Below are 71,879 nucleotides of genomic sequence, written 5' to 3' on the forward strand. Positions count from 1 at the left end.
AACTTGCCCCCTCTCCCATGATCCTATGTTGGACCTGAGGCAGGAAGAGGGATGTGCCTGCAGACCTCACCCATCCTTGCTGAAAGCAGCTGGGAATTCACACTCCAAACCTGAGCATCTTGTGTTTCGTATAATCTCATTGAAAATATTTTGATTTATGATCTCAATTACCATTAACTGAAATCCCACATCTCAGATATCATGAAATTAAGCAATAATGAATAAGAAGCTGTGCTGCTGAGGCGCTTTACAGAGTGATTCATATTAAATAAGAGACTTTGTAGCCAATATAATAGTTTGCCAGATTAACACATACCTCACTGAATAGTAAATACTTTTATTTTTAGCAGCTTTGGAAAGACCATTGCATTCAGTAATTAGCAAAGACTAAAACTAATAAAAGATATGAAAGAGAGTCAGAAGAAAAACTTTAGTTATAAGTGCAGCTTGTGCCTTATCCAAGCCTGAAGGAGAATTTAAAGATTTAATTACAGCTAATGAGCACATATTTCAAAAGCAAAAGCTGCAAAGCTTTTTGCAGCTTAATAATGCATAGAAGGAAACAGTGAAGTGTGATGCTTCCATAGGGCAGGGGGGGAAGTGTGTTTCTCTGGGAGCACATTTAAAACCCAAAGGGAGCTCAGAGTGACCCAAAGGCCAAAGAGGAAAAGCAAATCCTGCCATGAAATGGTCAGTTCTCTTCCAGCTTTTGCACACTAAAATTCCTCCCAAGCTCTTTTGAGAATTACTACATTAGGCAAAGCTTAGGTTAAGCAAAGAACCTGAAAAATTGTCCACCAAGGAGCCATCAGGACTTGCAGAACCATCTCTGCCAATTCTGTTTGCTTATGAAATATTAACGTGGTGCTGATGACAGCTGTTGTCTTTGGCAAATATGGGATACACAAACAATTTTCCTTCTGAGGGTGCATGTGAAGAAACTTTGAGGTCATGGATAAAGTTGGGAGAGAAAGCACCAGGTGAGGATACCCAAGGATACCTTGACCTTGAGACATTACTGATGATGCCAAGCAGATCAGATTCCTTCTATGATCAGAAATTTTTCACTGTAAATCTGAACCCAACCACTCACATGCTCCTCTCAGGAGGAAAGGAAAACAATCCATAATCGGTGTTTGTAAGGTTCCTAGAGGTCCTTTTAGACCTATTTATCTCAAAGTGGTCTAAAACGATGCTCTAGATACACTACTAGGAGACTAAAATTGGTATGAAATATTCCTGTACAAAGGAGAGAGACACCACAATAACTAAAACATGAATGACTTTCTACAAGGAAACAACCAGATGAGTCGTGTTCCTTCCTCTGAGCACTCAAATGTATCTCAGCAAATCTTTAAATGAATTTGTTCCTTGAAATGCCACTGCCTTGTACAAGCCTATTTCAAGGAATGCCTTGCAAATAGTGAATTTCAGAGAGCTCATGATCAAATTTAGAAATTTGTTCCATATTGAACAATTTTAAAAGCCCCAATACTCTTGTGTTCCCTGTTTTGGTGGCTCTGCACTCGCAGCTTGCATAGTAGGGAACACAAAACATGGAGCTGATGTTCAGAGAAAATTTGCACAAACACATTTCATTCGTTGTGAGAAAATCATGTAGCAGAAACATTGCTGCTGGAATGATCACAGAAATATAGAAAAGCCTACAGAAAAGGTAAAAAAAAAAAAAATACAAAACCTCCAAGAACCCAACCCAAAAACACTCAAACAGAATATTCATACAAAAAGCAAAAATAGTCCCAAGCTGGTTTGCCACTTGGTTTCCAGCCCCAGCTTACTGAGAGATGGGTGCTGAGTGAACTGAGGAAATTAGTTACATTTTTGAGAGTTTCACACAGCCTAATGAATAATTTTCACGACATCAACAAATAGTTTGATTTGGAATCTGAGCACATAAATAACTAGCAAGTCCTTACTGGGGGAAAAATAATCCTGAAGGGGCAGGCGCAGAATTTAAAAATCAAACCCTTCCCACTCTTAAATACGAAAAGTTATTTAAATCTTCTCCTTTTATTCAATAAATCAAACCTTTGAGGCACACCACGGATTCCTGCATGCACAGTTGGTCACTGCACATGGCCAGGTGTCCTACAGGTGCCAGATGTATGAGTAAAAAGAGGGGAAAATATAAAATAATGCTTTAAGCCCCATCCACCAAACCAACCATCTAGGGAGCCTGCTTCTCCAGCCACAATATGCTTAAGAACTGCAGTTTACAGATTTCCATGGACAGATTTCTGCTGCTGACACAGATACCCACTTCAGCTGTGAGAATTTTGCCCTGAAGTGGAGCCTACACCACTGGTTTCCAGGTTGGTGCTGAAGTGCCAGCAGGAGCTCAGAGCAGAAGTGCATCCACCCATCCATGTGGACACACAGGCACCAGACGGTCCCTGGCACTGCAGGGAAGAATTCAGCCCCTGCTGAAGGTGTCACCTCTGTCCTGCTGCTGGTTTTCCAGCAGGGCTGTGAGAACACCCTGGGCTGTGACCACATCAACCAAGAAAAGCATCAGTCAACAGCTGCAGAGCACAAGCAGTGCAAGCCCCAGGTTTAGGGCCAGGAAACCCATGCTACCAACCATGTGCAGCTCTTTACTTCAGCCCTTGAAGCAGGAGGGATTTCAAATGACGATGTGTCAGAGCGTGCTGCAGTGCCGGGTTTCTGTGGCCCAACTGGCTCCCAACACCATCGGCAAGAGAGGGCTGCCCCCAGAGAGCTGTGGAATCCAGGGTGTGGCTGCAGGGCACAGCTGCCCTACAGCACAGGTGGACTATGCTGGGGACAGGACTGGGCCGAGGGTAGGGACAAGGAACAGGGAGAAGTCTCCTGTATCTTTTCCAAAGGTGTTTATTCCCAGGAGGCTCAGGGACAGAAAAACCCTGAGCAAAAGCACACATCATCTTGTATACAGCAGAGGTACCAGGGGATGATACAATCTTTAACCAGCTGGGAGAAACTTGGGGTGGAACACAAGGCAGGGAATACAATGTTTAAACCAATAGGCATTGACAGGGGAGGAGAACAACTTAAACAAACCAATGGGGCCTCAAAGGATACAAAATTGATAGGGAAGTTCCTAGAGAAAGGGGCAAGCATGGAGCAGGATTGACATTCAATGGGAGGAGGAACAGGGAACAAAAGGGCAGGTCTTTGGGGAGATGGACACCTAGGGCAAAACCAGCAACACAGGGGGAAAGGAACAATTCATTGGTAATAAAATACACCATAACAATACAAAATATGGGGGGGGGGGGGGGGGGTGTTTATAAAACTGACTACTAGGACCAAATTACAATAAAAAACACACACCACAACAGCAGCGTATGTCACAGCTGAAACGGCCACAATACACAAAGTATCACCACACAATTTCAGAAAGCTTTAAGTATTCACCCAAACACAGTAACACCATACCTGATCAGAAGGCTTCAGGCATCTGCCACTCCAGAAGGCTGCAAGCATCTGCCCTTCTTGTTCTTCAGCCCAGCCTTTTATCCCCTCATGTTCATGCAGTGCCCCTGTGTGCCCTCTGCTCCCTTTGGTGCTTGCTCAGAGCTCCTGGGCACTCCATGGCTCATTGCTGTCAGTGCTGCTCACAGCTGGAGCCACTGGGGATGAGGCTGGGCCAGCCCCATCCCAATCACCACAAACTCTGTGCCTACAATGATGGCCCTGCCACTGTGCCTGAGAAGCTGCACAGCAAAGTCATGCCCCAGCACACCCTGGGGTAGGGGCAGTTTGTTCTTGGCTATATGTGAATCTGCTGAGTGATTCTTTTGGAAAATCCCATCTCTGTGGAGCCTCAAGAGACACCTCTGGTTATGTGGGAACCCTCAGAGGGTGAAAACACTGCAAGAGTCCCTAGCAATACAATAACCTGTACTGGAGACAGTGATTCAGAGCAGCCAGGATCCCATGCCCAGCTCTTGGGCCACCCTGTCAGCACACGGCGCCAGAAACTGGAGTCAAGTCAATGCAAAAACCCCAGGTTCACCAAAACCCAAGAGCTTTGCTCAAGAAACACCTTGAGTTCTCTTAAAACCACAGATGATGACTGGCTGGATTTTTGTTCACTTGCTTGGTTCTTCTTAGGACAAGTATATATAAAAACAGTTTTCTCTTGCCCACATGTTGCTATTAAGATCCACAGGCAAAGCCTGGCAATTTATTGGTAGTCTAACACTATTTGCAAAAACATAATAAAAAAGCCAAAATTCGATTACAAACATAATAAATTGCCTCCCCAAAGGCACTCTGTGCATCCTGCAGCCACCACAATCCCAGTGGCACTGGCAGTCCTTGGGCAATGCTGTTCAGCCAAACCCAGCAATGGCTCATGTGCACAGTGGCCATCTACAGAGCACAGCTGGCCATCCATGAGCCATCCTCGCTGCTGGGATGTTTGGCACACCCAGTGCCACCTTTCCCCAAAACAGTCGGTGGGACACTGCATACAGAGCCTCCACACTCTGGCTCAGCAGAGCTGTGTGCTGGAGAGCTGGGTGTTTAAATACTGAGCAGCTTAGCAACAAATGCTCAGTACACAGAGCAGGTAAATAATTTAACAACTTCTCTGTGTTTATTAGCCAAATCAAACATTCACAGTGTAAAGTGCTAACAGCAAAAACTGTATTTTTCTGTTTGGGCCAGGTGAGGTTTCCTCTGCTTAGATGCAGCCTTAACTTTATTTTCTTTACCAATTGTGGAGAAAACAAAAATTATACTGCACACAACTGGTGCCCAAAATCCATCTGTCCCTGAAGGCAGAAGCTTCCAAAGTGAAGAACACACTTTGATTTGCTAATGTTTTCCTGTTTCCCTCTGGTTTCATTTCAAGTAGGTGTCAGTCTCTGGGAAGCTCAGAAATACTCTCTACCTCTTGGAGCTCAGCTTCTCTCAGTAACACACTAGAACACTTCCTGCTCCAGGAGCTTAGTTTGAGCAGGACTTGTCCCTGTCAGGCTGCTGCTCAAATGTGAGAATAATTATTCCTTTGGCACTTTATGCAGTTCCGTTGTGCTCTTTATAATAAGGATTGGAGCTCATTAGTACAAAATATGGTGTCTCAGAACTATTAACACAAACTAAAATATCCATGTAAAACATGGAGAGAGCTGGAAATCTATGTGCAAAATTCCGTTTCCCAAGGTTTCAGTGGGCACTAAAGCTACATAGATCTAGAAACTCTGAGGAAAATCCTTCTGGTTTTGGTGTCCATAAAAATCCACCCAAGGAATACAACGGACTCTGCCAACTTTTCACTTCCATGAGTGGCAAAGCTGGGCCAGGTCACAAGATAAAATACAGAACCACGCCTCATAACCACACCTTGAAAATGTTTTCTATCAGCTGCAGAGCATTTTATTCTCTCCATCAGCCTATGGAAAGGGCAGCAGGCGGGCTCAACACTCACTGTGCCCCACCAAGCTTCCAGTGTGTGGTGCAAGGTGCCAATGTAAACCCTGCTGGCTCCTTGGCATTGAGAGCTGCCCCTTCCTTGCTGGGCTGTCCTGTTGCTGCTAATCAGTCACTCAGTAACGAGGAGAGGAGCTGGCCTACGTGCTTGGAGCCTGGTGCACACGTAATGAGCTCAGCAAGCTCGTGAAGGTTAAACACGAGAGCGGATGTGAACTTTGGACCATCATCAAAGATACTCTTGGTGACAGAGGGAATGTTTAGAGAGGAGATAAACAGGACTGTGAGGAAGGTCAGAGAGGGGACGTCCTAAAGTGACTGCTCACATAGAGCCCCCCACCTGAAGGAGAAGGGCAACACCACAGGGGCTTCAGTGCTGCCCTTCACTGGCTTTGCCCCTGGAGTAACACACTCTGTATTCCAGAGCTGCTTTTCCACTGCAGCTACCCTGGAGCAGGCAGTATTTACACTGCAAGATTTGCATGATTGTCATAGTCCTGCACATTCTTTACTGCTGCTGAATACACCTTTCTTTTGTCCCCTTGTTATAGCTTTCCTCTTGCTGCTTCTGCTGGGGCATGTGGTGAGTCTGGTCTCAAATTAACGAGACCTGAGTGGTGTTCAATGTCACAATTGCTGTTAATTATGAGCAAGGGCAGCAGCCATCAGCCTGTGTAGGCAGGACAACACCCTGGAGAGCTGGTCCATGTTTAGAGGTGCTGGACAAGAGTCAAAATGTCAAAAATTAGAATGAAAAAATAGGGGGGCATATGTGAAATCTGTGGTTTCCTTCTGAGCTCAAATTAATTTTCTTTTTTAAGTAAAATGAATGAAATGGCGTTAACAAAAAAAAAAAAAAAAAAAAAAAAAAGGTTGAACTTAGACCAAAAAAAAAAGATAATTAGAAAAAACTTAGTTTCTTTACTTATCATTGCATTGAAACAAATGTTGCCTTACACTAAGAAACTCTCAGGCAAAGTAGTGGGATTGCAGAAGGTTCTTAACTTTCAATCCTCTCCTGCTAGGCACAAACAGGAAAATGGTTTGAGCAACACGTGCATGAACTCTCCCCAGTAATTCCAGTAATGGGACTCAAACAAAGTAAGGCTGTCCTGAATTGCTGTGGAATCGGAAAGAGGACAAGTGTTTCAATCTGATATATTTCAATGACTTTGCCAGCCTTCCTCTAACAGAGGTCTGGCACAATGTCTTTATCTGCTGCTTTATCTGTCCAGAGGAAAGAGTGCCAGGCCCATTGCTTCCTATGAGGATACGTCAGCCTGGTTAATCTACAACATCCCTCCTTGTGTCTGCACACACAGCGAGGGGTTTACGTGATGCTCTACGTGTCCTTCTCCTCTAACATCAACTCTGAAGGCTTCCACCAGCACCAGCCACACCCTGGACCGATGCCGCCGCCAGGGCTTTGTGAGAAATGGGAGCCTTGGCTTGTGGCAGCTCCCACTTCAGTCACAATCTAAATAGTGGCTAAAATAAACAGGTTATGGCTTCTATTGTCACTGCATCGTCCTGTCCTGACTCAGTTCTCAGCCTGGGAAACTGGCACTGAGTCACAGAGGGTTTGCCTGGAGTGAGGGATTTGTGCTAGGAGGAAAGGTTTCACCACCAGCACCACTTGGGGGTATGCAAGAGGGGAAACTCCAAGGAAGAGATGAAAAGATTGTTTTGCTTTGTGTGGATTTTTGAATGAGCTTAGCCCTACAGGGAAGGTACAAAATCTAGGGACCTTACAGAGAACCAATAAAAGCAGTCACAACAGAGCAAGCTGGCCAGCCTTATCCAGAACTGAAACGGATCAGTAGGGAAATAATGTCAGCTTGTGTGGTCCTTGGTCTCCTGGTTACCTCTCCTGGGTGAGGATGTGTTGAAAGATGAGAGCCCCCAGCCAGAAAATCCTCTGGCAGCTCCCTGCCTAAGCATACAGTTTTATCTTCCTCTCCAGAGGCCCCATTTCAGCTTTGCAGAACAAAATCTGCTGTGGCCTGTTCAGATAAAAGCTCTCCCAGCCAGCTAACCGTGCCATCTCCTAAAACAAAGGCCTTAACTTGCCCTGGAGGAACTGAATGCACACTGGGTTTTCCCTTCTGTCCTTATGGATTGAACCATGCAACCTTGGATTTCCAATGCAGGAATTACCTGTCAAATACCTAGACATGAAAGCACAGGACAAAAAGGCTGTCCCCCATTTCCCTGCTAGCTAAGCTGCCTGGACAGAAAAGCAGATTTTGGCTTGTGCTGGAAAAACAGAGCTCTGATGAGGAAAACCATCCCGAGCTGTGCTTTCAAACCCAAATGCAGGCACTGGGGGTATTGATTTCTTTATTATTGACTGTTCTTTTTCACTCTGTACAGAATTTCCATTGCAGGATGCTTTCCTGAAGGCCCAAGGGATTGCAGAGTTACAGTGCTTGTGTCACTGGTGGCCAGCAGTGAACAGCAACTCATACTTGTGAGTCTCAGAGGGTTCAACAGGATTTTAACTGAAGGGTGCTACAAGCTCACATCTCAATTACACCAAGTGGAAAATCAGATCTGAATTTCAGCTCTGATGACACTCTCTATAGAGATCTTCCTACCTCTGCTATCTTAAAAGTGCTACAGCTGGCTACCACCCTGACATCCTTTAGGAAAAGCATTTGGAATTGGAGAAGAAATAACTACAATAATTTTTAATGTTCCAGGCCATGGCTGAAGTCCTTTATGGCAGGCAGACCAGCAGTTTTCACAAGGTGATGTTATCTATTTTATTTGCAGGGGATTTCACGATGGAGATACAATAATGAATCTGAACCAAAGGGATACAGAGTCACCATGATGAGCAGAGCAGTTTAACCTTATCACCTCATACCCTGCTCCATAGGGTATTCCCTCACTTTAGCTGCTTGTCAATCACTTTTTGTCCTTGACTAAATATTCCTAATTAATATTTTCAGCCTTCTGCCATTCTATTGAATTCAGGTTTTAAATGCCTTTGTCAATAAGAGTGGTTTGGAAGCACATCTCTGTTGGCTGAGGAGTCCTGTTCACTCACACCAGAAAGTTGTGCAGGAAAATTGCATCCTTGCCCTCAGTTTCCCAAATTCTCTCCTCTCCACTTGGTCTTACAGCTTGGGATCCTGCACATTGGTAGATCATCAACAGCTCTCAAGTTATGGAATGACTGGCTGGCCTTCACAGCCAAAGAAAAACTGTGGTTTTCCAAGGCTGTGCCTGGATGAGATGCTGAGTTTTGTACAGTGCAGCTGTTCCATTGTGCAGTTTAGACAAAAAGTTCCCATGAATCTAAAAAAATATGAAAACATTTTGCTGGGCCACCTACAGCAACTTCCGTTGTGTGCCAGAAACGAGAATGGCACAACATGTTAATCAAACAATCCTGATGAGTTTAATACATGGGGTGAGCTCTGCCTTGCAATTCTTTTATTCCTGTAACTGCTGAATGACCCAGTTATAGGTTGGTGATGATTTTTTTCACTGTAGTAATTAATTCTGTGAATTTTGAAAGTCTACTGCATTGTTTTTAAGATGGTGAAATGTCCCACTTCTCCATTTGATCCTTTAAATATCAGGCCAGAGGAGTTAAAACCAATGGTATTCCCCTTGAATGTATGGTTGGCACCTCGAAGACATCCCTTTTGTAATGTGGAAAAGGCAGGCTGTCATTTTCAGATCTTAAAAATGCTCAAATTAGAGTTGCACCAGGACTGTTCTCTTGAAAAAAAAATTCCTTTTAGCTGTAATACTTTGCTCAAGCCACTCTAAACAGTGCGAAATAAAGATCAAGTACATTTTGAACTGTAATGCTGCCTCAGATTAAAAGTACTCAATGCTTTCTTTTGCAAGACCTGATACACAGAGAAAAAGGGATGACAGGTGGAAGTGACCTTTTCAGGTCTGAAGGGGCAGGCGCAGAATTTAAAAATCAAACCCTTCCCACTCTTAAATACGAAAAGTTATTTAAATCTTCTCCTTTTATTCAATAAATCAAACCTTTGAGGCACACCACGGATTCCTGCATGCACAGTTGGTCACTGCACATGGCCAGGTGTCCTACATGTGCCAGGTATATGAGTAAAAAGAGGGGAAAATATAAAATAATGCTTTAAGCCCCATCCACCAAACCAACCATCTAGGGAGCCTGCTTCTCCAGCCACAATATGCTTAAGAACTGCAGATTACAGATTTCCACGGACAGATTCCTGCTGCTGACACAGATACCCACTTCAGCTGTGAGAATTTTGCCCTGAAGTGGAGCCAGCAAGGCCTGGATTACTGCTGGCCTCATCTTAGCAGGCAAAATGACTGCTTTTTATAAGGTCAAATGTGTAGCTTCTTCCTACTGGAAGGGCTGAGGAAGGACAATGAATGATTCATTGCAGGCAGCACACAGACCCCTCGTGTGCATGGTGTGGGAATACACCAGTACAGATTTCCAACAGGCCAAGTTATGTAAAAAATGCCTTTGCTCCATCACCAGAACACAGAATGTGCTGTTTGTGACCAGCTTTCTCTGGGTTTTTTCCTATTCTTTTTCCCTCTGCCCCTTCCAGGGTGTTGTTTGACTTTGTTCCTCACCTAAGCGGTTGAGCCAGGAAATTCAACCAAATCATGGACCATATGGATTTAGGGCAGCTGAAGCATGTAACCCACATTGTGGCTGTTACAGAACCCCCTGTGGCCTTGTCCAAGAGCCTCCAAGTTGCTCCATATATCCTGATAGTCAAATTAGGCAAATACACTCTCATTACTAACCCCATTTACTCACCCCATGCTCTGTGCTCCGTGGCATCTGGACAAAAAGCAGGACAGAAAGGCTACAGGATGGGCAAAGGAAAGCCCTGGTGGATCAGGGCTGTTCAGAGAAAAAAGTGTTTAAGGCAAATGCTTCCTCAAGACCCTCACACCTCTCCTATGGAACGGGGCCACCACTTTAATTTAGGGAACAGAATCATTTTTCTGGGAGGTGAAAAAGTTGCTTGAAGCCTTCAAAGCAGTAGTGCTCTGGTGCCAAAGTAATTTTGTGGATCCGGATATGAGTGGTTTTCCCCAGGCTGTGACCAACTGGAGGCATAGCTTGCAATTTAGTGCAGGGCTCCTCAGTCCATGGATGCCTGTGGTTCTGCCCCAGCACCCAAACCATCTTCATTTTCTGCCTGTAGTCAAAAATTAGAAAGTGACGTTTTCATTCCCGAAAGCTTCCCGGCTGCCTTGTAGCTGCTTTATTTTTGGTCAGTGTTAGCTAAAGCCCTTGCTAAGAAGCTCCCCTACAGGTAAGGGTGGGCAAAGGGTTTAGGTAGCATAGTTTAGGTGCCTCATCACCTGCCTGGATCACAAGACCCAAGAAGTTTCACTCCTTGAACTCTCATTTCATCCCTATTCTGCCCTTTTAGGTGAGTTTTTCTATGGTTAAAATAGTTTGTAATATCATTATTTGCTCAAGGTGTAGAAATAGACCAAAAATGCATTCCCCAATTGCACTGAAAAACGTTCAGCTCTCATGTCATTATTTTTTAACCAGGTCTGCATTAAAAGTTTTATGAGCTGCTCCAGTTTCAGAAGGTTTCCCGTAAATGAACTTTCCACCACTCTGTGACAGCAGTGTGTTGCCAACACATGGATAATATGGAAAATGAAAGAGGAAAAAAAAAAAGCCCTTTCCCCCGCCTTTCCTCCATCTGTTACAATACGGGACTGTGGCAGGAAACGAGGTTTTGCAGTTTTATATGAGCAGAAGTGTGTTGTGTGGTTTTTTTTGGGTTTTTTTTGTTTTTTTTTTTTTTAAGCTGTGGAGTGTGTCATTTCAGAGCTCTCTCCAGCAATCTGGAAGCAACCAACTTAAGGCATGGAAAAGACATTATGTAATTGCAAAAGACAAAAAAGCCTCCCAGTGCTGAGGCCTTGTGGCAGAAGCCAGTCTCTGACCTCACCCTTCTCAGGATCTCTGGAGAACACTGTGTTCCTCTGGCCTCTCGCGAAAAATAGCCCCTGCCAGATTTCAGCAAACAATTCCGGCATTTCCTTCCCCTGCCTCTGGTCTGTGGGTGTTTTGGAGTCTCTCGCATGTGTGGGCAGGATTCATTAGCTAAAATAAAAACTGTACTACAGAGCTGCAGTGGAGAAAAAGAAAGTTAAGGGGGAAAAATGCAAGCAAGTGTAATAAGCCTGTGGCCTCAGCTATTCTGGACTTGATTCCAGTTTTGGAATCGATAAAGAGCAAGCCAGAAATAAAGGGGGTCTCCTGGGCCCTGTTGTCTCCCCTCCCGTGGTCCCTGGTGCTCCATCTGTGCCTTCGCAGCTCCTGCCGGCAAAACTGAGCACAGGCCCCGTGTTTGAAAGATCAAGGTCTTTGTTCTTTTTTAGCTTTTCCCAGTATAATCCCTACAGAGATGTAATCGTTCAGTGTTGCTTTTCCTCTGAATTCTCTTTCATTTCCTGCCTGTGGTTTTGGGGGTTTTGTGAGGTTTTATGGTTGTGGAGAAATTTTGCTGTTTGCAGTGGATGTCTACATGCTCTAAAAACTTTTATTCTAAGAAAAGCCTTTGTATGTCCTAATTTAAATTGCTGGGTCATCATTATTGCCACTGCAACACTCCTAAGGGAACCCAGATAAATATCCCCCCCCATGGGCATCCTGCCTTCACACTGGTCCTGGGTCTCTGGGGCAGGAGAACCCCATTCATTTTCAGGCCATGGACTGGAGACTTTAATCCCACTGCTGGTGTATCCAAGAGGAAAGCTATTCTTTTTTTCCCAAGCAGAGAAGCCAGCCATGTTGCCCTAAACTTTCTCTACAAATGTTCTGGAGTTTGGCTGGTGTCTGCCAGCTGGAGCTCAGTACCTTCTTTACAAGCTTCTGCTTCCTGCAGACCGGCTGCCAGGGAAGCCAGTGATAGCCTTTCAATTGCTGCCTTGTTTATTTAAGATCTTTGAACCTCAGAATGCTCCCAGAAGCAAACAGAAGCTTTGGTTGGCCTTGTAGGGAACCTTACATGTGCCTGCTTGGGCTCTGCAGCCATTGTTGTACCATTAAGAAACATTTGTGTTGCATGTTCTTCAGCTGAGCAACTTGGCTGTTGTGGTGTAGGGAGTTCTGTCCTGTGCCTGTCAGCAGTGATGCTTTCCCTGCTTGTAAAGCTTAAAGCATTAGGGAATAGGTTGGGGCTGGCACTCACAGGGGTCTGAAACTTGTCTGTGGTCAGCATGCCACATTGTGTGTCCTGGTTCTGATCAGAACTCCCTGGCACCTGCCTGCTGCTGCAGGGTGATCTGAGTGCTGACCCTGCCACTTGCCTCCTTACATGGAGAACTTCCTGCTTGTTGGCAGCTTTTCCTTTTCCCCAGCAGAAGAAACCCTAAATCATTGATGAGTGCTTCTCTTAAATGACTCTGCAGCTCCTCCACCAAGAGACCCAGGCTGCAACAACCCAGAGTCATCTGGGGGAGTAATTCCTGTTCCCTTGTCCTTTGCCAGCAGTAGCAAAGTGTGCAGAAGCCCTGTGGTCTGGTGGATTGAACATGAAACCTTGGGAGCCTGTTTTCTAAGCCTTGTGGTGCTGCTGTTTCACTACCTTGGTTCTGGGAAAATGTCTGACATCTTGAAGCTGTGGGTTTGTCCCTCTGTTGCACCAGAATAAACCTAAATTGATAAAGATTTTGTGTATTAATATATTTATAATATTAAATAATATACTATATTGAATAAATAGAAATAACTGAAGATAAATTATAAATAAGCTGCTTGCCTCCCTTGCAAACAGCCCTGAAATGTGACAGGTCCCTGTAACCCTGTGGAAAATGAAGTGGGAAAAGACCGTGAACTAACAGTGACAAAGGTGCTGACAGTCACTAGGATCCTCCAGGACACTTTGAAAAACCTCTGCTACAATTTGGTACAAACAGAGTGATACATGGATAGAGCGGATGAGCTGACTCAGAGGGTCAATGTTGGCTACCCAGTCTCAGCTGGCTTCTTGTGGTGTGTTGGGAAAGATGAAATAGGAAAGCCCTATAAATATGATGGCCTGGCAAAAGAGTTAGAAAATACAGATATTGAGATGAAAACAAGATTTGAGATACCAAACCTTAATTACTGAGCAACTCGAAAACAATAGTACAGCCAAGTTGAAAGCAACCCCCCCTTCTGATTAAACAATGCCCTTTACCTACAGCTAAACCCAAAGGTAAAATGGAATGTTGTGTCTCACCCCCCAGTGTATGGTTCGTCCCACACCTGTAACCCTCCCCTGAAGTATCAGGTATCTGTAACCCCATTGGCCCAAGTCCTGTCCCAGCCCACCTTGGAGCCCCCTGATAAGGTGTGGCCGAGGGACCGGACGCTCTCTTGGACCTTCCTTTTGGGACACTCACCTGGAACCCTCTCTCTCTCTCCCCCCGGGCCTGCCACGAGTTGTGGCTAGCAACTCCAAGCAGGGCCCTTCACCCCTTAGAATAAACCACATTTTCTAAAGACCTGACTTCAGAGATCCTTCATCGCCACCCATCCAAACCGTCCTGGAGCCCAGCAGTCCCCGCAGTGGTGTTTTGTTTTGGTTGGAGTAGCCAAACTTGCTCGGTGGGATGATTGCTATGAGCTTTTGAGTATCTTGAGGAATGTCCATGGTGTTTGCCAGGGTGAAGAGCTGGGGAAGGTGTTGAGCATCTCTAAAGCTGATGGAAAGGTAGCTGGAGAAGCAGAAGAAACCCAGCTGGGAGAGGGGACAGCAACAGCTGTACCTGGTCTTTAGGTCCAGGATGGGAAGGATGTGAATAATTGCTGCTGACAGCAAAGCTGCTGGTTTCCTGGGGACCTGCTTCCAGGACTGCTGGGGCTGACAAGTCTAGAAGGATCGCACAGACATCACAGAGAGCATTTATGAACCTGACCTCAACCTGGCTGTGCTTTGCTGTGGTTTCCTCTGGGGAGATGTTGGCTCTGTACACCTAGCTCCTCCTCTGAGGATCCCAATCCCTTCTTAAACACCTGCCTGATTTCTCAGGTAATTTTCCATTTGCACGAAGTAATTTGATTTTGGAGAGAGAGCACAGAAAGGACTGATAAAAGGCTATTAGCTGTTCCCTCCTGGCAAATAACACAGTTTGAAGGGAGCCTTGAAATTCCAGCCCTAAGCCCTTGCTCTCCATGCAGCCAGCAGTGGGGTTTAAGCCATATCCCTAAGGAGGCACCAGTGCAAGCAGCACATCCTCCCCTCTTGAAGGGGATTTGCCTTGTTGCTTGATAGTGTTCCTTGTCATAATTTTCCAGCAATTCCTTCAGAGCTTTTCTTGTTCTGTAAACAGCCTGTCAGCTTCAGGTTCTGGGCTGAAGTGTGTGTCTGTGCAATCCCAAAGGCACCTTGTTTAGGGAAAAAGAAGCCTGGATCTGGGATGTGTTTTCTGATGGATTGAGTTAACTGTGTGGCTCAAGCCTATAATCATCCTTAAATGCTGCAAATTAGCACTACGTGCCACAGAGGTGACATCAGCACCTGGTGATCAGTGAGGGCTTTGCTCCATCCCTGGAGTGGGATGGTTCTGGGGGACAACCAGTGCCATTCCTTCCCAGTGCAGCTGATTCAGTAGCTTTTCAGCTTGTTCTGTCTCCTATCCCTGTATGCTATCAGTAATTTAGCTTTTACTCTAGAAAAGTGAGATTTCATGTAGTCTTGGTGTTACCAGGGAAGGAAAGGTAGGGCGATTGTAAAATGGAGTTTTTCCTGCTGTGCAATACTTTTATTCCCAATGCTCTTCTTGTCTTGCTCTCCCTGCAGGAAATGAGCTGTACCTCTGACCATGCTCTCCACCATTCTCTATATCCACCCAGCCACTGCACAAAGTTATTTTGCTTTGGTATTTCAGGACTTGTCCTTCCTTTGTGCCTTTTTGAAATTTGGGACTGCAACACTATCAAAATTGTCCAATTAGCATCTCCTAGGGTGGTTTTGAACTAAGGGTGAGACTGCAGCCAGCTCCTGGTCCAGGCTCAGAGTGGGAGAATTATGAGTCCCTAGATGTTTGAGGTTTTTACCTGTGCTTCACCAACTTTGTATTCTGTTTCATGTGTTCTGGTTCATTTGCTGAAAACAGATTTTTGTTTTGAAAGAAAAGCACAAAAAGCATCTCACATGGAAAACAGGAGTGTAAAATACTCAATGGAAAGTAAAATTTTTTTTTTTTTTTTTTTTTTTTTTGTTCTCATCTGTATCCAGCCCAGTCCTTCAATATCTCCCACATCTAGCACAGCCAGTCTGGAGTAGTTAAGGGAATTTCCTGCTTCTGGATCACCAGTTAACAGTGAACAGAAGATGGTCTGGTTTGGGAGGAACAAGCCTAATGCATTTTAGCACAGAATAAAAAAATGAACTATTGTTTTAAGTTAGACTATTTGAAAGGGTTGAAACTACTCAAAATAATTTGCTTCTTTCAATAAGCAGCACTTCATGGTTGAAAGATCATAACTTATGTGTCTTATCTTTTTATCACCAGTAGGATTTTGATATATTACCATTTATCTCTGGACTGGAAAAGTTCATTGCTATTCCTTTTCTCTCCAAATTAGCATAAATTAATTACTCTTCCCAGAAGTGACTGTGGAGAGAATAAAAATGCCTTTTGGTAACTGGTCAGACTTGGACAAAAACCCGAAAGTGAGTGTAGCTTTAAATGCAGAGAGAACAGACAAAGCAGGACCCAGTATTAGATGCCAAACAATAAAACCTTTAACTTGTCTTTGGGATTTTGAGGGGACTGTACTGTTGACCTCTCATTCCTGCATATTTTCTACTGGCAGCATGGCAGCTTTTTCCCTCTCTCTGCTCTTAGAAACCCATCCCATGAAATAGCAACAGGAGGACCAAAGTAAAAGCACACACTGAGCTGATGGCTCCGCATGGGAGGGTGGTTGAAACTCTGAGCTGGTGCTCCTGGGGGGGGAAATGGTCCGAGGCCCCTTAAGGCTCCTGATCTGGCTGGGCCAGCTGAAAACATTGAGCTGCCACTCACCAGGAGTAATGTCTGCAGCTCTCATGGAAGAGGGTTTGCCACGACCCCAAACTGGCTGTTTCCTCCCCTGCTGGGGCTGCTCTGGCGTGGCAATGGTACTAAACACATAGGAAGTTAGAATGGCTCTGCTTGGCCAGTGTTTGTAAAAGAAACCCTAATGCACAGCCTAAATCCAGCTGCAGGTCACCAGCTTGCTGCTGCATGTAGCTCCTGAAGTGTTCAGGCTTCTGGAGAGGTTTTGGTGATGTTGTTTGCAATGGGACCTCGTGATGAGGATGGGATTGCAGTATCTCCTTTTCACTCCAGCTTGGACAGTGGTTGTCACACCCACACAGAGCCACCACTGTGCTGTGTCACATTGGAGGCCTCACCTGTGGTATGAAGTGCTCAGTGCAGGCAGAGAGAATCTCTGGCAAGTGTTCCTGCTCTGGAGCCAGAAGGCTTGGGCAGAGCCTCTGTCTCCTGACAGTCACATTGGTTCTGTCTGAGCTTCACCATGACTTGGATACAGAAGCCTTACCCCTGCAGGAGGAGATGTTTAGAGTTGATGGCTGGGGGATGAGCACCCTCCCTGCAGGGTGCTGTGAGTGCAGTGGCCCTGCTTCTGCAGGCGTGGGGCATGACCAAGAATACACTCTGTGTATTAACAAAAGGGACACCTGATCAGAAAAATGGTAACTACCTTTGGATCTAATAAGTGTAATTATTGAGTAATCCACTGGAGCATATAATGAGGTGGGAATATTTTTAGCTTGCAAGTGAGTTCTCTGCAGTCCCCCAGCGCTGTACTCCCAGTGAAGAGCACTTAGGCAGCACTGATGGCCTGTAGCTTTTAAGAAATTACTGTGATGCATCTTTAAAACTGGCAGCTTTATTAAAAAGGGAGGTGTGGGGGATGCTATTATCTTAACATAGCTGGGTTAGGAGAGAGTGTGCATTTTAGGAGGGCCCCAGTGCACTGTGAGGCTTGTGGACTTGAGAGCTGGAGGTACAGCCAAATGCCAGAGATGCTGAGATTTGTCTGGGCCATTTTGAGCTGAAGGTGCTGCTGTCCTCTGATCTGGGTGGGGGGGCTGGGCTCATCCCGTGCTGACATGGGCACTGCCTGGCCATACTGTGTGCAGTAAGAGCAGGACAAGGAGCCTTTGTCCAAGTCCTGGAGGAGGCTACAGCACAGACACCAGTTGAGCTCGACCAGTGCCTTAGCCCCACTTTTGCTGCTTGGCTGACCAGTGAAAAAGGGGAGAGGAAAGAGCAAATTTTTCTGTGGAATAGATTTTAAAAAGACAAACACAAAGATCTAGGAAATCCCACTCATGTTTGCCACTTGGCCAGGGTATTTTTCCATCTTCAAGCAGAATTTCAGAGCAGCTGCCCCAGGTCCTCCTGGTGCAGTATCCCAGAGCACACCAAGCCCTGGGAAAGCAGAACCTTTGGATCTGTGTCAGAACAAGCACCTCTCCATCATCCTTGCTTTTAATACCTCTGCATAACAAATACTAATTAATATTATTTATGAGGGCAAAAGAGAGATGACACTGGCACCCTGATCTGTGGTTGGATGATTTCAAGCTGCAGTTTGTGACTTATGTGACAAACGTTATCTTTTGCTCCTACTAAAAACTTCCTTTTCCCCCCTCCCCAACCCAACTAAGTTTGCACTTTGAAGAATGCTTTTCTAAATTCACATGAAGATGTTCAAAGCTGGGTGATGAGAGCTCTGCCAACCAAGCTTGGATTGTCATTTCACTGTGATGGAGATGGTTTTTTCATAGAATCAGAATCACAGAGGTTGGAAGAAACCTTTGAGATTCATGGAATCCAACCTTTCACCACACACCACCTTGTCAACTACACCATGGCACTGAGTGCCACTTTGAACACCTCCAGGGATGGTGACTCCACCACCTCCCAGGCAGCTCATTCCAGTGTTAACAACCCTTTCTGTGAATAAATTCCTCCTAATATCCGACCTCTTTCCATTGCAAATGCCTGTTTATCAGCAAAGGAGGTACGTAGAAAAGTGAAAAATGCACACCCCTCAAGCACTTAGAAAACCCCATTAAAGAAAAAAAGAAGAGGTGTAAAAACCACTTCGCTGGATTCATTTCCATATTTGCAGAATTTTCTGTGGGAATGCTTTTTGCAGCATTTGGCCAGCTCATCCTATGAATTAGCTGAGCCCTTTGCCTGCTCCCAGCCTGCAGAGTGAGGCTGTGCTGCCTCTTTCTTTCTTTTTGAGCGGACATTTCCAAAGGCGGTGTCTTATTGCAGCCTCTCCAGACTGGAGTGGGAATGCAGGGCTCGGAACACCTGCTTCCCGCACCGGCAGCGCTGAATGGCTGAGGAGCACACGGCTGCTGAGCCTTTGTTTGGGGGTTTTCTTTTAACTACAAGGAGTAATCGGAGTTGGCTGTTAAATAAATGAGTTTGGTTGGAAGATAAGCCCGGACACCTGAGGTCTTGCGTTCCCGGCAGAGCTGGCAAGCTCCAAAGGGCTTTTTCAACAAGCATCACTGGAAAGTCGCTATTATGTGTGAGCTTTACACTCAAACACCTTTGGACAATGAAGGCACCAGAGGACACTGCTGCTCCTGATTGTCAGCAGCAGAATAAATCCCTGCTTCCTGCAGCGTTTCCCTCCGCTGGCCGCGAGGCCAATGCAGAGTGCAGAGCTTTGCAGAGGCACAAAAGGTCTCTCAATAGAGCAGGGGTCAAACTGCGGGTTCCTCCTTTCAAAACGGCCCCTGATCTCTGATGCAGAGCCCTACAAGACCCCTTTCGGAAATGGAGAAAGGGCGACATTGTGCTGCTGAAGTGAAGGAGAGAGGGAGGAGGAGGGAATCCTAGCCCCGCTCCTGAAACAAACTTGGGCTGATGTTTTCAGAGCTCCCTACAGCAGAATTTTAGGTCTCCATCTCCCCGTGGGACTAATGGGAGCTTTTGCCCGAAATCTCTCTGCCAGTCCTGGCTGTGCAAGATCTCTCAGAGGGGAATCCACATATCTGCAGCTGGCTGTGGGTCCTGCTGCCTGGGCACCCCAATTGACCCCCTGTGTGTGTCAGGGGGATATACTGGCCCCGGGGCTGTCAGGAGACAGTGAGATGTCCAAGCTCTGCAAAATGCCTGACTGCATCACCCTGGCACAGGGTCTTCAGTGCCCTGGATCCCAGCTACCATCCCTTCTCCATGTGGTCGAGGAAGCTTTCACACATCATCCCCCTCCTGTTTTTCTACCCAGATAAAGGATGGGATAGCCTGGTTCAGAGAAATGCACCCAGGGGAGCCTGAACTTGGCCATTACATTCCCCATCTGTTAAGTACATCCACACAATGATATTTCAGTACGTGTCTTAAAACAATGATTTCCTTCTCTCTTATTGTTTCAAGTCCTTTGGACTCCTCGTGCAGATTAAGGAGTGTCCCTGTAGAGCTGAAACACAGCAGCAGAGCTTCTGGGGTAAATCAGATCCCGTCTCCCTGCAGAGCACCAGCAATGGAAGAATAGCACTGGGCTGGCATTGCATGTTTGCTTTGCAGCCAGGAGCCCAGGGAAAGAAAGGATCCAGCTTGTCCACCTTCTAAAGGGTGCAAGGAGGGAAGGGAAGACCCACCAGAAGCTCACTGAAAGCTGCCACCCATCTACAGCTTTTCTTTGCAAGCGATAAACTTCTCTGATTTCTCTCTGCAGAAAACAACATGTGGGGAATTCTGGTGCCAGCAGCACTTTTTGCTGGAAACCAGGATGTTTCTGTAATGAGGAAAGAAACATTCTTGAGTATGAAGTTATCAAACAACTTGACAAATTCTGATGCACTAAATCACCCAGCATAAACATCTGTCTGGCCTGCTTTCTTGTGCCTACAGCGAGGGCAGCTTATCCACCTCTTGGTGAGATGCAATATCTGCCCTCTGCTGCTATTTTTAGCTTGTATTTCTTTGGAGGAGACTGGTACAATAATCTCATCAGGCCTGACTTGCCTTTAATTCCTCTTAAGACTGTTTTGGGAAGATGGGCAGTTAAAACACTGCTGTGGTTGAAGCCCTTGTGCATGCTGTGATGTGAGAGCCCCATGTGTGGTTCCCTGTGAACACTGGAGCTGTTGTTCCCTGGATCACTGGTACTTGGCTGTATTAGTGACTTGCTTTCTTATGTTGGGGCAAATGGCTTCACTTCTCCATTTCCTGTTTACTTTTTTTTTTCCCTCCTGGGCAAAGGTCTTCTGTGGCAAAATTGGCTGTTACTGAGTTTTCCTGGCCCTCATCTTGGGGTGTAACAGGGAGAGGCATGGCTGGGGTCTGTTAGAAAGCAGCTATATTCAAGCATAATCCCACTGACCTCACTCAAGCTGCTCACATGTTTTCAATTAAGTGCATCCTTAAATATTTTCAGGAATTGGAGCTGGGTTAGTTTAGGCTTGAATATATGAAGAAATGCATATGCATTTGGGACCAGAAGGGAACCTGAATGTTTTAAACCCATTAAATGTAAAAGTACAATATTGTGTGTTGGCTTAGGAGCAGGGAAACCAATTTTGAAGCTGGTATTCCCTGTTGCTGAGAGGAGTGGCTGCATGGTAGGATGGGAGGGGAGCAGAGCTCCTTGGAAAAAGGCAACCACCTCCCTTCATGCAAGCAAACCTGGGCACAAAGAAGGGCTTGGTGCAAACTCTCTGGTGACCACTGATAGGATCTGAGGGAATGGCATGAAGCTGGGTCAGAGGAGGTTTAGGTTGAATATCAGGAGAAGGTTCTTTCCCCAGAGGGTGTTTGGGAACAGGCTCCCCACAGAATGGCCACACTACCAAGCCTGACAGTGTTCAAGGAATGTTTGGAGAATGCTCTCAGGGACATGGTGGGATTCTTGGCTGGGCCAGGAGTTGGAATCAAGGATCCCTGTGGGTCCTTTCCAGCTCAGGATATTCTATGATCTAAATGCTTTGCATTTTCCACCTCTGTGCCATGATGCACAACTTAGGCAGGGAGTCCCACCTGTGGGAGCTGCACCTTTATGGCATCTGTGCTCCCCCCATAGGACAGCATCATGGAGATAGACTTGTAGTTTCTAATGAAGGAAAACCTAAAGACAGCTGTTCAGAAAGTTGCCCACACCAAGATTTTTACCTACATATTTTCCCATTGAGGACTCTGTTTCATGAAAAGATACTTTATTTGGAGGAAAACCTTTAGCTGTTTCTTTTGTTTGGCATCAAAGCCAGCTTAGAGAAGACTTTTTTTCTTTAATAGCAGCCAGCTGTATTAGCAGTCTTGAACCATGTTCTTCTTTCTGCTTTGAATATAAAGCCTATAGCAAGGGAACATTAGTTTTTCGTCTTGGCAATAAAAAGTGTCTTCAGCTGCCAGTAGTGGAACTTGCCCATTTACTTGAAGGAGAAAGTTAAAATAAGCACTAATAAAGAAGAAGAAAAGCAAATCCAGCATTTCAGGTCTGTGTTCCCTATTTCCTATGAATAGGCATATACTGCTTGCAGCAATTATGGTGATGGACTGGAAATCCACTGGGTGTTGCTTGTGCAGGTATAAATCCTGCTGGCTGTGAGCCACTTTTATCAGTTTATCTGCTGCAGTGAAATGGCTTAAAATTCACTTCTGGCTCCTGAGGCAATGCTTGTGTCCTTGCTGTGGCTTTTGCATGTAACAGCAGAGCATGCTTTGGCTTTTTTTTTTTTCCTTAAAAAAAAAAGTGAAGAAAAGAAGAGGAAGAGAAGAAAGTATTTAATTTGCTCCAGAAAGGCTCTCCTACAAACCTGAATGGAGTATAATAAATGCCACTTGTGTCTCCAGCCATAAAAGAGAGCTTGTCCAGTTGATGGATTTAATGCCTTGTTCAGGGGCTAATTCTGCACGAGCTCTGCAGTGCCCACAGCCACCATCCCAGAGGCCAGGCAGCCTCTTTCTGAGCCAGCCACCGCTGGGAAATGGGTGGCTCCCCTGAGATTTGCTCTCTTGCATGAGCTCTTCATGGCCTCCAGTCACACATCACAGTGCTTTTGGTTTTGGCTGGTTCTTAAAGGATGTCCCGGGCAGGCTGAGCAGACACAGAGTCTGTGGTTTTCTCTCTTCCTGAGTTCAAGTCCCGTAAAGTGGGAGTCCGGGAAAGAAATCAGCCTTTGTAAACCTTTAGTTCACAACTGTTTCTGGGTCTTGTATCTGTCTGCTCGTCCCAGTGCCTGTCATCACACAGCTGCCACAACCCTGTATTTATCTTGCTCCTTTTCTTTTTTCCTCAGTCTGTGGGCTTTCCCCTCGCCCCATAGTCTGCCTTGCTGCTGATTTCTGCTCCTTTTCTTCTCTCCCCTTTGGTCTCTCCTTTACTCTGTACTTCTTTTTTCTTGCCTGTACATTTGTTCACCACCTGCGTTCGCCCAGGCTTGTGGCAAGAGCAGCCTTCCCTTGGCTCCCTTGGAATCTCCCAGGGGCATTCCCGGCGTCTGCAGGAGGGAAGTGAGCCGTGAGACAGAAACAAACTTCTGTGATCAGAGAACAGCAAAAAAACTCAAAGACCTGTTCAGAAAACAAAATTCAAGCTCATCTTTCCTTTGAGTTTTAATTTCCCAAGCAGTGCTGGATATCCTGGGATTTCCCACAGAGCTGCCTGGTTGCATCGCCACCCCTTTGGGAATTGGGATGGATGCTGGGCACAGTGACACCAGAGCTGTCATGAGTGACACCAGACACTCATGCAAAGCTGCTGAGCCCAGGGGCTGCTGTGGCTTCAGGGGGAATTTTGGCATCCACTCCTGCCTTCATGGGGTCCATAGAGTTGGAGCTGATGATCTGCTGAGCTGCCCTTTTTTTTTTTTTCTGAGAGCTACTCTGTTGGGCTGTGATCCACCTGCAGTGTCCTACTCAGCAAACCCAGGAGGGATTGGAAGCATGCATTTCTGCCTGAGGTCTGTGTCTGCATGGTTAGGACTTACTCAGAAGAATCCCATGTGTGTGCATGAAGGAATGAACATAAACCCATCTTCTCTGCCATTTTCCTGAATCCTCACCTCCCTACTTAGTGTTTCCAAAGATATCTTTTCATCTGCTCACAGACCATCTCAGGAGTGATTTTTGGAGATGAACAGGCTTTGCTGCTTCTATATCAGCTTTAGTTTTCCCAGTGGCATCCTGGATTTGTTTAAACCTGAAGTTCCAGAAGGGCAAAACTGTGGCAGAAGGCTGTTGAAACATGTACAAACTGGCAAGGAAAACATACTCCATCTTACTGAGAAGACCAAAGGCTTCCTATGTCTTAGAATTATTCCTCACTTTTGTAAGCTTTTGAGTGCAAACTTAGAACCCTAACTTCAGAAATTCATGTCTCTCAGTTATTTTATTAATAAAGAGCAGAAGCTCTTCTGTGTCCTGCTAAATAAATTTTGACCATGGAAAATTAGAAGTTGAGGTGTGATCCAGCTCTGTAGTTACAGTACTGAACTTGGGGTTAAACTTGGATTTTTCATAGACATTCAGGTATCAAAGCTTTTGCTCTGTGCATGTGTGGTTTGTGGGAAGAGTTGCAAAATGAGGCAATACACAATCTAGTGGGGTATTTGGTCAGAAAGCAGCCCTACAATTCTCCTTCAAGTATGGACGAGTCATAGCTTCTGTAAACTTATGAAAAATTAGTTCTGATTGTAAACTGAAATATCTATCTAAGAAATGGAATTTTTTTTAGAATCTGGAACCTTGTGACTGTCAAAAGGCAAATACTATATCACTTTTGGCCAGTGGCTGCTCAAGGATCAGAAAACATGGAGCAGAGCAGCATGTGAGCCTGCAGAGCTGCTACTGTCTCTGGCAGGCAATGAAGATTTCTCTTTCAGGAGAAAAGTTTTGATAGCCAACAGCTTCTAAGGTTTTCATAGTACCCGTGCCAAACCTTAATTGGTTGTTTTAATCAAATGCCTCTTGGTTTTTGGCTTCGTAAAGTTTCTTGTTAAGTGTAAGAATCTCCCAGTGATCTGGCTTGATCTTTGGAGATGAGAGTATATATTTTTATGCATGTATATATATATATATATATGTATATATATAAACACACGAATACATATGTTGCTTAATGTTGTCTTCTTCTGTCTCAGAAGTCTTGCATCGAGATGCGTGGTATACAGAGGCATTAAAAACACCCATGGACGTCTCTCGTTGGTTTTGGAGGGTTTTTTTAGCAACATATCTAATTCACATTACATTGAGCCTCCTTCAAAAGGACTAATGCAAAATGTCAGTGGAAGAAACCACTAATGCTTTTCAGCTTCTTGCAGGGACTTGATGAGGTAAAGGACCTTCTTTTTCACATATCATTTTTGCTTTAGCTGTGTGTTTCCTGTTAAACACATGTGGTGTATTCCCAACATATGGATGTTAAAAACCAAGAAATTACCCCCAGTGCTGCCTTATGAACATTACAGCTTTTCACAAGGGCATGTAGTGACAGGGCAAGGGGAATGGCTTTCAGAAACCGGGTCTAGTGGAAGGTTCCCTGCCCATACCAGAGGTTGGAACAAGTTGATCTTGAAGGTCCCCAACTCAAACCATTCTGGGATTATGAATCTTATGATTTTTTTTCTGTGGTTGGTTCTGGAGGGGTGGAAGGTGTGGGTCTGGCCCTTCTCTTTTGCTCAAACTCCTCTCTCTGAAAGCCAGCCTGTTTCTAACCAGTGAAACGAGGGAGGCTAAAACTGGAGTAAGATTGTGTGATGGTAACAAGGCAAAAACTGTAACTGTGTTTGTATATTAGAAACCATGGCCAAAAGTCTCAAAATATTGCCCACAGCATTACCCTGGCTGCTTTGCTGGGCACACAGTGTGTCAGCTGAATTCAAGAGCAGGCAAAGATCTGTTGTGAGGTGATGTGACAGCTGTAATGGTTGTAGATGGGGGAAGCCCTTGAGAAAGCTGGTGCAGTGTGTGGTCTCCTCAATGTGCCTTTCTCATGTGTATGGGTGGACAAAAATCAGCTTGAACTCCAGGCTCAGCTTAAAGGTCTTGTGATGACCTGATCTGTGTTGAGCTGCAGGAGGAATTGGTTCAGAATATGTCTGGAGGGGAGGCAAAAGTAATCCCAAAGGATTTTTAATGTTGGTGGCTTTGAGTTTTATGCCTATTTTACCTTCTGGAGGAAAAATCTGGGGGTTTCCACAAATCCCCCATTTTCACAGCAATTCTTTATTTTTTACTGAAAATTGAGCCATGGACTTTTGAGGCTGGGAAAAACACTAATCTCTGCATCTTTCAGGGTAATCATGAGTGCCTCTCTGAAGTTACCTCATAAATTGTGCATTTTTTATCCATAATCTGGACATTTCCCTTCATCCTTTCTGGAAGTCAGCCTCCTATGATGCACTGCACTTTCTGCTAGAGGGCTTAGGTCCATAGAACCCTCCACTTCATTGATAATTGCCATGATTTTCAAGCTAGATGAGTTCTTGATTAAATTAAAAGGGATGCCTGTGCTCGACTGGATGTTAGCTATTTGCTTCCAAGGGTAATTAGTCATGGGTTTAAATAGAGGGAAATAATTGATGTACACATAGAGTGGAAGCACTTTTCTACCATTATGGTCTGAAAACATATTTATTTGTTCATTCTGTCTGAATGTGAAGTAGCTCTTCTGTTAGCATGGTAAAATGAGTAGGGATTTTTACATAAGATTGTTCTGGGTCTTATTAGAAGTTATTTTCTAATTTCTGGAAGAGTGGGTAAGAGCAAATTACTTGAATTGTTCATACTCAGAAAAGGAAAACAAAGGTAGTTTCCTGAAGAGTTAAAATGTATTGCTGGCATAGTGGTTTTGGCATTGGCATCATGTGGCAAGTGTATCCTGAGGTACACATGTACATATTTGCTTTAACAAAAACCTGTAGTTCAGAAAGGTTGTTGTTCAGGATTTGCATCTGGGAGGTGGAAGACACGCTGGTATCATCAGCCAAAAGCACAAGAAGGATCTTCTCCCTGTCTTCCTAAGTCCTTTTTTTCCACTGATTCAGGTGCTCTGTGTTTCTTCTCTTCTTCCAATTGACACAGCTTGCTCAGTTGTGTGATGACATTCTCAGTCTCATCCCTTGTATGCTTCTCTTGGATCACCCTCCATCCCCTTGCAGCACCCATGAGGTGCAGCCTCTCCTGACTCAGGTTGTTGCCATCTGTCCTCCATGGAAGTTATCTTGATTATCTCTCCAGTTCTGTGTTCACCTTTTCACCTAGCTTTCCTTGGCAAGTTTTTGCAGGAAAGAAACACCTCGCACACAGGATGCAGACCACTGGTTGTTGGAAGATGTGGTGTCTTAGTTATGGAAAAAAAGTGGCTGAAAAACTGGACTAAGGTCTGAAGTAAAGGTCCTTCAAGGAAAGACGGGACCCAATCCAAGGCTCCCACATTCTGTGCAAGAGCCTAAGCCACCAGCCACTAAAGAAAGAAAATCCTTTTGTTTGCTGCTTTGGCTCATCTGATTTTGACTGAAATCCACAGATTTCTGGCTGACTTACACTGTATTTCTGTATTAGTTTTACGAGGAAGCTGTTGGGTGAAAAATATCATCTATGTGTCGATAGAAGTCATAGCATCGCTTCCTACTGTGCTCTAAATCTGACAGGAGTTCCATCTTGCTACTGTATGTAGGAATTCCCCCTGCTGCCTGTGCAAATGCCAGGCTGCCACTTCTTTCATGTCTCTTCCTGGGCTAGGGAAATGCCTTCTTGGAAACCTGCACTGTCAGCTAAGCTGACAAAGGTTTTATTTAACATGAGGCAGAACTAATACCCTTTAAAGAAAGCTGTCATGCCAATAATTGTCACCCTGGTTTGTGTCAGATGCTTGCAAGAAGCATGCTTGGTTCCTCCACAAACACAACAGCATCTTTCACTCTTAGTGAATAATGTGTTCCAGATGTTCCACCCTGTGAGAATTTCTTGCGCCCACTGCAATGCCAAGAGAAAAATAAAGCAGTTCAACTTATTTAACCCAGATCTCAGACTGTCTGTCTGCATCATCTAACTCCATCAAGCTGATGGAGCACATGGAATGGATGGAAAACATGTGGTTTCTGTAGACTCCTGCGTTTCATGTTGGTTAACAAACGTAGCATTCGTTTACCCAAGGCAATAACAGGCCTGAGCCTAAACCCAGTGTATTCCTGGCAGGTTCTTTGTATCTTCCCCAAACCTTCAGTCTTCAGGCCTGGAGCCCTGCCAGTCCTCCTGTTTTTACTCATGTTATCAGCTTGAGGACTCTCTCATTTACCTTCTTCACAGGCCAGACAGCAATAGTGCCTAAGCTGCCCTTAAAAATTTAAATGGACTGCAATTCTCCTCTGCCTAAATATTTTGTGAATGGCACTGGGACCTCTCGTGTTCATGGCTGTAGCTCAAATAGTCATTGTAGAATTTCCAGGCAAACAAAAACTTGGGGCTTATAGCAGGGATTTGGAGAGGACCACTCAGGATGGGCTCTGAGCTGCCCTGCCCAGGCTGCCTAGTTAAATTAAATGCCAGGTGGGAACCTTCCCACCACTGCGTGGTGATGGGAACTACTCAAGTGGATCATTGCAGGGAAGGGCAGGAAAACCACTTGTGACTCTTGATGCACTACAAAGCCCTGGATCTTCCAGCTGAGCGTGTTGGAAGGGGTGAGATGTCTGTATTTAGCCCAGGAGCTCTCCATAGGAGGCATAGCTTTGTGGTTTAGGTATTGGGACATGACTTACAGACATAGTGACGCACTGCCCAGGTAATCCCACTCCTGTGGTTTGGGAATCACATGTACTTGGATTTTCCCTTACACAAAATGGATGTGAGAGTTCCTGACCATTCAGACTCTTGAGAGGATCTTACTACAAGGTTTTGTGTTGCTATGAGAAAGAAGGAATTGGTGTGAAGGTGTGTGCCTGTGTGAACACCATAGTTTGGCAAGGAAGTGGAGAGTCCTAACGTCTGGAAAATAACTTTAAAAAATCCCTGGTGGGTTTCCAAAAGTCCCTTCTCTGAACAGAGCTCTAAGAATTATCTGGAGTTTGAGTGGGTAATTTAGGGGAAGCCTGTGGTGCCTGCCTCAGGTGCAAGGCTCCAGAGCTGTCTGGGTCAGAAACACTGATGTTGCAATCACTGCTGTGCTCCCTCAGGGCATTGAGGCTGTATCTTGCCCTTCAGTGAGAAGTGGTGTGAGCTGGCAGGAGCTCTGGTATGCAGGAGGGCTGCACTGATGGCAGGTTTTTATCAGGAGCCCCAAAAACAGAGCTTAGTGCCAGAAAGTCACACTTTCTTTACAGATACACATGGGACCTCTTTTTTCAGTGGCCACACAGTTGGGAGAAATTATTTTTCTTACTGAAAGCTCAGTGTCACTTGAAAATATCAAGAGTATGAGTGATCTACTTTCTATTAGCTTCCCAAAAGATCCTGGAATTCCCTCATCCCTCCTCCACTTCACTGTGGGATCCACGATCTGATTTCAGGGAGGTGCTGAGACTCTGTTTTTACAGTGCCAGGTACCTCAGAGGTCATGGGGATGTGTTGCTGTCATGCTGGATTTGTGCTCCCTTCCAAACCTCCCAAACAGAAATGTCAGAGCAGCAGCTCCACTCTGTCCTCTCATGGTGTGGAGGAGAGACCATCAAAGTAGTTTCATTCTCCAACCTAAGAAAGAAACTCTGCAGAAGATGTATCTGGTCACTCATGTCCCCATGTGTGCCTCTGCCAGTGCCATGCTGTACAGAATTACGTACAAATCTTTTGGCTTATTCATCTCTACACCATGGCTTTCTGAGTTTTACTGAGGCTGGAGGACACTGATGGTCTCTTAGTCCTTTCAGAAATGTCTTCTTTCCTTTGAGAAAGGAAGATGCAGTGCCAAAGATGCAGAACCAAAGCAGCATGCAAGAACAATTATTAAACGCTGTTAATTAGGATGTGTGAAGATGGTCCCTCTCCCCTTTTCCTTTGAAGCATGAAAGCCCAGAGGGAGCCTTTATTAAAGTCAACAAAGAAATCTCAAAGGGAAAAATTCCCTTCTTTAATGTGGTCGCACACATCATCTCCCGCCTGGTGTGACCTGACATGTGAATGTGATTAGGGCTGTGTCACATTGGGGCACAGGCACACTGTGCCCCGAGCCATGGAGGGGAGAGAGGAGGAGCAGAGGGAAAGAGTCCACGCAGCTGGTCTTACATCCAGATGCTTGGATCCTGTTGCTGCTGATGCCAGAAATGCAGCATCTGTAGCTTGCTTTTGATGGATCATATATCCTTTGTTAACTACTTTTGATTTAGCGTGTTCTCTTTCCAAAGCAACCTCTGATAAAAGCGAGCTGCCGGGTCCAGGCTAGCAGCTGGACAGTCCCTCCTGGATTGTCCTGCCAGAGGGATGGATGTTGCATTACTCCCCAGATAAGTTTTGTTTGTATGTTTGAAAACAAACTGGAGCCTCACAGCAACCTAATTACAGTGGTGCTGGTGGGCTCAGGGAAGCCCATCAGATATAGCAGTGTACTTTGGGAATTGGGGTAGAAAACCTCCAGGTTCAGCTTGGTTACGTAACAAGCAGTCACAGCATTACTTCCCACTCAAATTCCCAAATAGCATCCATTTGTAGGCATGAATACTTTGTCCTCTTTAATCCCAAATGTCAAAGATAGGATTTGAGAAGTGCTTCAAAATTTTAGCTTTCTTCCTAAACCTCATAGGGAAAGGTGGGGTGTGGTGAGCTCTGATCCATAGGAGCAATCGCACTGGGGTCTTGCACTGTATTCGCTGCTGGATGCAGGTGATGAAGGCAGGGCACAGTCTATTGCATTCCACTTTTATTGTATGAAAATATGAGATAAACATGAGAAAATATGTCCTCTCACCTCCCCTGAGCTGCTCTGTGGGCTGGTGAGAGCAAGGCTTCATGGCTTCTCAGGAAAGCTTTGGTAATCATAGAGATAAAACAGGGCAGGGCCAGTATAAAATTCACAGAGTGGAGAATCTGTAGCTTCATGGTCTCTTCAGGAACATTGCAGGTTGTTGTATCAGAAACATTTTGCCTGAAGAAAACAGTGCAAGATGTTCTGTTCTTGTCCTGCTCTGTGCCATTTCTTTGGTTCAGTCTGACCATATTTTATCTAGATAATTTTCAAAAATACCAGGATTTCCTCCTCCCCCCATTGTTAATTTAGAAATGGGGCAGCGCCCTCACTGAGCTCTTCTACAGCTGATATTACCAACCACATCCCTCTCCATGTCCCAGAGCTAGGCCATGGGCTTGGATTTTTCCAAGCAAAATTCTTCCTCCCTTTCTTTTCTAAAGAAGAAAATAAATAATAACTTTAAAAAAAAGACAAATGAAAACAAAACAGTTTCCAAAGAGAAGCATCCAGACACTTCCTTCTGATACCCAGATAGCTTGGCATGTTCATCCAATCTTCTGCCTTGACTGCTGGGCTGGCTGGCCACATCTGAAAGAAGGAGGATCAGCCAGCAGTCAGGGCCTGGATCCATGAGCAACGTTGGTGGCAAGGAAGCCTTGGCAGTGGGTTCCTCCCTCACAGCCGCCTCTTTCCCCCGCTGGAGGCTCCAATTGTTGGGCCATGGCACACGAGGCTCCCCCAGCCCAGTGGAGCCCTACAGGAGCCGGCTCCCTGCTGTAAGCAGACAATGCAATTAGCTGGGTTTCACAATGTGCCACTTTGGGTGACCTTTCCAGGGAAAATAATTAGAGGGAGACCATGTCTGCTGTTGTTAATTGGCTTCATTAGCTCTGAGGTTAATTTCAGAGATGTGCCCAGGAAGCGACAGAAGAGGCTCAGGGGAGGCTGCCCAGTTAATTACTTGTGAAATAAAAAAGTCCATAGGCTTTGTCCTGGTGTTCGTGTTCAAGGGAGTCCACAGGGCAACCTGGGCCAGTGGGGAAGGTTGGGCCCTTCTCCTGCCATCACAGTGATGGTGGGATCAAACAGCCTCTCAGAATGGGAAATTTCCAACCCCTTCGTACTGGCTTGCCTGAATGTTAGGGGATTTGAAACCTGGGGTCTGGATTTGCAAGGGCCTGCATGGCTGCCCAGGCTGGAGTTGGAGGACAGGACTGGCTGCAGCACAGGCTTCCATTTATCAGATCTTGAGGTGCAAAAGGGACATCCCCTATGGAGACCTCTTCTTCATCATGGCACTGAGGGTCCAGAGGATGGGAGAAAGGTAGGCAGGAAGGGAAGCACCCTGGGCAGCAGAGCCACAAACCCTCTCCACATTGCATTTGGTCTGGCACCACAGACACAAGTGCCACTTTCTGTTTGTCACCAGGGCTGTCCTTGCATTGCCCAGGAGGTTTATCCATAGGACCATGTCCCTGTCTACACAGGCAATTAGAGGCCAAACCTGAAACTATAAAGGCTTTGAGTTCCTCTCACCAAAGCTAAACTGACTCCCAGTGGCTTTGGTGGGGTTTGGCCAAACCAGGGCCTGGGGAGAGGCACCAGCCTCAGTGTGTTCCCTCAGAGCAGCATCAGAGCAGAAACCAGTTTTTCAGGCAGGAGAGTAAAAAAGGCTGGGACAAGCACTTGGGAATGCATTCCCACAACAAGAAGTTGGGCAGGAAAGAAGTGACCAGGTCAGAGGAAAAGCATATAAACAGCCCAGAGAGAGAATCTTCTTGGCTGCCAGTTTGTTTACATCTTGCAGAAGAGAGCGTCCCAAGCCGCGTGCATCTCTGGCTAAATACAACACAAAGTTCCCGTCCTTTCCAGTGATAACGAAGGGAGAGGACTCCCAGAAGTCACGTCTGTATTTCCTGTCCCAGTTTTGGCATAAGGAAGTACTGTAGGTTGTACCCTAATATAATGATCAAAGTGTCTTTTGTTTGCTTGGGTTTTCTTTTCCTTGGGCACACAATTCCCTGGGAAAGCTTTCTGCAGTGTGGTGTGGACGGCGGAAAGGTGGGAAGTGTCTGGGATGCGTATGAGAGACAGACCCTTCCTCTTGGCCTGAATGAACCCATTCCTGAGTGTGGCTGGACTCGGGGAGACTTTGTGGATGAAGGTTAAAAACTGCATCACCTGATAAAGACCAGGGCTTTTAAGGGAGCCAACAGAACCTGGAGATAGCGGTGCCAAACCATCCCATTGGAAACTGAGCATTTTTATGCTCATGAGATTTTAGGAAAATCCAGCTCAGAATTTCCTGGTTTTTGTCCCTTATTATTATTAAAGGGGCTTTTGTCCCTTATTATCCCGAGTATTCAGATCAGCTCTTGGCACTCAACTCATCCCTGTCCTGTCTTCTTCCAGCAGAAAGTGCATCCACCTAGTGATGGAGAAGAAATTATGCCTTGATGGTGGTAATATATCTTTAAGATTATGTTGGATCATCCCAACTTCAAGTTTCTCATTTGTGTTTGGAGTCTAATTTTGCCTTTATTAGCAATTGCAGCTAAGCTAACATACATGATGTACTTCTATGGAGCCTCTGGTGTGCACATGTTATGTGAGAGCATTAGTTCAGTTTAACACTTACTAGAACGTTCTTCCCATTGTGAAAAACATCACTAAAATTCAGCATGTTTAGGAATAGCGAGGTCCAGCAAGATTTATTTGAGGCACCTGTGCTCAATGTCCAACTGGTCTAAATCCATCTAGATCCATGGAACTTGAAGCAGCCACACTGATTTCCATAAGCTGGGTGTACCCCAATAATCTGCAGCTCATACCTCATAAAAGGTCTCAGAGTCATTTAAAAAAAATGCTGCTTTCTAGTTCACGCTATAAGATTTCTTTTTTCCCCCCAAAGTTCTTACAGTGAAACATGTTCATTTGTCCACAAACTGGTTCTGGTTTTTGCAAGTGTGTTCCTGGTTAACATTTTCTCAGCAGTTGAGAGGAATTGCACCAAAGTTTTGGTCTCTGCAGTTGGGAGGGTGGGTGGCTGATGAGATCACATGCCGTTGTTTCTGCTCCATGAATCAAAGCCTTAAAGCTCAGAGTTGAAGGTCCAAGAAAAAAAAATTAATAAGTAACAGGCTTCTAGGAAAGATCTTTGGAGAACTAAGTGTTTGGTCAAAATTAAGGAGGTCTTGTGAAACATTGTCACAAGTACCTGAATGTTTATTAATCATCATCTCAGGTTGTGAGGAGACAGAACCTACCCCAGCACTTCAGTGATGCTCTTTGTGTATATTTTTTCTACTGGCATTAGTGCAAGAATTGGTTCATTTGTAATTAGTGCTTTGAACACAGTCTTTTGTTCTAAATCACCCATTTATTTTCTCCCTCAGAATCATGTCTCTAGCTTTATAACCTCTCCACACAGATACAGCCTTAAATCAACATTTGGCTTCAGGCTAGTGATATTTCTATACCAGAAAAATATCTGGCAGCAATTCCCCAGTGGATTTGAGAATTAGGCTGTATTAAAAATAAGATTTTACTTGGTTATTTCTCCTGTGCTGTCTTTGAGCAAGCGTAAAGCTCGCTGCTCCTTTATCTATGTCACTTATGGATTTCCATAGTGCCAAAGGAGGCACATAGCATGCTGCAAAGGCAGATTACCCAGAACAAATCATAGGATAAGGGTTGCAGTGTTACAGGCATCTGGCTTTGGAAAGATTTGATCCTGAAATGAGGTTTGATGATGAAGGTTAAATGATCACTTGGAAATTATGGGAATTTGGAGAACAGTGAGATTCCTCTAGCATACAGGAGATCTTTATTTGTCCTTTCCTGGTGCGACACTTCCCTCACTTGCTGGTTTCCCTCGCTGTCCCCTTTTCCTTCTGTCATGGTTTAACCTCAGCCAGCAACCAAGCCCCACACAAGCTGTTTGCTTTGTCCCCTCTGGTGGGGTGGGGATCAGAACCAGAAAGGTGAAAGGGAGAAAACTGGTGCTGAGATAAAGACAGCGGTGGTCATGAAACCAGTGACGTCATCCAAGGGCTTGTTTTGAGGAAGAATTGCTCGTTTCTTGGGTCATGGAAACTGTTGGGTGCAGGGAGTTTGCAGTGAGCAGGTGTGGCCCTCGCCAGCCCCCTGATGTGTTTTCCCCAGCTGTGTTCAGACCTGTGTTCACCACAAGCCCCATCCCACTAAACTGCCCTTCATGTGTGTTAATTTTCATTTCTGAGCAGAAGCAGGAAACCAGCCAATGTGGGAAAAGAGGGGATGAGCAAATGGATGTCCAGGGCCTTCCCCACAGACAATTTCATTCTCTGCCACAGTCACCTGGTAAAGTGCCTGCTGGCCAGGATGCACACAGTGACCATGGCAGTAAAAGGCAGTCATTTGAAGTACCTGAAACTTTTAAGTGTATTACAGGAGGTGCAGATAATGGCATGACCTGTCTAAATTTGGAACCAAGGCCTGATCTGCAGTTTCGGGTCAGCTCTGTTTTTTCTCTAATCAACTGAGCGAACGAGTTTTGGGTAAAGCACAACCTTTGTTCGCTGGGTAATACCAGTGAACAGAGAGCTCTGGAGCAGAGCAGAGCTGGCAGCTGCTGAGGGTGAGCTCACCTTCGCTGTGGGATTTTATTGTGCTTGGATGTGGCCTCAGAGAACCACCACAGTGCAAACACTCGCCAGGACTAAACATCTGGAGGCCAGAGCTGTTGCTAGGTCCATGTGTGCAGTATCTCGCACAGAGAGGTCCCAGTCCAGTAAATAATAACAAAAAGAAGAAAAGCATTTTTTGGCAAACACAGCTAATTAGCCCATCATTCTTCTGTTCCCTGGAGATGACCTAACAGAGTTGTATTCAAAATCCAGTGATTTTGTAAGAATGTAAATATTATTTTAGTCATCTTTAAGATCACTTGTTCAACTGTCAAGAATGGCATTAGTGTGAGAGAGGCTATTCTTTCAATTACATTTCCTCTTTCCTTTTCCTGTCTCATAATTTTTAGAGCCACCTGTGTAGACTATTTCTCAGTACCTTTATTTTTGGCAGCAGGTAATCTTGACACTAGTGCTGGGAGGGGTTCTTTTCTTTTCTTCTTTTAAATAATTTTTAATGTCACTTTCTTTCTCCAAGCTCTGAGATGGAAGGTTGTGAAACCTTGTCATAATTCCAGAGCTCTGCACTTTCCTCGCCCAATCTGACAGGCATGGTTGAGTAGTTCACACCTGGCCCTGAGGGTCAGGGCACCTCGACCTATTTGAGGTCTTTCCTGTACTTACCGTGTGACCCTGAATGAGTCACACTGAAAAATGTGACTGGAAATTGCAGTAATGAGAATTTCTTAAGCCTCAGCTTGACTCTGCAGTGAGCTGGGTTGCCTGCCTCACTGTTCCTGGGGAGAACTCTCAGACTTCATACCTTGGACCTACACTGGTGCCTGGTATCCTGAGATTAGCACAGGGGATGGACACTGCTATGCAAAGAACAGCTGCTTGCCAGGAACCCTGTGTCATCAGGGCTGCCCCACCTCCACTGCCTGCCAATGGGCTTTGAGTGGTATTAAGAAAGCCCAAATCTTAAAAAAAAATGTATTGAAACTCGCACAAGGTTTTGTGGAAGCCTCAGATGCTCCACCATGCTTGTTTGAGAGCCTCAGGCTTTCCACAGCCATTTTCCTCATCATCTGCTGAATGTTGTGAGCAAATGGATGTCCAGGGCCTTCCCCACAGACAATTTCATTTTCTGCCACAGTCACCTGGTAAAGTGCCTGCCGGGCCAGGATGCACACAGTGACCATGGCAGTAAAAGGCAGTCATTTGAAGCACCTGAAACTTTTAAGTGTATTACAGGAGGTGCAGATGAAACAAAGGATGTAGAAGGTCCCCAGGGTCAGTCATCTTGTAAAACACGTGGAAAAGTTGTCTTCATTTCATGAAACGTCATCTTTCGCAATATGGCCTGTGGTTATTTAGCAAGTCAGCAGAAGCAGAATTTCACGCTCTTGTCTCCTTTGTGGGCACTAAACATAGGAACAATCTATACAAGTGGTTTGTTTCCATTGTCCTGCCATTGCTCATTCCCAGGTACTGGTGCACAGAGGCACTCAGATAAAACAACTGAAGTCTGTCTAGTCTCTAGTTAAAGCAAAAGCTCTGTAAAACACTCTCAGCTTTTCAGAGGTGTTGGAAGCTGAGTAGTTTTCACACCTCCCTGCAAAGCAGCAGTGCTTCTTGCAGCCCCATTTCATCTCAGGGGTCTCCTCCAGCTCAGGCTGTGACAAGGTGAGGGAGAGCCATTTAATATAAGGATGGAAGAAACTGCTGTGTTTCAGCTGTAGACTTGAGTACACTGGAGAACCTGAGTGCTAAGCAAGAAGTCTTCCTCACCTCTGTGATGTGCCTGATGAAGGCAAGGAGAAGGAGAAGTGTGAATCTGGAGGAGCACTGCCCACTCCTGCTCATTGCACTTCTCATTAGCAGGAACCAGGGGTCTGAGAGTCTCAATCCTGTCCGAGTTTGCAAGAAACACCTTGGGGAGGGCTTGTTTGTATTTAATCAAATCCAGGAACAACAATAACAAAATAAAACTGTGCCCAGTCAGCCCAAGAAGTGAGCAGATGAAAATAAACCAGTAAAGAATGAGCTAGACACCAGCAAGCATGGAGCACATGGAGGGGAGGGGTGGGACCTGGCCAGGATGGTGACAGAGCTATGTGGAGAGCCAGAGGAGGTTATACAAGGCTTCTCGGGAGAAGTGCTCACATTGAGGGTTTCAGAAGTGCTGGAGACTTTTCCCCTGAATCACAAGAACTATGAGAGGTAGCGGAAGAAGAGGAGGAGATAACTGTGTTTCTTTTGGCAGGGCAGCCTGAAGTTGGGAGATAAAGCACAAGGACTGTTTTGTCTCTGCCTTCACACTTTTTCCTTATTGTGTCTCCCAGTGTCTCGTGCCTTGGGTGCTTTCTCTTCATCGCTGTGTTTTGGAGGGGGAGGAGCAGGGACTGCTCCGTGGCTCTGGTGCAAGTAGGGCAAGGCAGGTGCCAGCCTAGAAGCTCCTGTCCTCAACACCTTTCTCCCTTTTCCTTTGGGCAGATAGTCCCAACACCAAAGGTTGGACACCTCGGGACAGAGCAGGTCCAGGAGACGTTCTTTGGTGGGTTGATGTTGAAATCTTTGCCTGTCCTCTCCCATCCCTCCCTTCAATCTTGCCCTTCCTTTCCCACTGTGGGAGATCTCAGCACCATCATTTTCAGCCCCATTCCTCTACGCACCACTTTCACAGTGGGATTCTTTCCAAAGAATTCTTCCTTGGGAAAAGAGACAGGACTCCCCATGTACAAACCATCTTTTCAGGCACATGAGGAGTAATGGCTGTCAGATGGATGAGTGAGCTGGGGATACACAGCCAGTGCAATTAGTTGATGTATGGCTGGAGGAAATCAGTTAATTCAGGCTTTGATTCTGTCCTCTCAGAAGAAAACAAATGAGAAGACATGCCATTAGAGGAGATGAGTTGTCTTAATCACTGGTTTGACATTCCTGTTCTTTCTGCTGGACACCTTTTATCAGCAGAGTTTTGGATCTGGCTGAGGGTGCCAAACAGGCACTGCATTAGTCCTGGAGGAAAAGTCGTGGCATGTTAGCTCATGGCTCAGAAACTTCCCAGGAAAACTACGTTGGTGTAACGAAACCCCAGTATTTGGGGCAGCCTCAGCGTGTGGATGCATTGCTTACTGTGGGGTAGGAGAGATGCTACGTGATTTTACTGCTCTAACCCTTTGGTATGGTTGTGAGGGGACACTTGTGACGGAACATTTGCGGAGGTGGACGTGCCAGTGGGCGTATTGTGACTTAGATCACAGTATCTGCTGAAGGCAGTGCGTATTTTCCTCCCCTCTGTATATATATATTTAAGTAGGCAGCAGTTCTGCGGCGTTGCTCACATCAGCCCACCAGCCCTACCTACCCCATGGATAAAAGAGTGTGACAAGTTCAGGTTTTGGGGGAAATGCTGTCGAGGTCCCTGCCCGTTGTCCACTCATGGGGTTGGGGGTGGTCATGGGGAGCCCATCTCCAAGATGGGTGTGAGACACGAGGATTTAAGCCATCCTCATGGATCCATGGCTCAGCAGGGAAGGGCTGCTCTTCTCTGAACTGTAAACCAAGTCGTAGCTCTGGCAGATCCTATGGATCTCAGTATGCCTCTGGCTAAACTCACGGTGGCACAGATTTTACCTGAGGAATCCTGCGTGTAGAAGTCATAAGTAGAGAAGCCACATTCAGCTGGAGGGGAGCCGACTTCAGAGCAGTTTTAATCCACTCATACAGGGGACAGCCCCAGTGCAGGGATTTTCTTGGTCCCTTTCTGTGGTCCAATAGCTCAAAATAGATGTGAGTAGCTCCACTACCACTTTTATTAGAAAAGGGGGTATTTGGAGGGGCTGGGAAGCAAGGTGTGAGAGGCAATTACACACCCCAAGCTTGGAGCCCAGTCGTGACTTTTATGATCTCATTTCCTCATCCACACACAAACGCTTGGCCCAAGCCCAATCTCTGCAAATGAGCTTTGGTCACCACTGGTTTTAATTAGCAGGAACAGTCCTGTGCAGTGTTCCCAATACATTAATGACAAAGTATCAGTCTCAGTCTCTGGCAGTTTTCTCTTCTTCATCCTGCCAGAGGGCTTTTTCTGAGCCCCAAACCAGCCCCTTGATCTCCGCTTCCAGGAAACCTTTATAAAATTCAGACCAGATTCTTGAGCAAGAACCAAATGTTTCAGCCAGAAAGATTTCTTTTTTCCTCCTTCTTTTTTTTTTTTTTTTTTTTCATTTTATTTTTGGGAAGGCTGAATGGAGGATGATTAAATCTGAACTGAATTTGAACAGATGATATTTTCAATGGCACGTTTAGCATTGCTCTGAGAAGGCTCCAATGGGCACAGCGCTGCCATTGTTTTCTTAAAAACGTCAGTCAGGCCAATGTGTTTAAACAGGTTTGGCTGTTACCTTCTTTCCTCATGTTTCACAAGTACAACCAGTGAGTCATGTGCAATATTATTTATTTGTATTCCAGCACAGCAGTGACGGGCTCTTGTAGGAGGCACTGCAGAAAGCCCAGCGAGGGAATGGCTTTGCTTTTAAAGAGGAACACAGCAAAACACCCAAACTGCTGGCTGAAATTACCAACCCCCATCCATGCAGCAGGGATAGAGGTGGCCGCCCTCCCATGGCATGTGCCACTGCACGGAGCTGATGTGACTCCCTGTGGGGCACCATGGCCTTGTTGGCCGTGCCAAAGAGAGAGCAGAGCTTCTCTGAGCTGAAGGACAACCTGGTGCTGCTCAGTGACCACTTGCAATGGAGCCAGAGCCCAGCCACTGCTCTGAGCTCTGCTGGGGTGCCCTGGGGGGTCACACACACACACAGGCTCCTGTCCTGAGCAGGGTGAGTGAAGGAAGCCTGACATACCTGGAGGTCTGTACCTTCATTTGAAAAGCCCTCAGTGTATGGCACTGAGCGAAGGCAGCGTTGCAGCGCCCGTCCATCGCCCACCTGTGCTCTCTGAGGGATGCAGGGTGTGTAGATCATCCTGCCTCTGCCTCACCCAGCACCGTGTGACTGCCCAAAGATGCTTTTCTGCATTAAAGACTGTGCCTCTCCAGACCTTAGTTAACTTCTCTATTAATACAGAATGATGAATTATTCATCAAACTGCCAATGAGGCCATTAAGTTTCCCATCCTTTGAAGATACCGGTACCTATTCCTAATACAAGAGCAAAGGAGGAGGCTGCAGATCTAATTGCTGGCAACAAAGTGAGGAAGACTCCTCGTCTACTGCTTTCCTAGTGAGCCTGAAAAGCCTCTCTTTTATAGAGGTGTCAATAGCAATCTCATTCTCTTTTCAGAGGAACAAGTGCCTTTAACTATTTAAACCTACTTAAACGAACAGCTTTTGTGCTTCGATTACAGACACAATGCAGAGAAAACCAGCCCCCGTTGGATGCAGGGTCCCCTGCTGGGGAAGGTCCAGCCTGTGGCCAGAGGGGTCGTGGGTGCTGCTCTGCCCTCCTGACCCACCGACCTCTCCAAGCTGGGACAAGCCTCTCCCTGCTGATCTGAGCCTGGATGTGAGGCTGCACCTTGTGACACAGTCATAGAGCAGAGCCTATCACCCCTGAGTGACACCCTGCCTCATCCACCAGACACTTCCAAAAACCCCCACATTGCTCCAGGAGGCCTGACATCTCAGGAGGTGTTTTCTCTCTGCTTTGATTTCCCCTGCTGGCTTTTTCCCCTCAAAACTGCTCATGAAAGTGGCCTCCTGAAGCCCACGGAGTTCTTTGCTGCAGAACTCAAGCCCCTGCCCAGGCATAGTGGTTGTCTTTGTTGTTCAAATTACTCCAAGAGCTTCAGACTAAGTGGACGACAGCAGCGTAAATAAATAATAAAACACATCAATAGTTCTGGGGGATTTTATAGCCACTCCTATGTCAAGCTCTCAAAAGGTTTCACAAATGGTAATTTCTGGAGCCTTACAGATGCTTTTGAGAGACTGAGTGGAAAAGAGTCAGGACATTGCAGGAGAGCAAGAAGCAGATCACAGCCTCTGCCCCCAGTGAACCTTTTGGGCCACAGCTCTGGGCAGTCTGCACTTTTATAAACATCCAGGGATGCTGCTTTTGCTCCCTGATTTTTATATGCACAGCACCATTTTTATTGGATAGAAAAAAAATCAGGGAGGCTGTTTCCTCATGTTGAAATTTTTTTCAGCAACTTTCAGTATAAATAGCCCAGAAGAGTGGTGCTGATAGCCACCAGTGAGCACTGGCCCTTTTATGTGCTGTGAACCATGTCTTGAAGAGAGCATAGCACCACTGTCATATTACTTTGACATTAAAATGCAATAGTCTTAAGTGATAAGGGAAGGAGATTGTCTGGTGCAGGCAATCTCATCCTTCAGGTAGAATTAAACAAATTAATTGTTAAACAAGGACTTTATTGAGGTTTGAGGCTAGTTTGCTTTCACAGTCTTTCTATTAGGGATTGTATTAAACCTGGACCCAATTAGTTCATGGCTGGAGTGAACTTGAGGAGGCTTTGGTGGGCAGGCTGAAGTGCCACAACTGTAGGAAAGCCTGGAGGAAGACTCCCTGTCTTCCTTTCTATGTGCTTTCAAGGTGTTTACAAGATCACCAAATTGAAATGTGTTTCTTTTGCCATTGCAGTGGCCTTGACTGACTTGGTGCTCAGCTTGGTCTGAAGAGGGAAGCAGATGGCAGCAGCTGAAAACTCGGGTAAGAAGAAGTTGCCTTGTCTGAATCTTTCAGGGAATAAAGTCCTGCTGAACAGCAATATTAACGACAGAAAAGGGATGAGAACTGAGCAAAGAAACCTTAGGGGGTTCAGTACAAGTGGAAAGACACATAGGGTCTCTCTGCTTAGGAGCACACACAAATGCCCAAAACTCAGGGCTGCTTTTGGGGCACATCTGTCCTCGTATGGTCATTTGCATTTGCTAAATTTCTTCAGTTCAAACACACCTGATGTGTAGGGAATCTTTCCAACTGTACTGTGGCCTGTGTGACTGTTGGCACCAGGGTGAGCTCAGGGGAAGGGAAGGATTGTGGCAGAAAAAAAGAGACCAGTGATGTTTTTCTCTTCATCCCATCTAAAATTGACTTTTTAGTCTTGGCACAAGGCAGCAAGGAAGAGAAGGGACAAAGCAAGGCTCAAGATGCATTTTTCTCTCTGACCTATGCTTAGTTTGCTCCTCTCTGATAGCTCCCCAGGACAAATTATCTGTGCTGGCAGTCTCTAGTGAGGAAGATCACATCTCCTAGGTGAAGTGTTTTTCACCCACTGAAGATTTAGTTGTTTTTGGACTGTAGGCCAAAAAAAACCCATAGAGACTTAGTTCCTCTTCTAGGAAGCAAGGAGGGGAGGGAGTGATTTCCACTGCAGCAGCTGAATACCGGACAAAGTTCATGGTCCATCCCAGGGCTGCCTTGCTGCACACTAAAGTTGTACCAAATTGTACCCATTAATGATCACTAAAAATGTAAGTGGATTAAAATAATTTCAGAAATAATTTTTTAAAAACCCATAGGAATTTAGCATCTGCACTTTTCTGATAAGCTGCAAAGTAGTGATTCAGGTTCAGGAGTGATGCTGAAAGCAGTTTCTGAACTGTGTTAAGACCTTTTCTGGCTAATACAAGCCCAAAGTGGCTACAGCTAAAGTGGAGTGCTTATGTTGCTTTATAGAAAGGCTTCCCAAGTTCCTGGATAACAAGAACAAAGGAGAATCCAGTTGATTTTGGTTTGTTAGGGTTTTTTTTTTTCTTTTTATCAGTCTCAATTTTACTTTAACCCACCTTGGTGTGAGGTGGATTCATTTGACAAACGTGCTGCTACTGGTGCTGATGCTAAAGGCTGCAGCATCCCAAGGTTCAGTGAGCCACAGATGCAGCCCTGCCCTTGGGTTTTTACCAGCTTGTCTGAAAAAATGGGGAAGGCACAGCACAGAGCCACAAAAAGAGAGGAGAGCTAGAGAAAACAGATATCAAGGGTGAGAGACCTGTTCAGCAAGGCAGAGAGAAGTGAGAAGCAATTTGACTTCTGTGCCCAAGTGCCTGCACAGAGAGAAAGCACCAGATATGGAAGGGCTCCTTAATCTTGGGAGATAGATCAGGGCATGCATCCCCGGCTGGTGAAAAGAAGCAAAAAAAGTTCAACAGGGCTTGTGTTTTTGGCAGCAGGGACAGCAAGCCTTGGGGACAAATCACCCACAGCAGAGGCTGCTTTGTCTCAAACACTCTAATAGTCCCTCTTTTGAGATAGGCGTAATCAACAGAAGCCATTAATCTTAATGTTGGGGTAATTAAGCTTAATACAGGGCAACTGCATGAAAATGAATAGGCTGGGATGTTCGGGAAGTCAGATGGGATAATTCTTTGTGGCCTTCCAGTATACAAACAAGCTTTGTAGTCCTTAACGTGAGCCCCAGAGGCTCGCTGTGTTTTACTGTGAAAAGATGTGGGTTTATTAACACCAGATACCCTTCCAGACCGCTTTCACAGAAGCTGGAGGATGTTGCTGGCGTAGAAATGGCACTGGAGTTTTTTTAGAGTGTTGGCAGATCTTCTCCGGCTTTCCTTTCTGCACCCAGAGCCTGCAGGATGTGAAGGGATCCAGGTCCAAAGCTGCGGCCAAGGGCTGCTCTCGCTCAAAGCGTGCGGGGCGCTGGTGTCGGGGAGGGGATGGGCAGTGCCACACGTGTGCTCAGCAGCTGCCACCCGATGAAAGGTCAGCCCCCACGCTGCCATTTGCAGCGGGAGCCAACCGGAAAGATGTCCGTGGTGGAGGTGTCCCTGAGCAGGGAGGGAGGCAGCGCCGGGGGCAGAGCACGGAGCGGTCTGCGCAGTGTAAATGTCACTGCCCATCCTCCTCTGCCCAGCCCTCCACGGCCCCGTGATAGAAACCTCTCCACTTTATCGAGGGAAATGCATTTCCTTCTGTCTGCTTTCCCTTTTGCAATTGTGCTGTTTCTGATTTTATAGCCACGTATTAATTTCATTAATTTTAAAATCCCCATTCGTTTCAGTCACATTGTTGTGTTGAGCAGCAGAAGGGAGAAAATGTGAATATGCTGTTCTCCCCAAACCTGGGCCACGTACAGCCAGGTGGCAGTTCAGGCTTGGCTTCTCATCTGGAAGCTGGAGCTGTGTTTCTAACAATACAGCACCCACCCAGCATGAAATTGTAATGGATCACGCCTTGCCCTAGGTCCTTGACTTATCCTTGGTTGACACTGAATTAAAGGACATGATGTGTGGGACTCAGTAAATCCCTAACCTGCTGTCCCAGAGACAAATATTACCAACTGCACCACGCTGACACACGAGATTAGTGGAAGAGGTGCCCTCAATGCCCCAGGCAGAAATGGGTCAGCTCCTATTTGGAAAGCTCTCTACTTGAAGTGAGTAGCGATACAGCCTCTAGGAATAAAAGGCCAAAAATCCTGTGTTTTCTGCCTTGGAGCCCTGCTGAGATTCACAGGCAGTGAGTCCTCAGCAGCTGAACAGGACCATTTTTGTGGTGGATATTAGCTTTGTGAATGGTATTTTACTAGAAATTAGGAAACAGTCCCTCTTAGGAGCTGCACTTAGTAAGTGTAAAACTCCTTCCTACCACCAAAGTCCCTAAATTTGTATAAAGTATATCAGCCAAGAATTTGTTTATTAAAGGCTTTATTGTAAACTTTTCAAATGCAACACCAGTGTCCCCACTGCATCTAATAACTGAGTGCAGCAACAAGACAAATCTCATATCCATTCCCCCTTCCCTCTTCCCTTTGCCCTAATCAAATCCTTTATTCATACTTTTTCTGACATACCAGGTTTTCTGGCTTGGTTCAGCAGTGACTAAGTAGCTGTACAGTAACAAAACAGTGCTGTCTTTGTTCTGGAAAAGTGGAGAAATAAGATGTATAATCTCAAACTAAGGAAACTCACAAGTGAAAAGGAAGCCACGTGTATTCTGGCACAAGCTGGGTTGAATTTACCAATGCTGCCTAGAAAGACAGCAAAGAAAGAAAACAAACTCATTTGTTGTTTTGTTTTACCACCTCTTAAATGACCCAAAGCCCATCAGAGCTGATGGTGTTTTGCTGGTTAAACTGATGATACTCATCTGCCTCTCATACATTTGCCTTATTTTCTCCACTTCACTCTCCCACTGTCTGTTTGCTCTCCCACGCTGCACATGCTCATCCTGCCAGTCGGGATCACGAGGAGCCCTGATTATGTTCTTTCTCCTGTGTAGCATCGTGTCTTCAGCTGGTATTTTGGACAGCAAATCATCCCCAAAGCTGCACTTCACTTAGGACAGCCTACTGTGCTTCTTCCATCATGTGGGCCCCTCCAAAGGCAGCTCAGTTGAGCAATACATGCATCCTGTAACCTTTACTGTATGTCTTCCAGGGTTATTTCAGTAAGTCCTATGGATTCACCCTGCTTGTAGAAAGCAAAACTGAAATGTAAGATGTTGTCCCTGCTGTGTGAATCCTCAGGACAAGATGGCATAGCCTATGTGCTTTCCATGGTGGTTTGAATGCCCCCAGTCTGCCTGTGCTCCTGGACTGGCTACAATCCCTCTGGGAGCATTCAAAAAGGGAGAGCTCATCTGCCACAAAGGTGTCACTGCTGCAAGTGCAGGTGGGGCAGAGTAGGCAGATCCACTCGAGCTCCACTCCTCCCTGGAGCTGGTGTAGCCAAGTGTTGAGCTTGAGAGCAAAGCCCTGTTTTACTTGCTGGTACCCTTTTAAAATCTGCACAGACATTCAAGGCATGCAGCAGGCAGGAAAGGGGAGTGCAGAAAAGGTGGAAGCCAAATGTGAGCTGGCTCATTTGAAGGTTTGTGCACAGACCTGGGCAGTATTGCTTTGTCTGCTCTTTTGAGTCTGCCCCTCAAGCCACTCCACAGCATGTGCACCAGTGGTAGAGTTAATTCCCCTGGGAAATTTGGCTCCTCCAACCATCAGATGGTGTGTGTAGTCTGCTCTGTGTCCAGCTGGGATTCTGTCCTGGTGGGATGTGCTCCTGCTCTAGGTCTGGCCCTGAAAGGCAGAAAGATCTGCCTTCCCAGAGCCTGCTCTTTGGGACAAACATCTGAGCTGGCTGCGGAGCACTGAGCCTAATGGGGAAGGGAGGCAGGGACAGCCCAACAAGGAACCCAACTGCCTGAGAAACTAGCTGGAGGCTCCTCAGAGGAGCAGAACGTGGGTGCAGAGCCAGGCCACAGAGCTGATGGGCAGAAAGACACCTGGAGAAGACTTCTCACAGCAGTATGGAAGGATTTATCTTCCAGTCGTGAGTGGGAGGGGAGTTTGTTTTAATCCTTTTTAGTAGTAGTTCTTTATTCCAGGAGTTCATTGCTCAGGAGTAGGAGGCAGTCACGATGTTCTCACAGCAAGGGAGGGCTTGGGTAGATCCAACTCAAAGGTCTTGAGCTTCCAAAAACCCATGCATTTATCCCTTCAGCCAGTTTCTGTGGCCTTCTTTGGCCAGTCAGGACTGGTTACATCACCACCAAGTCAGAGTGACTTCTTGGCCCAACCATGACCCCAGTGGGAGGGCAGCTCTGGACTGGAAGTGTGCAACAGTGGACTGGAAGTGTGCAGTGTCCCAGCAGCACTTTGCAGAGCAGATCCTCAGGTTTCCAGCCTGCTGGGATGTGTTGCTGTGGCAAATCATGTCTCCCAGATTCTTCTTCATTGGTGGGAGCCTCATGAAACATGGGGCTACCTTCTGCTCTCTCCAATGTCTTTGGGGTCCTTTGGGTACTGTGGGCCTGTTTTCTCCATCAGGGTGGTTTTCCTGTGTGTTCCCCATGGGAAGAGCCATCAGTGTGGTTGTGACACTGGAATTCATTATGAGATGACTCTGAAAACTTCAGGAAATAAACAGGGGAGCAGATGGGCTTCCAGAGACAAGAAATTCCATTTCTCTATGAACATCCTCAATAATTGGATGCGTGGAAAAACAAAGGAAGGAAGGAAAAAATGCTGAAGGCTTGGGACAACCTGTGGGCAGAATTGCCTTAACACATGAGTGAGCCTCTTCTGGTGGCTGCAGCGTGGTGGGCACCTGCAGAGCTGTGCATGAATCACCTGATATGCTCTTTGTTTCATTGTGCTGTTACTCATCGAGCTGTTGCAGGAGGTTTTCAACCCTGCCACCCCAAAGCATGGTTATTCTTCAGGACTTGGCATTCCATCAGCTCACTGGTGTGACCCAGCTCCCTGATTTAACAGGGACAGTTTTTTCCTCCTTTAAGGGTGCTGTTGTGAAAATATTCTCTTTGCTTCTTTGGTCTTGAGGCAGTGACTGAACTCCACTCTCCTTCCCCATCCCAGCCTGCCCATCTGTAAATCCTGTTATTCTGTGTTGAAATGCCTTTGCTGCATGACAAATTACATCCTCAAGGGTAGTATTTGGCAATACATAGAAGACAGGAGAACAGGAGAAGGCTGTGGAAGCAATGGACACCTAAAGCATTAGGTACTCCTCACAGCAAACCCTCTTGGCTCAAATCCTTTCTAGCCAGTTTTCATTTTTTTCTTAGAAGGGATTTTAGAATTTGATGCCTAAATAATTGCTGTGATAAGTTTTGTGTTTTCTGCAGCATGTCTGAGTTGTGCAGGAAAATGAAAAGCCTAAAATCTATTTCATTATATTTTTATGAAAGGCCTCAATATTCTCAGGATAGGGAGTCAGTCTTCCAGCCACTTCTGAAACTTATGGTAACTTGCTGATTTTCTGGAATTTGGTAAATCCCAGAGGGCTAAGACACACAGTGATACCCTCCTTCGTGTTGAGTGTTCTGTCCTGGGTTTGCTCCCTGAGAAGAAGCAAATTTCCCTAAAAGTCCATTGAATTGTGCTCCAGCCACCACTCAGCCACAAACTCAGACACAGTGCTTTATATTGCCAGTGCAAATGAAAGTTGTTTCAAATAGCTCCTTGTCTGTAGCAATAAACTAAAATGAAGAGTTCCAAAATATGCAAAGATGCAAAATAATCCTGGCAGGGGGGAGTTAATCAGGCATTAAAACCCAGGGCAGAGTCCAGGCAGAGATTAGAGAGTTGCTCTTTAATCAAAGCAGCTGAGCTCATGTATGCCTGCTAGTAACACTGCTTTTCAACCTGGAATTGGAGTTAGAAAAGCAAGGATTTCCTGTAATTCCATTAATACTATTATTATTCGTGCAATGATCTGGAAGCATTCTCTTCATCTGTGGTGGGATCAGCTGCTGTCAACCCAACCTCCTGTTCCTGCTTGAGCAGCAATGAAATGGGAAGATCTTGCCTGGCTTGGTCCCTTACACTGCAGGAACTGTGGCAAAGCTTCTTGTGAAGGGGAGCAGCTCCCCTGGGCCCTGCTGCCAGCCCCCACCTGTGCTGGACACTGTGAGGATGATGCTCTTCTTTACCCACCCAGCTCTGACAGCAGCCAAGTGCCAGGGCTTGGAAACCACAGCAGAGCAGAGATCTGCTTGTGTGCAATGCACAGACCCTGCTGTGCTCACAGCATTTGTTGTTTGGTGTGAAAGCTGGGAGCTCAGTCCCAGAAAGCTTTCCCTCATCACCTGTGCTGGGGGTGATGCTTTATGTGGCCTCCAAAGCTCCCTCACCAAACAGGAGCGTTGCTGCTGGGTGGCTTTAGCCCTCAGGCACAGCCAAGCACTGGGCAGACCAAAAAAAGGACCAAAAGCCACTTGAAGGTGTCAGCACTGAATACACAGCAGTGCCAGCAGCTGTCCCCTGCCTGATGGAGCTGTGCAGATGTGAGAGCACAGGATTAGCAGGGCCCTGAGCTCCTTGCTGTCAGGATTTAAGGATGGATTGGAGCTGAGCAGCTCAAGCACAAGGCAGCTGCCCTTGTGGTCCGTGCCTGGCTTCTCCTGGCCCTCCTGCCCTGAATGCCAGTGTGTTTCACTTCTCACAGGCTGCCTCTCTGCATGAGTGCCTCTCTTCCCAGCTCTGGCAAGGTCTCCACTCACCAAGCAGAGCTGGTGCTTACTGGAGCTTGCTGGACCCTCCTGGCTGCTTACTCGAGCAAAACTCTTTATGGCCCTGGGAAGACTGCCAGGTCTGTGAGAAATGGCACCAGGTCTGCACCTCCACATCCGCATGGTCACTGAGAAATTGCAGCCCAGACTATTTGGTCCTTCCAAGTGCCTGGACAGGGTGGGTTGTAGATAAGGGGGTGGTAGATAAGGAGCTCATTTTGGCAGTTTTCAAAGTTTTCGTGGCTCAGGTTTTGTTCAGGTAGCAGGTCAGGCAGACACAGCTCGGCTTTACTTATCTCTGGTCTTGGAAAGTTTCTTGCCCAAACCTGGCTGCAATCTGTGCCTTTTGCCTTCAACCCTCTGCATTTCCACACTGATCCATTTGAGCAATGCTGTTTGAATGAGCTTTGCCCATCAGTTGCTCCATGATACTTCAAGAAACAGAGAAATAGTCCCTTTGTTTCCTCCAAGGGTTTTCAGGTGCCACAGTGACAGCTGGCTTGAGAGAGAAGATACAAGTCTACTTGCTCCCTAATTTTTTAACTAAACTCCAACTATTTCACTGTTCACTGATCATGACCTGTCTCCTCCCTAGCAGATGGATGTATACTGGGGACATTACTCATTTTTCAGGATGAGAGAGAGGCTTTTCTAGGCATTATGCAGCCATGAGAAGTGCTTGCCAGAGGCACTGTCTGCAGATGGGTAGTGAGCAGCTCACTGGCTGACCTGGCACTCTGCTCTTAAGTTTGGCTTTTCTTGATGTTAATGATCCTCACGACTTTCCAGCTAGGATAGTGCTGTATATTGTGGGCCATAGAGAGCACTAAAAGGAGATGAAGCATTTGGGAATTGGCCCATGCACACAAAACTCAACTGATCTTCATCTTGAAATTCAACAATAAATAAAAGGAGGTAAAGATATTTGCAAGGACACCACCTTGTTGCTTTTCCATGCTGAAAGGCTATGAAATAAGGAGTGGAGATGTGTGTGCAGACACATGAGGATGCTGCTGGGCAGAGTGATCTCCAGATTCTGTGCTGACACCCTGCTCCTCTCCATGGTGATGGGCTGCAGTACCCACTTCTTGTTGATTGATGCTTATTGCCATCAGGGCTGCAGGGCAGAAAATGCTCTGAAAATGGCCAGCCACAAAAATGGCTCTTCTGAGTTGATTTCTGCTGTGTTAGGAGAAAAACAGTCTATAAAGGAAAATACAAGAGAGAGCTGGGACAATCAAAGGCAGCATGGGGGAGAGACTGCTGAATAAAAGCAGTGCCAGTGATGTGCCCCCAGTGAGGAATCACTGCCTTCTCCATTAAGACTTAACACTGGATCAGCACAACCCCTATTTTTAACTGTCTCCAGCAGTTTCCTAGCAGCCTGCTTTGACTGGGTTATGCTGAAGGCCTGCCTCAATGTTAGAGCCATTGGGGGAAAGAGGAATTCCTGTGCTGGCCTGGGAGCAGCAGGACATTCCCAGAGTGTCCTGCTTTGCTCATTGCCTTTTCCAAAGCTTCTGTCTGGTTGAAATAAGAGCCCTTCCAAAATTTCCAAGCAATTAAATTAAAACTCCTTGGAAGGCAGGCCTGGATTGCCTTTCAGGAAGGGAGGCTGACTGCAAGCAAAGTTAGCAGTGCTGGTGTTGAACTGTACAGCAATGCTTGGAGCAGTTTGCCCTCCCATGGCCAGTTGGAGCTTGCAGCTTCTGCTCTGTGATGCTGCCACAGAGGTTTCCTTTGGCTCAGATGGATTCAGACTCTGGATTAGCATTGTGCTCCTTGCATGTGCCTTTACTCCAACCCTAGGATAATCTGCCTGAAAGGGAGAGCAGGGGTTTGCTGGAGCAAAGTGCTCTCATGGAGAGCGCCCAGCACCACCTTCTCCAGCAGGACCTGCTTGCTTGCAGGCATTTCTGACTTCTTGGGGATACCATGGGCCTGTTCTGCATTTTGTGGTCTGGTCACTTGTTTGTGGTTTGTTGAGGCTCTTGTGCAAGCTCCAAAATACCCAGAGCTGCTGCACCTCAGTGGGAGCACCTGACAGTGATTGCAGGCTGGAGCACTGCTGGGTACGAGCTCTCTGGACACTTCTTCTGCATTAACAAGACAAGGGAAAATGGCCTCAAGTTGTGCCAGGGGAGGTTCAGGTTGGACATCAGATAGAATGTTTTCACTGAAAGGGTGGTTAATCATTGGAACAGACCACCCATGGCAGTGGTGGAATCACCATCCCTGGAGATGTTCAAAAAAAGGAGCAGACATGGCCCTTTGTGATGGCCCTTTGGTTTAGAGAGTTTGGCAGTGTTGGGTCAAGGGTTGGGCTTGAAGATATTGGAGGTCTTTTCCAACCTTTATGATTCTGTGGTTCATGGATCCCATTGTGAGGTCATTCCTCCACTCTGGGGCCGGATCCCTCACACATCTCTTATGTTTGAGCAACCCCAGTGCAGGGTGTGCCTGCAACAGGGGTGAGAGAGCAGGTTGGCCTGGCATGGATGGGATCAACAGAGCCACAGAGCAAAATGGGGTGAAAACAGGAAACTATTTTGCTTTTCATCAAGGTTTTCAATAGGAAAACAAGAGATTAAATGCATACTCCCAATTTCTGCACTTTTTTTTTAAAATTGAATTTCCCGAGATTCAGACTTTCAGGCATTTAGGCAAAAGATAAACAGCAGTAGATAGGCTGATTCCTGCCTCCTGCCCACCATCTTCAGTGACACCCCAGTAAACAACCAGGTATGAAGCACTGATGCTTCTTTCCTCCATCCATCTGTCAAAAAACTTCTTCTAATTTGCCCTTTGAATTTGTTGTGTTTCTCTTCCCCATCATCTTCAGTAGATTCCCAAACCCCAGTCATCCCTGCAGCCCAGACTATCTGCAGTGGATTTCTAGGCAGTATGTGCATGACAGCTGTTCTCTCCCTGGTGTCCTGTGGTGTCCCCAGCCCCACTCTCCAGGAGACAACACACAGGGGGTCCCTGTTAACAGACCATTAGCACCAGCAACATCCCACAGTGGATGTCTTGGTCTTTGAGCAGCCAGCAGTTACTGTGCACTGTCCAGTGGAGCAAGTGTGGAAAGCCAGATGATTTTAATGACAGGGTGTCCATTGAAGTCTCTGGTTTGCAGGAGGTTGTGATCATTTCCTCTTTCTCCCAGATAAAAGAAATGCAGAGTAAGAGAAGTTCTTTAGCCACTGCTGGGTGGACACTTTGAATATCTCATTTAATTTACTAGATAATGATCACATTTATGGAACAGCTTGTTTCAATTTTCTTATTATCACTAACTGAGATGATAGCTTATTTAATCCACTTCTGCACCACTTCACAGACAATGAGAAATGTGGGAAGGAAAGTCATTCAGAAGAGCATGTGGAGCCCTGGTGCAAGCAGGTTGGTACAGATGAACCTTCAGTGTGGAAGCCTGAGGTGGTCACTAAGCCTGATGAAGATCACTAATAGGAAACCATATGGAACTGAGTCATTTTGCAGGACCTGTGCTGTTGTCCATCCAGGACTCAGGTCATGCTGGAGTTCAGTGGCTGAACCAGATGCCAAAGCTTTTTCTCTGAGACAGTAAGAAGCCTGTGCAGTTAAAAGACTGATATATTTTCTGCCAAGAGGACTGAAGCAAATGATGAATGAGATCAGAGATGAATTTGCTCTAATACTAATACGTTATATGTAAGAGCACAGAGTGTTTCCGCTGATTCTGAAAGAAATTTAATCCTCTGCCTCTGAGAAGGAAATGGACTTGTAAGTCTGAGGAAGGAATGCATCATAATCCCAGAAGAAGTAGGCAGTGATTTCTTGGCACTGGAGATTTGGCAGGATTTTGAAGTGGAACAGGAGCAGGTTTAGCCAGTAGATTTCAGCAATGGCAAATGGGGTGAAGGACACCTGTGGTCTCTTGGCTGTCCCTGGGCTGTTGTGTCTGTTTTCATATCCTTACCCATATAATGGCAGCAAGATTAATTATCCTGAGTTTTCACATGGAAGAGAGCAAGCTCTCATGCTGCTGAACCACCTCCTTCCCTGAGCACAGGGCATGAAAAGCCCTACCGTGGGAGAGGATGGGATCCCAGCTTCACTGCCAGCCATGGAGCAGAATCACCTGATGGCCCAAAGGGAACTGCCAGAGAGTGCTGACATCTTCTCTTGATTTTTCCAATGTGACAAACAAACAAACCCACCAGCTGTCCAAAGCAGAGCAGGGAGAATGTGACTGAAAGATTATATTTACCTTCACACCTTTTCTGAAGGCTTATGCAGACGTCTGAAGCGTAAAGTAAAATTATCCCTCTTATTTCAGTTGGCTTCTAAAGAAGGAGGTACACAGGAGGGGCCTGAAGTATTCAGACACTGAGCTGTATTCAATGGTCTTTCCCTAGAACCTTCTGGAGAGATCAAATGAAAAGCCAGGTGTGCGTTGCAGGGGGATTTGTTTTTCCAAATAGAAATTATAAGATGAGGAGAAAAGCTGTGTTTTCAAAAGCAAGGAACTCTTCAGACTTCAATTGTAAATCAGACTTTCCTGCATCCATTATATAAAATATCTGCTTGACCTGTAGCTGTTTAGGAATCATTCTTTAAATATTCTTTTGAGCACCAGCATCAGAGCTCTGTCTAAAAAGTCCTTTATAATGGGCTGTTCTGCCTTCAGCTCCTACTCATTTTATGCTAATTGCTGACAAGTCATAATTTTCCAGTAAACCACTCAGAATAAGCTCCATGCAGATATTAATGACACAATAAGTCTTTGAGCAGCCACCGAGACTGAAACATGAAAAGCTAAAGGCATTTCCTTTTGGGATTTGACCCCCTGATGTACTGCTTGTCTTCTAGGCAACAGACACAAATTCTGTGAGTGGATGGTTGGTTTCTCATCCCCAGATCACAGTGATGAGTTGAGCAGCCACCTACAGGAGTGGCTGTGCTAGGATGGGAGTGCCTGAGTTGCAATTCCTGCCCAGAGTTAGGGGAATGAGGTGCCCAGATCCCACCAACTCTGGTAGCAGGCAGTGCCATATTTCCTGAGGGCTTCTGGAATCCAAGCTGTTACCTCTGGCACTGCTGGCTGCACTTCTACTGCAGCCTTACGGAGGGGTGGCCATGAGTTGTGTGACACGGAGGGTGGCCAGGGTGCACTGATGATCAGTGGAATGGTCAGGCAGGACTGGGGGTCCCACTGCTGCCTGAGGAAAGAGCCCCACTGCAGGCAGGCCCAGGAAGGGAGGTGCTAGGAGGAACTTCTGGCCAGACCACCTAAGCTAAGGAATAAATCCCCCTGTGCATTTAGCCCTGCAGACACACATCTGCTGTCCAGTGGTGACTGGAGGAAATTCTACAGAGTGAGCTCGTTCCAGGAAGCTTTAGTCTTATTAGTTTTTGGAGGAAACCCAGGAAAAATTCTATTGGAAAGCTGAAAGCTATTATGGCAGGAGAGATGCTAAATGACTTGGTATTTGCCCTTGGAGACCAGCTCTCCCAACTTTATGAAAAATTATATAATCTGATTCTCAGGTTTTGTGTCACTGCAGGGCCAGTGTCGTGTTTTCTACAGAAGGATCGTGATGTTCAACAATTGCCATCGTATTTCTGTTCTTTTTTCATGGTAGAACAAAAAGGAAAATTAGAAAATGCTGGAAATGTAAAGTCTCTTACTGACTTGCCTCTCCTTGGAGTCCAGTAAGTTGTGGAACACTGTAGATTTTTCAGTCCACTCAGTTACTTTATTAAGTAACTCCTAGTATCACTTACGGGTGTTTAAAGAGAGGAAAATGGGATTTTTCCTGACTGCCAATTAATTTATTGTGATTAGCACACAATCTTCAGGGCATCACCCCCACCTGTGGGCCTCTCCTTCTTCCTCTGCCTACCACCACATCTGTCTGGTGTATCTGTTGAGCTGTTAACTCGGGGCATTGTCCCTGCCTGGAGATGGCATTTGTTGACATCTTGTCTGGAACAAGCTGAGGATATACTTGGGAGGAGATGTTGAAGCATGAGGGAACAGCCAAGCTAGGACTTCAAGGGGAAGAGGCAAGTAATCAATTCTTACAAACAGCTCAGCCTGTGGTGGGGCTGAACTGGTTAGGAGCTGATGAATATCTTCCTCTTCCTTCCTTTGGTTGTGAATGGACAGGCTGTGCTGCTGTGCACCAGCTCTAAGCATCTCTAATTTGCAGGGAAGGCTCAGTTGTCCCTTTGGGACCAGGGCTGGCACTGGTTGTGGCTGGAGGAGAATGAGGGGACCCAAACAAGTGGTTTCTTCTACTCAAAGTGACCATGCAGTATTGCTCCTGTACCTGCAGTGCCCTGCTCCACATCCTGCCTGGGGAAGGCATCAGGAGGGACCTGCCGAGGCCTCCACGCAGCTCTTACGTCTGTCCCATACCCCTGAGCTTGGGCTGAGTCATCCCCCAGGCAGGTCCTGACAGAAAATCCCTGTGACTCAGGAGGTGCCAGGAACACAGGGCTGGGAAGAGCCACCAAACAAGGGAGGCTTTCTCCTCGCCACCACCACGCCGCTGATCCTGATCTGCCTGGGGGCACACAGGCCAGTCAGACTTGGGGAGGGAAAGGAGTGAAGAGAAAACAGGAGAAAAGAATGGGAATAGTGATTAAAGGAGGAAAGCCATTTGGGCCTGGTGAGCTGTACAGCTGCCTGTACCAAAGTCTCTTCCCATCATCCCTTGTCACACAAAAGAGGCTTCAGTGCTCACCCGAAAACTGATGAAAGGTGCACAGTGCAGAAAGCAGAGTTGGAAAGCTTTGTTAAACACTGATGAGCAGTGCCCAACACAAGTATTCTCTGCTTCAGAAGATAGTGCCCAGTGTGGGGAGAGCAGTGCTGAGCCTCAGCCTGTGCTCGGGGGGGCATTCTGGGGAGCAGAGGGCTGGGAGTGTGGCAGTAAGCAAGGATCTGGGCAGGGTACACACCATGGGCATTTTAGAGGGCCGTGGCCATCGCCAGGAGGCAGCTAATGTTGCACCTGGTCAAAGAATGAGCCAAAATGAAACTGTGGTGGCCTGAAGTGGCCATGTCCCCTATGATGTCAGTGGTGAAAGGAAGGCCAGCCTGCACTTCCCACAAAATGTTATATTGTGGTGTGATTAGCAGGCGAGGCAGCAAGGCTAAGGATTAGTCCTTTGAAGTTCCCAGTCCTCTCCCACTCTGCTGTCTTGTGCTTGGGGCTGTTTGAGGCCAAACGGTGTCTCTGTGCTTGCAAGGAGCTGTCATGCTGTCAGGAGCTAGTTGGAACTGACAGATACTGCTTGATTTTACATTATAACCCATTTTTTTCCCCCCACGCCAACTGTACGTGTCTCTTCATGCCCAGGCTGTGTCATTTCCGTTTGTTTCCACTTCTTACATCTCTCTTTGGCTGGGCTCTCTTCCTCCCTGCCTGCAGAGCCCACGTGAGGTTTGGGCTGTGCCCCGAGCTGTGCAGACTTGCAGTGCTGTGATTCCGAGCTCGCTCCTCGCCGGGCGGGCGCAGGGGGAGGGATGGCACAGCCTGGGTTGGGTGGCACCAGGCCAAGCAAGAGGCAAAGCCAACAGCTTGCCACTGCTGCCATAGTAGGTGTGGTATGATTAACAGCAAAGGTCTAAGAACAAATGAGTTATCTCCCTTTCAGCCCCAGCAATTTTGTCTTTCATAATTAAAAAAAAAAATTAAAATCCCTTTGTGCTCCATTGCTGCATCCTGAAGGCCACTAAATGTCTCTTTGCTGAACTAGATAATCTTTAAGATCTCTAAGGTCCCTTCCAACCCAAACCATTCTAGGATTCAATATAACCCTATCATCAGTGTGAATCCAAACACCCCCCTGTGCTCACAAGCGTTGTGCACAGACAGCAGGGATGTCCTGGGATGCCATCAGACACAGAAAGCCCAAGGGGAGATTGATGCTCTGTTCAAATCCCCTGAGCCCCAGTTGAGAGCTTTTAAGTATCTGGCCACTCTTTCTCACCTGATCCGGAAAAGCAGCAAAGCAACTTGTCCAGAGTTAAACACAAGAGTAGTTTTGCTTTGATTGGCAAAGCCTGTGACCACCAGATGCATTCATTTTAAGGTGTCCCAATTTTAAGAAGATAAAAATAAAAATTATTCCATTTAAATAATTTGGCAATTCATTTAAATCTTCCAGGAGTAAAGACCAAGCTGTACAGCTTGTGTTAAAAGAAAGAGCTGTAAAAGTGCAAGGATTTTTTTCCTTCAGGCAAAAAACCCCCACCATTTTCAGATTGCCATGATAAGTTTTTATGTATTTATCTTTTCCTTCCTCATTGATGTGTTGGAGATAACTAATAAGCTGGTAAGGCTGATTACAATAGATCCAAAAATAAGACTCAGAGAGATTCCCCGCAGCCCATATCCGACAGGTCTTGTCACTTGGATGCATTTGTGAAAAGCTGGTTTGTCTCTCAGATGACAGATGCTTTGATGAGCTAATCATCTCATTTCCGTGAACTGCACATCTGTAAAAACAAAAGGGGATGAGACTGGAACAAGTGACTAAGCCCTGTTCTTGTTTGCATTGTTTCATTGCTGTTATTTGAGTGGAGCTGCCGTGCCCCACGCCAGCTGACAGGTGATGTGACACGAGCTCTTTTGAGCAGATGGCTCCTCTCTGGGGTTCTGCTCACCACAAAGCCCACAAGAGGTTTTTTACCCACACCCTGGTGGTCTCTGACACCCCAGGAGCAACCAGCCTTGGCTCAGCCAACCTCTCATCTCGTGAATGTGTTGCTGCAGCTTAGGAGGCAGATGGAAAGGGCAATGCTGAGGAGGTGACAGCGATGCAGAGGTTCCTGGGTGTGACAGATGCTCTTCTCCATTTCCAGTGGCCAGTGTTCATCCCCACTGCTGGGTCTCCACAAAGGCCACAAGCAGCAAGAGGATCCTCTGTGCTCGACACGTGTGGGGCAAGTGCTGGCCAGGGGACAGGGGTCAAGACCCTGCCACAGCTTTTCTGCAGGGCCATCAATTTTGTGAGGTCACCTGCTTCAGGAGGCAGTAGCTCTCTCATCCATGTTAGCTTGGGCAAAAGCTGGATGCTAAACAGGTGGTTTCCTGCCTTTGTTATTGCCAAGCCATCATTTCCCATTATTTTTTCAGTGTTTGTGCTCAGCAGCCAGTGAGGTACAAAGATGAACAACCTCTCTGAGGCTTTCTATACATTTTCTGTGCTTTTTCTCTACATTGTGGCACCTTTAAGCCGAAGCACCAAGGGTTCTGAGTTCCCACAGACTGCAGAGGAACTAGGGGCAGTTCAGTGGCTCAGTCCTGATGCTGAAAGTCCCCACATCCATCCTGTACATCAAACCCATGTATTCATTCTGGAGAAGGCTCCAACAAAGACATTTAGTGTGTGGTAACTAATTTAACTTTGCTGTCCACCTCTAGTTAATTTAGATAAAATTTGCTGTATGTACCTTGCCAGTCATGTTTTCTTGGTTTTTCTCTTTAACTTTGTGGTCCTAAGTTTCATTCGCTTGTTTCAGTGTTTTCTGGATTAATTTTATAGCAAAATTAATTGCAACTATGTCAATCCACCAGTATGATTATCTGAATCAGGAAGTTTGTTTTCTCTTTAGTTTTTTGTGCAATATGTCTGTGATGAAGGAGGAGCAGATAAAGATCCTTGAGGGAGGAACATGCCCAGCTACTGAGGCTGCAAATCCTCAGAGGTTTGTTTCCTTTTTTTCAGTTCAAACATGAATTTATGAGAAGGACACATTGTATGTCCCCCACCTCTGCCTGTCCAGAGCCATTTATTTCAAAGCAAGAAGGTTTTTTCACTCTGAAGTGGAAGTTTAAAAAGAAATTATCAGGTACTTTCTAAACCAGTTTTGCATCTTTGTTGCTGCTTTATCTGTAGTAATTTGAAATGCTGGGGGTGGAATGCTTTTTTGATGGAATGCCAGCAGAAAAGTAAAGCCCAACTTTAACCCTTGGGGTCCTCTTGTCATAGCTTTGTACCTCAGAATCATGTTCTGTGGACTGCAGAACTTCCTTGCACTTCTCTGGCAGATGTGAGGGAATTCAGGATGTGTGTGCCTTTGCCTGACAGGGGGCACAGAGCTCTGAGGGTGTTTTTGCAGGGCCAGGGTGGTGTGAAGGGAGCTGGCAGAGCTGATGGGGTGCAGCTCGTGGGGCTGTGGCCGTTCTCTCCCTGCTCGGTGTTTGCTGGTGTTTTGGGCTGTGTTTTCCTTTGGTGGGGTTGCAGAGGAGCTAGAGGAGATCATGCTGCCCTTACTGAGGGGTATCCAGGCTGAAAATTCAGCACTTAGGCATTAGCCAAGGCTCCTGGGATGGGGTGCTAGTACAGAACTACCCCAATCCACAAAAATGAGTTGCACTGAGAGCAGCCAGCCTTGGTGAATCTCCTCCCTCCATGTTCATGGATCAGCCCTGGAACATGGCTCGGTGATGGCTCTTTCTAAGCAAGTGGTTCCTGGTTGTTTGTTTGTTTGTTTGTTTGGGGGTTGTTTGTTTCTTGTTGTTGTTATTTTGGGGTTTTGCTGTTGTTGGGGTTTTTTCTTTTTTTCCTTTTTCTTCTTTTGTCTTAGTTAAATGTATCAATATCAGAGCACAGAAACCACACCGTGGGCTAACTAATGCTGCTACCAAGCAAGAGTTAAAGCATGGCCATTCCCCTTTTCCATTTCCTAACTAACAGCTTCAGACCTCGGCATCTATCAAAATAGATGCTGGAGCCAAAAACTAACAAAGGTGGAAATGATCTCTGCAGGGCAGGCTGCTGTTTCCTGTGATCTGGTCTCAGGCCAAGCAGATTCAACTCCAGCTTCAGCCCCTGCTTGTGCTGGAGATGTTTGCAAAGAGCTGCCACTGTTCCCAAGGCTGGAGCAGCCCAGGGAATTGTCTGTGCAACCAGAAAACAAAAACAGAACCAGGAAAGAGCAGATGTCCTACCTAGAAGAGTGGGTTTGGACTGAATATGTTTAAAAGGGTGTTTTGGTTGTGGGTTGTAAGGGTCACCTGTCCCTTGAGAACCAGCTTTAGCTTACAGAGGAGTATGGTAGGGAGATAGAAGTCTGGAGGAACAAGAGGTTGGTGGAGCTACATCTGAGCTGCAGAAATGCAGGGAAAGGCGGCTGCTTCTGATCCCTGAGGTGTGTGATGGGAGAATGCCTGCCCTTGGAACCCCATTTAAGGACAGTGGAAAACCAAAAGTGTTGGGAAACAGGCTGTGAATGAAAAGGGTGTGTGATTCCATCAGGCACTTTGAGGCTTGTGGAGGGAGCTTACCTAAGTCAATTAGCAATACTCATGTGCCCTGGTATGCAGGAACCCAACCAGCAGCACTGAGGCTTTTAAAGCCAAATCTGATACAGTTTTGGGCACTCCTGGAAATAGGAAGGTGTGCAGGTCTCCTTTGAAAGTGCTTCATGCTGCAATATTAACTCAGTTTTTACAGGGCTGCCAATGCACGTAGCTCCACCAGTAGAAAAGGAGGAGAGGTTACACTGGTGTAAGAATGGTGTACAGACATCCAGTAAATTTTTAATCAGGCTCATCTTGACTTATTTAAAATTGATCAAGAAAAGCTGGTGTTGAACCACAGTAAACCACTCTCAAAGAAAGGGAGCAATACAAACTAATCAAGTAAGTAATTAGCTGGATCTAGAACACCCAGGTTGCATCTCTGCCTGTCCAGTTTTCTGTTAGGTTTCCTTTTGCAGTGCAGACTCTCTTTATTATTTCCTCTGCACCTGTGAAGTCATTTTAGATACCTCTTCTTTAGTGGTTTGGATTTTTTCCTGTGGACATTTTGTGTAAAAATCATTTAGCCCCTACCCCCTACAGCTTGTGCTCAAATCCTTCTCCATGCTCACTCCTCACAGCTCCGTACCACAGTGCGCTCTCTGCTCGGGACAGCGTGGGAAGTACTGGGGGTTAGAAATCCGAGCTCTGTGCCTACAGGTTTTTGAACTGAGAAGAGAAGCAGAGTGTTCTCAATGTCCAGAGCACCTGAAGGGCAGGTAGAAGTCACCGGTGTCATTGCATCTGTGAAGGGTTTGGTACTGACAGAATTTTACTCATGGCTCTTGCCCTAATGCAGTTAAGATCTCCTTGAGTTTGAAAAGTGCTTTGAGATCTTAAGCTGGATTGATCTTTCTAAAAAGACAACACATTGCTATATTCACCTTCTTTTTCAAACCTTTTATTATAATTGCTCTCTGTGAGCACCAAATTCACGGAAAAAAACTGTATAAAGCATTAAAAAGTCACTGCTGTCTGTCTCCTTTCCCCCACAGATTGCTGAAGTTTCTCAATTTTGTACTCAGTTTCCATCACTTGGGAGACACATACATCAAGCCAATAGGATCCATAAATATTCTTAATCCCACTTTGCTGGCAATTTTTGCTTGCTTTAATCTAATGCAAATGGGATCCCAATTCATATGAGAAGCCACACTACTGCCTGGCTGCCTTGGCAGCAATGCCCCCCGCAGCCTCAAGTGAATCACACTTATTTCATGTTTACATGATCTCTAGACTTTGAAACCCTTCAAGGGCACCCCAAAATACGCCCTCAGTTTCTACCAGTTTGCAGGCACTGGAGGAAATACTGGAGGCTGTTCAGAACAACAGCCTCAAGGCAGGGACTGGGGTGTACTGGAGACTCATCTGGCAGTGCCAAAAAAAGGAAAAGCTGCGTTTTAGGAGGGTTTCTCAAGCACTCCCCAGCACGGTGGGCGTGGGGGGCTGGCAGCGTTGTGAGGGTTGAAGCAAGTGGGACCAGGCAGAGCTGAGCTGCAGCTCCCAGCTCTGAGCGGGGCTGTTGCCTCAGCGCGCTCTCCAAAGGTGTGCTCTGTGCGTGGCAGAACATGCCACCCTCATTAAGCTCCCCAGCGTCACGCAGATCTGGAGCTGCTGATTTGCTTCTGGGACCACTGCCATGCCTCGGGGTGCCTGACGGGAGGATTATTTTTGTTCTTTGCAGAAGACACTGTTTTCCAAATGGATCATAAAAAGAAAAATGTCCTCGTAGGTGTTGAAAGAGCAAATGCTTTTGCATTTGACTGCACTGTGCTTTTTCTGGTTTCTCTGCTGCTTGGAAGCAAACGAGGGCTTTCATCAGGATTTTAAATTCTGGGTCCTTGTGGACTGGCTTTGTCCACATAACTGCAGTAAGAATGTGATTTTGAGGGGAAAGCAATTGAAGCAGTGTACAGTGATTCACAAAGCAGAACTCAGGCACCCTCTGCTCCCTCAGCCAAGCTTTGCCTTTTACGATTTCCTGGGTGTTTTTGGTTTTGGTTTGGAGGCATTCATGCTCTCACACCCCCCCCCCCCCACCAGGGGGTTTCTAGAACTCCATTAGGACAGCAGCTGTGCCTGGTTTAAAGCTCATTTCATCTGTTCTCAGGGAGATGTTGGTGACCCACTCTTCAGCATTCTGGGGCAGCCTGACATGCCATGTCCTACCCACGGGGCTCTCATTACCTGTTCTTTCTCTGCTCTGTGCCACCAGAGACCCCCCTGGAGCCATCTGTGCCTGTCCTGGAGGTAGCTTCTGGTGCATGATTTTTTCCATGCCTCTGGCTTTTAGCTTGGATTTCTCCAAGTCCTTCCCATGTAGTCCTTGGCACCTACTTATACACTGATCTGGGAGGATTGTGGCCCTGGTTTTCTGCACTGTAATGTCTGGATCCATTTGGAGATTTGTTTGTTAGCAGCTCCCTATGGCTGGCCTGCTCTCCTACACCAGCAGGTTTCTCCTCAGCCACCAAATGTGCTGGTGTGTCGTGAGATCCTTCCCCTGACTCATCCCTCGGATCCTTTAAACTGCCCTCTCCAAAAGCACACTGTAGGCTGGGATGAGGATACCACCCGGGCATGAGCTGTGCTGATGCCTTCATCCAAGCCTCTCTGAAGCTTCTGGAAAGGAGATAGTGGAGACTGGGACATGAATTTGTGTCTTGTCTGGATGCTGAGGAAAAGTCCTGAATTTGCTGAACCAAGGGGGCCTTTACCTTCACATGCTGGAAGGCAGGTTCAGCTGAGAGTGCCTGGGGAAAGGCTGAGTCTGATGCTCAGACACCATTCTCTGCTGCTGGTGTTTTGGATATGGTGATATCTCCTCTTCCCTTCAGTGCATTCAAACAGCTCCTTTTTGTGAGGTCAACAAAACCAGTTTTTCACATGCATTTTTCACACAGTGGAGGAGAAGGAGCCGGTGGGGCTGTGATGGGGGTGGCCCTCCCATCACAAGCTGGGTCCTCACCAGGTACTCTGGAGGCCAAGCTGGCACTCACTGAATGGCCAGAAGGAAATCAACAGTATCCACAGCCTCTGCCACTGGATATGCAGGGTTATCAAATATTTCCTGCTGTTAAAACCCCGTAGAAATGGAAACAGCAGCTTCAGAGAATTTTTTCTCTCCATCATTTCATTCGCGAACTGTCTGAGCTCTGGTTGCAGGATCTGTCTCTGAAACAACCTTCCTAGGTGGGTGGATATTGTCTCTTTTCCTCGTGAATTCTTCATGGCACTGTTGATCTGCTGACTTAAATTTCTGGTGCAGTTAAGGAAAGCAGTATCGTCAAACTGTCTGTGCAGGAAAGTGATGAGCAGTGACAGCCTGAATGTGTCACATCAGCACCTCCTCTGAGGCACTCGCTACCTCCACAGAAGTTATTTGCAGATAGTTTTAGTTACTCTTTGACCTGCCCAAAGGGGAAAGAGTTGTTCAAAAATTAATGGGGTCAGTGGGGCCTGCAGAGATTGCCTCTTATTTCTGTGTGCTCTTATTTCTGTATGCTCTTCCTGCTTTCCCAGCCTGTAAAAAGGAGGATGTTCTTACGTGATGGAGGTGGGAAGTGTGTTGAGATGTGCAGCATAAGTGTGGCAGAGAGAAAGGTAAAGAGGCGCAGTGCTCTGCAGGGAACCCAAACCACATGGGGCAGAGATTGAGCAGAGCTGCCACCCTGGAGAGGGCAGGACACAGCTGAGGTGCTCCTTGCTCCAAAACAAAGTCAAAGGGGAATGCACCAAGCAGGCAGCCATCACCAGGAGACAACACAGTGCCTGCATAGAGCCACGTGTCAGGTGGGAGACATGAGTGACAACGAGCCTTGCAGAGAAATGTTACTATTGGTGGTTGTGGGTTTGTGTCTGTTTATTTTATTTAGCCTTCAAACAATTATTTGATTTTTTTTTCATTTTAAATACTTTTTGAGCCCAGCTCCAAAGTGACCTCCTGAGGTAATGGTTCAGATAATTCCTGGCAGAGAACAACTTTTGAATAAAAGCCGGAGCCCCACAGTGAGGCCTCAAAATATAAAGCCATCACTTCATTTTCCCCAGGTACCTGAGTGCCTGGAATACATCCTCCTTATACTCCTTTGTTTGAACTCTAGAATGGGTGACAGTGTTATTAATTAAAACTGTGGCATGCACAAGGTTTGGAAAGGGAACAAGAAATGCAAAAGCAGAGATTTCCTCCTCCTCCTCTCCCTCCCCTGCAACTTATTCTATTTTTGGATTTCCATGTGATATCTTGTCCTGCAAATAAAAAACCCAACCCACCTCCCCCATCCAGACTTACTTTGAGGAGGTGCTTGGGAACACCTTTTGCTTTGAACTGAATTGTTGCTTTATTTCCTGGGTATGAAGGCAGCAGCAGGGACCCACCCCCCCGTTCCTTGGATCAGGGGTATTGGCACTATGCAACTATAACACAAAAAGACACGTGGGCAGTAAATCCCTGGTCTGGGGATATGAGGGATGTTCACAGAAACACCTTTTTCTTTGGGTTTACAGCCTTTTTTGAGTCAATGGTGGCCACTTGTGTTGCCTCCATGTAGGTCAGGCTCCTGAAGTGGAAAGATGTAGAGGAAGTTACAGGTAAAATCAAGGATCCACTCCAGTCATCTCCTCTACACAACAGCTCAGGGTCCATTTTCCAGTCTGGCATTCTCCAATGCTCTGCATCCCACAGAAAACCCTTTTTGTAACCTTCTTGCTTCTGCTGCCCATTGCTAAAGAAAGCTTCTCTCCTTTACTGGCCTGGGTGCCAGGAAAAGTTCATTCTCAGTAGAGATGTAATTTTAAAAAAATTAATGCATTAAAAATGTTTCCTTCCTCTACAATAATGATAATCTTAATTTTTGACCTTCCTGCAGTGGAACATTTTCTTAATTGAATTCCTAATACATTGAACATCTCTAAAAAGCATGAATGGCAATTTCATCTTGCTGGCTGCATTCTCCTAAGGGATGCTCTTTGGGGACTGCTCACGACACAAAGGCCTTTTTTCCCTCTCAGGCCAAGGTTTTACCTGCAGCCTTTGCTCACCAGTCAGCATCAGCCCTTGTTCTCTGTGTGGTGGGTCCTTTGAGCTCCTGTGTCTGTCCCAGGGTACAGATACAGCTCTGCAAGAGCTACATCACCACTGGGCTGCCTCTCCAGAAGGTTCAGCAAATCTTCTCCTACTCATACAACACAAACCCTGCCAAGGACTTGCTTGCACCAGATGATTTTTGCACCATTCCCTTGCCAGGCGTGTCCTGACACTGGCAGGACTCCTGATGGGGGGCCTGCTCCACCATGCTCTCCATCCCAAAGTGCATCCAGAGACATCTCTGATCCTTTTAGGTGCTTAGGAGCTTTGCAGAGTTAGTAAAATTGCCTTTGATGGTGTTACAGTTGCCTTGTCTCATTGGAAATAAGGTCAATGGAAAGAGAGGGGGGAAAGCAGAGAGAGGATGGGAATGTGCAGAACTCCCCAGGAGACTGAGTGCTATGCTGGGTCATTTCCTCTGGCAGAGGTTTCTTCCATGATTACTTGGTAATTGTACTTTGTACCTGTCATTTTATGACTATGAATGAAGCATTTTCATTTGAAAAGTTATTCCTTAGATTTGGCAGAAAAGTGACACATTTGGGGGGGAGGGGAAACCATAAAAAGTACTGGGAAATAATCTCTTCACAGGAGGTCTGAATCCTTGCCTCTCCTCTGAAGGTCAGTGTGTATCCTGAGCTCAGCTGCACCACAGCTCCAGCAGAACACCTCTCCCTTGGTATCCAGCTTCACTCTGGTTCCTGTTATCTCTTCCCTTCCAGGACAATTGTACTGCCCTGGGCTGCTCACGAGGGCAGGGAGTCCTCTTGGGCATGGGAGAGTCCTGGTGGAAAGCCTTTGTGTGCAGTGGGAAGATGCCTACCTCAAAATCACTCTGCAATCTTCCCCTGTGATCCACTGAAGTGTGGCAGCAGGCAGGTCAATCCTGCTGGCTAACAGAGAACAGCTTTTTACCCCTAAAAAAGTGGTTGAGTGCAGCTGTTTAGAAATAAAGCACTGATTGTCTACATTTCACACCAGGTCTGTGGGCCTAAGTGTGTGTAGGAGCACCCTGAACTCCCAGGGCTCAACACATCTGCCATTAGAATAAGTTGTACCTGGGACTGAGTGGACCATTTCAGTCTTCAGTGGTGATTTTGCAGAAAATGCACTGTACTGAAGATGATTTTCCATTTGGAATAGCACAGGAATGCTCTCCTAAACCATGGAACACGTCTGGTATTTTTAACTTTAAATGGCTGCTCAAAACACAAGGAAGAGTGTAGGCAATTAAGCCCCTGATCACTTAAAATTAGAGCAAGTGGCTCAGAGCACACAGCCCAAATCAATGAGAGCACAGCACTTGGCTAAAGGCTTCTCTAAAAACAGGTGCTATGGAGTAAAGAAAGGTCTGGAGACTTTTCAGCTTCCATCTACAGAACAAAACTGTGCCCTTTTGTGATAATTTTAATATTTTTTTCTAGTGGCTTTGATTTGCTATGTAGAAGAAACAGGAGATAATAAACACCAAATCGTTTACAGCTTCAGTGTTGCATTTTCCAGCTGCCTCCCCTTTCCCTGGTCACATGTATGGAGTGCAAGACACATTCCACTCAATGCCAGAGCAGACCAAAAGCTCTCAGTATGTTTTATATTTGTTCAGTTAGTAACCTAAAATTTAAAAATGTACAGAGAGATGGTGACTGCAGCTCAGCCATGTCCCTCTGGCAGTAGTCTGTAGGAAAAGCTAAACAACCTGTTATGGGTGCCAGAGAAATAAATCTCTTATCTCAAAGGGTTGATTCATAAAGGATTGATGATTCAAGCCCTGCTCTCAGGTCATTTTTGCAACAAAATGTAAATGTTTTATCAGCATCAGAACATCCTGTGGACTTACTGAGCCTACAAGAAGCCCCAGGTTATCAGCCCAAGCTGATAAAAGGAAAGCCCAAAAAGAGTCTCACTGTCACAGGCTGGGGTCCTGCATTAAAAAAAAAAAAAAAAAGGAAAACACATTAAAAAAGTCTACAGCTGAGAATTTTCAGAGAGTGATCAAACCCCCTGCAACCAGAGAAAGAGACTGACATGACTCTTAACTCCAGTTCTCTGGCTCAGACCCTAAGTAGTTGAGGTCAAATTATTAACAGAGAAGGTGAGTGACAGATTCCAGATTCTCAAGTCAGGCTGCCTCCTGACATTTCTGTCTGTAAAAATAAGTAGCCTTTCTCTACTTCTAACAAAAATTTCTTCCCTGGCTCTCCTTGACGGTTTCCTCTCCTGTCTCCACCTCCAGAGATGTCTGAACAGTATAATTTCCTTTTATTTTTAGCCATCTTTCATAATTGAAAGTATCTCTGTGTCAAATAGCAAACGTTTCCATGAATTCCTCAGAAGGCACTTAGAGCAAGCAATTGATGAGAATGAAATATTTAATGGGGTTTTATACCTGTGAACTTGGTGACACCAGCACATCTCAGCAGCAAAATTTTCATGACATCAGGGTGGATAGGCAGGAGGCTTTCATCTCCCCAGCTTCTCTTTTGGGGTCAGTCCTGGGTGTGGCCTGAGGGGTCTGTGAGTCAGTGGCAGGTGAGCTTTGGGAAGCAGTGGCTGCTCCTGACCCCAGAGCTTCCAGTTCTTCCCACTGAGGACCCAAAACTGCTGCCTGGGGCAAAGCTGACGTTTCTCACTTGTCAGAGCACAAGGATGACTGCAACTCTCTCCAGAGATCCAGCCACATCCACAGGCAGTTACTCACCTCATCTCAGCTAAGAACCACCTGGAATCAGATCCAGAGTCCAACCAGCTCCTTTTCTTCTCTTGCAAAGTAGCCAGAGCAGATGTCTCTGGAAAAAGGTGACATGGGAACTCCTTCAAGTCTCCTGCATACATGCTGCCCACACACAAGTTTGCACTCAGGATCTTCCTGAGGCATCATTTTTGCCTTTGTATTTAATAGTCTTTGAAGGATTTTCCATCCCTGGATTAGCTCATCTTTTCTCAGGCCTGTTCTGTGCTCCCATTTTGATGCTCCGGGAGACAGACCCTGCTCCTGCTCATCCCCAGCAGCTCAGCTGGATTTTGCCTCAACCTGAGGAGCTGCAGCAAGAGCAGTTCAAAGAAAGTGGAGGAGCAGAAACAGCCCCTCCATGGCCCACAGTGAGGCAGGAGTTGATTCAGTTTAATGAAGCTACTAAATCTGACCCTGAGGATCCAAAGTTTTAATTGCATCCACTTCACAAATCAAGCTCTCTCTAATCAAACTCTCTTGTTGTGACTCACCCCTAGCCCAGAGCCAACTGCTGTGGAGATAGAGGAGACAAACCTCAGTTCTCTCTGCCCTTTCTCCCTTCCCAACCAGCCAATAACATCTCCTTCCTATGTGCCCCCTTCTAGGCTGCCTCCCCTCACCCCCCACGTCACTGCTCTGTCCCCTGCCACCTCCTGCATGTGCTCATGCATCTCACAGCAGCCTGGTGGAAAAGGTGCATGGAACCCTGTTTTGTCCTTAAAATTAAGGAGGCCCTTAATGAGTACATGGGCATCAGCCTTGGGGTCTCCTGTGCTGCCTGTGTCAGCCCCTCGTGGTTTTCTCTTGCTAACTGTGGAGGAGTTTGCAGCATGCTGAGTCCATTTGGGAACCATAACACCACAGGAATTTATGAATCCTAATGAATCACGTTGCCAGGTACAGGCAGGATTATCCGTGTGTGATCTGATAGCTCCCGGACGTTTAATCACCTGTGGCAGGTTCTGAGCACGTTGCATGACAAGAAACAGAACTGACCTTTTAAGGTGAAACCACAAGAAGGTGTTTCTCTCACAGGTCTTTCCTCACCAGGCTTGTTTAGAGCATCCCTGGGAGCAGCAGGATCTCCTGGCCTGGCAGGAGCAGGAGGGATTGCTATCCCTCAAGTGTTGTCACACCTCAGGAATTTCCCACTGGGATTTGTGCAGCAATTTCAACATCAAGGAAAGGAACTGAGTCTGAATTTTGCTCGGGGTTGTTGTTGCAAGGCACTCAGTGTCCATAGGCACTCAGAAGCTCACATAGTCTCCCAAGAAGCCTGGAAAGGTTCTGCCATCCCAGAGGAGGCATGGCTGGGCCTGACCCGTGACTGCAACCCAGCCCCACAGTGTGTGTGCAGGGTCAGAGCTGCCAAACCCCTGCCATTTGTGCATCCTTCATTCCCTCCTACCCCACAACCCAAGGGAAACACTTTTCCCCTATAAAGAGCTGCCTCTGTCAAAATATGAATTTTGAAGATAATGAAATGCCCCTTGCCTGTGGCAGTCCCTTCCTGCTGTCCCCCAGTAGCACAGCAGCTCAGGTGGGTGCCACCAGCCCAACATTCCCAACAGCCTCGTGTGCTAAGCTTGGCTTACCCAACACAGATACATCTGCTGTGTGAGCACAATTGCGTTTCATTGCCGAGATAAATTTAAAATAATCGCCCGGGTAACATTCCCCCTTCCAGGGGTGTTTGTGGATGAGCAGGGCTTTTCTGGGTGAGCCCACGCTCTGCCCAGGCACTGGCAGCAACTTTTCCAGACAGCCAAAGCACAAATCCTGCTCTCGAACGCTCCCCCACGGCCCTTGGATTGGTTTCAAGTGAAAAGCAAAACGGCGACATTTTAAATGTTGCCTCCCACACAGTGTCTCTCTTCAGCCTCCGTTGCCACTTGCTGCGGGTTCAGAAGTCTCTGGTGGATCAGTCTACCCCCGGAAAACTGTGGGTTTGCTAAAATAGAAGCATTTTTGCAGAAGGCAGTGATTTGGATGAATATTTTGCCAGCACACATCTCAGGGACTTGCAATTTGTTTCAGCATTTTGTGTTTTTATTTTATTTTGGATTTAGTTGTCTTTTAGGCAATACTACCAAAACAGAATATTTTAATGTTTGTAAATAATTTTGGTGGGAGGGGTGGGGAGAAAACCATGATTTTCAAATATGTTTTGAAATGCCAAGATTCCCTACCCAGCAGTAGTCTCATTTTGCTCCCATCTCACGGTATCAGCTCTGGTTACATAGAACTTAATGCCACTGGGAAAGGACCGGAATGTCTTTCCCAGTAATATGCTTTACTTTCAGGATGGTGAATTATTTAAAATTCTTTCTATGGCTTTCGTCTGTCCCAAGTCACAATCTCATATTTCGTTCATGTCAGTCTGATAATCGATTATTCCTTTTCTGGTAGCAGCTGGCATCTCCTGTCAAGGACCAAGGTGCAGCTGATACCTTCCTGGGTGGTGATGGAGAGCAGGGCAGATGGAGGCTGCTGTGATGCACCAGCTCAGCCAAAGCTGGGGATGTCCATGACCTTCACAGCCCAGGGTGAGTTGGAGGAGAGCAAAGCCAACAGCTGAGCAGAGAATTACACCAGCCAAGTGAAGCAGACCCTGGGCCTGGTGGATCCTAGAGAGAAAGCCTGGGACAAAACAGGACTGTCCCTTTCAAGACAATGGGGAGCATTTGAATTTGAAATGCCTTGGTAATTGCTGTTTTCTGGCACCTGAAAAAACTGCTCAGTAGCCATAGCAGGAAAAAAGAGTAAGGAATAGTGTGTCCAGTGGAAATTCCTGCAGCTCTTGGCTCAGCAGTGCAGAATTATGGGAGACTGGAGCTTGCTCAGGACACTGGAGCTAACACATCCACCCTTGCAAGAAGTGGGATCTGGGGTGACCACAAGTGGCGAGCTTGGGATGTGATTAAAGTGCAACTCCTGCAGCAGTACAGAGCCCAGAATTCCCCACTGAGCAGTTTCATCATGCTGCAAACCTAGAGGGAAGGTGCTACCTACTAAATCACCCAAACCACTTCCTGTTTTTAACTCCCATCTCCTGTCCCAATGGTGGCTAGACCCATGTGCAAAGGGCTGGAGCTGCAGCACAGGTTGCCATTGGGATGGATGCAGGAGCAGTAACACACAGGAGTAACACCTGTGCCCTCACCATGGGCAGAACCAGAGCATGGCCCTGCTCCATACTGGAATGCACTTCTCCAGCACTTGGACTATGACCCTCCCAGCTGCCTGCTCACTCCTCAGCTTTCTCTTTCTCAAGGCCTTCAGGAAGCTGCAGAGGTTCTGAGATTTTTCTTTTCCCCTTTCTTGAAAGTGTGGCTAAAAATAAAGGGAGTGTTGAAACCAAGCCCAGCCCAGAAGCAGAGTGTGTAGGTGTGATGCAAACCAGCACCTGGGGCTGTGAAGCATCCTGGGGGAGCTGGCACCCATCTGGCAGAAATGTTCTCTCTTTCTCCTCACTCTTTCTTTGGCACCTTGTCAAAGAGCACACAAGATGCTGAACCTTAAATGCTCCTATTTGAAAATGACCTAAACACGTTGTTCAGTTTATGAGGAGAAGAGAACAAGGAGAGGACAACAGTTTTCATTTGCAAAACTATCTGGGACCCCTGAGCTACTGCTGTGCTCTCTGGTTTTATTTCCTGGCTGAAGGTTTCTAGAGGTGGATGGCAGAAAACAGTGATGGCAGATACTGCTTTGAGGTGGTGGATGAGGATATTTCTGAGGTTTTGTCCCTGGCAGGTATAAATAGACCAACAGACAACATGCAGTGCACAGGGGTGAGTTCCTGGACAGAGTCCAATGGAAAGGAGCTCCTTTTAGTGTCATAAAACCATGGAACTTCAGCTTAGAGC

Source organism: Vidua macroura, chromosome 13 (assembly GCF_024509145.1).
Source record: "Vidua macroura isolate BioBank_ID:100142 chromosome 13, ASM2450914v1, whole genome shotgun sequence".
Classification (NCBI taxonomy): Eukaryota; Metazoa; Chordata; class Aves; order Passeriformes; family Viduidae; genus Vidua; species Vidua macroura.